At 35.6% G+C, this 72,089-nt stretch overlaps 4 protein-coding genes, 1 long non-coding RNA gene and 1 other non-coding gene across 9 annotated transcripts; 3 read left to right on the plus strand and 3 right to left on the minus strand.

The window, feature by feature from the left end:
- Window positions 1-8,715: 8,715 nt before the first annotated feature.
- Window positions 8,716-12,048, plus strand: LOC120075155 (Exostosin family protein). Its single transcript, XM_039028336.2, has 4 exons — window positions 8,716-9,301; window positions 10,164-10,460; window positions 10,581-10,676; window positions 11,209-12,048. The coding sequence occupies exons 1-4, from the start codon at window positions 8,828-8,830 to the stop codon at window positions 11,629-11,631; spliced, it is 1,290 nt and encodes a 429-aa protein (XP_038884264.1). The 5' UTR covers window positions 8,716-8,827; the 3' UTR covers window positions 11,632-12,048.
- Window positions 12,049-15,695: 3,647 nt separating this feature from the next.
- MAP65-8 (microtubule-associated protein 65-8) lies at window positions 15,696-20,793 on the plus strand. Of its 3 annotated transcripts, none has more exons than XM_090312568.1 (12): window positions 15,696-15,820; window positions 16,283-16,411; window positions 16,513-16,716; window positions 16,889-17,146; window positions 17,270-17,482; window positions 17,795-17,950; window positions 18,029-18,188; window positions 18,278-18,429; window positions 18,518-18,605; window positions 18,799-18,872; window positions 19,214-19,288; window positions 19,465-20,107. In XM_090312568.1, exons 2-12 carry the CDS (start codon window positions 16,328-16,330, stop codon window positions 19,786-19,788), a joined length of 1,788 nt encoding a protein of 595 aa, XP_090168694.1. In that variant the 5' UTR covers window positions 15,696-15,820; window positions 16,283-16,327; the 3' UTR covers window positions 19,789-20,107. The 3 variants fall into 3 exon arrangements, 2 of the variants coding, with proteins under 2 accessions (XP_090168694.1, XP_038884227.1); XR_016528905.1 differs by lacking the exon at window positions 15,696-15,820 and adding an exon at window positions 20,324-20,793 and having other exon boundaries at window positions 15,917-16,411; window positions 19,465-19,921; XM_039028299.2 differs by lacking the exon at window positions 15,696-15,820 and having other exon boundaries at window positions 15,917-16,411.
- On the minus strand, window positions 18,150-19,250 carry LOC150036674 (uncharacterized). Its single transcript, XR_016528906.1, has 2 exons — window positions 19,156-19,250; window positions 18,150-18,889 (listed from the first exon to the last, which is right to left on the minus strand). It is a non-coding gene; the product is annotated as an uncharacterized LOC150036674 (long non-coding RNA).
- NF-YC13 (nuclear factor Y, subunit C13) lies at window positions 20,139-20,723 on the minus strand. The gene has a single exon (XM_039028300.2). The coding sequence runs from the start codon at window positions 20,721-20,723 to the stop codon at window positions 20,301-20,303; it is 423 nt and encodes a 140-aa protein (XP_038884228.1). The 3' UTR covers window positions 20,139-20,300.
- Window positions 20,794-46,830: 26,037 nt separating the features above from the next.
- Window positions 46,831-46,937, minus strand: LOC120076917 (small nucleolar RNA R71). The gene has a single exon (XR_005481664.1). It is a non-coding gene; the product is annotated as a small nucleolar RNA R71 (small nucleolar RNA).
- A 15,548-nt stretch (window positions 46,938-62,485) lies between these two features.
- LOC120075108 (transcription/mRNA export factor) lies at window positions 62,486-65,182 on the plus strand. 2 transcript variants are annotated; one of them, XM_039028281.2, is made up of 6 exons: window positions 62,499-62,630; window positions 62,774-62,861; window positions 62,958-63,052; window positions 63,420-63,496; window positions 64,757-64,861; window positions 64,990-65,182. In XM_039028281.2, coding segments are annotated over exons 1-5 (336 nt in total). In that variant the 5' UTR covers window positions 62,499-62,628; the 3' UTR covers window positions 64,831-64,861; window positions 64,990-65,182. The 2 variants fall into 2 exon arrangements, with proteins under 2 accessions (XP_038884208.1, XP_038884209.1); XM_039028280.2 differs by having other exon boundaries at window positions 62,486-62,630; window positions 64,757-65,182.
- Window positions 65,183-72,089: the final 6,907 nt, after the last annotated feature.

The raw sequence follows: 72,089 nt of genomic DNA on the forward strand, positions 1-72,089 counted from the left end.
GGGGACCTTATAGACCTATGGCTCGAAGCTCCAACGATACGTGAATAACTGACTAAACTCTTTAACCATGAAATCCACCATCCGTTAACAGTCAGACATTCCACTAAAGACCGACAGCTAAACTCTTCTTACCACAAATATATTTCTATGTCCATCAGATATAACCAATCATGAGTACGATAACCCTTCATAGATGCTCGTAAGTACAGCTGGGCCAATTTACCATTTTGCCCCTGTAGTTACATCTTACTCCTTAAGTATCACTTATCCCTCTAATGAATAATACAACGTAGTCCAACTATGTGTGAACACCTCTCGGGCCTTGAGAATGTGTGTGGCACCACATCGTTCAAGTCCTGGAATCAGCCCTTAAGGGCTATCTATCTACTTGCCCCTACTTTAGGGAATGAGTGAATTCCATCTTGTTTAGCTGAGTTCCCAGCTCCCAAATCAGATGAATCCCCAAAGTGGTAGGTTTGAGTCAGCGGCCTGGCCAATCGCACCCATGCAAATCAGAAGACCGCCTCAATGGCAGGAGTTCCCAACTTACTCAAGATTGAGGTCATGTTACCTATGGTTATCTTGTGAAGTTAAGTCTCTGTCATGAACGGTGTTATATAACGAGACGTTAACACTTTGTGGTCAGGTCTTATACAAACTCTTTGTATAGGACGCCCCCGCTTTCATGTCCTCTACACGAATGATCAGGATTGGACTATTTGTGACAAGTCACAACACTTGTAACTATTCCACAAAGCGGGCTGCATCCATAGAGTGTTACCAAGATAAGGTTTCCCTCCTATATCCATATATTACAAACCATTTTGGTTATTACTTAAGACATGATCCACTTGTATGTCACCACATACATGCTTAAGTTACATAAAGACGACTAGGGATTTTAGTTTATTGGTTTGTGGTAAAGCAAATAAAACATCCAGATGAGCAAAATCAAGAAGTGAAGTAAATATCATATTACATCACAAGCGTTTGTACAAACTATTTACAAACAACAGGACACGAGACTTTAGGGCATCATCCCAACACTTGGAACGTGTCCGTTCGTGACAGATCCAAAGAAGGGGTTTTTTCATGAAGAAAGGTTCTTCAAGGGTAAGTCTTCTCTCACTCTAATTCTCTCTTTTCCATTTATGATTTCACCTGTAAATTTTTGTGAATTGCATAATTATATTATGTAATTTTTCCAATTCTATATAAAACTGAAAATTGGGACGATCCCCACTTCCACTCAAGGTCTTCATAAGTTCCTATAGATGGGCTAGTGTCAGATGTGATTAATGTTTATCTACATGTTTTCTTGTTATACCCTCTCTAACCACATTGTGTACATCTGTGGATTTGTCGTGGATTCGCTCCAATAGAAGGTATCTTAACGGTTTGATGTCGGCCCACACTTGGTACTTTTCTTGGTAATAGAAGTTCGAAGTCTTCAAAATCTGATCTTCGACTTCATTCTTTTCTGTGTCCAACAGGGAAGATCGGTTCTGCATAAGCAGCAAGCACATATTCAACTGTAAACTATTTTGCCCATAATGTTTGAACGTTAGTGTTTCTAAGGGTTGCTGCAGATATTGCATGGGAGCATGTGATCTCCATACAATTGAACTCCATGCAAGTACATGCTCGTGAGTGAAGATCAACCAACCCCCTAAATATCCATCGTCCACAATACTTATATGCATTTCCACCGAAGAAACACGATATGCTCTAAACATCAGTTCTGATACCTTAAGAATACTCATTGCATAATTACTTACAATGTATGTGCATGCCATTGCATGTGTACATTGGACATAAAAGTAACCTTGTAGCCACTCACGAATATGTTCTAATAGCTTCTTGATTGGTAGTTCTTGTGCATCTTTCAACACTCCATTGAGGCATTCTACAATATTTGTTGTCATCTTGTCATACCTACAATAGACTTGATAAACCCTTACCAACCATTGTAATCCAATCTCCTCAAGATAAGTCGTCACCCCAGGATATTGATGGAGCTTAGCCCAAGACATCTGAAACTCAGACATTCTATAAGTTTTCACTACTAGGTAGAAGTGTGGAATTATGTCCTTATTCTTAAATCTATCCACCATATTGTTTCGAATATGGTATATACATTGGGCATGGAATGCAACAAGGAATATACTTGAGATAGCTTTCGTAATTGAGATGTGATGATCTGATATAATCAAAATTCTAAATGTCTTCTATCGAAGCTTTTAAATGAGTCATAAACCAATTCCATGATGCATCGTTCTCCCCATCTACAATGCTAAATGCGATAGGATATATGTTGTTATTACCATCAATGCACATTGCTATTAACAACATACCTTTATATTTCTCATACAGATGTGTCCCATCAACAATGATTACTGGGCATATGCAGTTCAAGAAATCCTAATACATGGACCAAGTGCCATGAAAACATACTTAAAGTAATATGTGTACTCAACTTCAACCTCAAAGATCATACCTTGTCATATGCTCTAACAATAGCATATGATCCTTTCGGCGACCCTCGTGTAAACACTAATCCATACTCTCTAGTGTGATAAGCTCGTCCGTAAATTATATTCACTCCAAAATCTTTTCAGACGTCCTCAATGATATCTCTCGGGCGGTATGTTCGACCAACTTGTTCGTACTTGGACTTGATTAAGTGTCTAATAACTCAACTTTTTGCTTGTCGATGATTACCCATTCTCATTCACTTTGAAGGAATCACTTTCTTTCAATTTTTTTGCACGGACCCTCCACTTGCATTCCTCCACTGAATACCGTACAATTAGTAAGCCCTTCGTTGACTTTTTTACACGGTAGTTGAAGTTATTTTTTATTGCAAGTATTGACAATTTAACTGACAGGTCATATTTTGAAATAAAATCTGATCGACCTTTATATCCTCGTCATTCAGACAGTTATAAGGTATTGTGATGAGGTCATCATATCATGGGTCCTCTGATGGTATGGGTATATCTATAAATGGTTGGATTGGAACAGTGGAATATATTTGAATCGAAGGCATCACAACTGATGGGACAGGAGCAAGTGAGGTTGGAACATGAATGAAGGTGTTGGAAAAATTTGTGGTCCTGAAGATTGTCCATATCCATGGTCAGTATCTGTTGGGGTTGATGCCCTAAATCTCATAGGGTCGTATAATTTGTAATTGTACTGTACAAACTTATTATTTATTTAATAAAATATATGATGTTTTATTTCAAAATTAGTTGCATTAACCACAAACCAATAAACTAACATCCAGGGTTATCTTGTAGCTTAAACATGTATGTAAAGACATACGGGTGGATCATGTTTAAGTGATTACCTAAATGGTTTGTAGTAGATGGATAAGGCTGGATTCCTTATCCTGGTGACACTACGAGTATGGCCCATTTTATAGGTGTTACAATTGTTGTAAAGTGCTACAAATGATCTGATCCCGATCATTCATGTGGAGACATATAAGCGGAGATATTCTATACAAAGAAGTTTGTATAAGTCCGAACCACGAAATGTTTAGTCTCATCATATAACGTCGTTCATAATAGAGACTTACATTTCACCAAGATGACCATAGGTAACATGACCTGAATCCTAAGTGAGTTTTGAACCTCAGCCTATGAGGGTAGTCCTTTGATTTGTATGAGTGAGAATGACTAGATCGCTAACTCAATAAGCCTACCATATCGGAGATTCATCTAATTGGAGAGCCGGGAACACGACTACATAAGAAGAAATTCACTTCTTCCCCGAGGTCGGGGCAAGTAGATAAATTGCTCCCTTAAGGGCTGATTCTAGGGCTTGAACAATGTGGTGCCACACTCTTTCCTAGCCCAAGAGGGGTTTAGTCATAGTTGGACTATGATTTATTATTCATTAGAGGGATCACTGGTACTTAAGAAGTTAGATTGTAACTATAGAGGCAAAATGGTAATTTTGGCCCAACTGTACTTACGAGTAATTTGTGAAGAGTCATTCTGATGTTGATTGGTTATATCCAATGGACACAGAAATATATCTGTAGTGTGAAGAGTGTAGTTGTCGGTCTTTAGTGGAGTGTCCGACAGTTAACGAATGGTGAATAATTTAATTAAAGAGTTTAATTAATTATTCACGTACCGTTCAAGCTACAGGTCCATGAGGTCCCTTCGATAGCTCAACAAGATTTAATCAGGATCAGTTTTTGGATTAATTTGAATTGTTCAAATTAATTGAGGAAACTAATTATATGTGATATAATTAAGTTTATTTAATTATATATGATATAATTACTATAATGTATTTGATACATTATAAAATATGTTTAGATGAATTAAATATTTGAATATGATTCAAATGTTAATTATGTGAATTAGATTCATATAATTGAAATTTAATGTAAATATGATTTATATTAAATAACATAAGTGAGAGAAAAGAAACTCTAAGTTATATTGTATATGATACATTATTGAAACTATAGTTTTTTATGCTATATTTGATATAATATATAGTTTAATATATATCATAGTAGTTATCATATGAATATATATTAAATAAATAAATTGATTATTATTTATTTATTTATTAAAATTAATTAATTTTTTTTAATTAAAAAAAAAAAAAAAAACTTTTTCCTCCTCTCTTCATCCTCTCCATTCCCTCAATCCAAAATAGCTAGAGCCCACCACTCCTGGATCTTTCATCCTAGAGAATACCAAGGACGTGTTCATGGTTGTGTCAATTGGAGATCAAAAGATTCCCATTTGAAGACAGTCTTCAAAGATAAGGTTTTCTGAAAACTCTTTTCTTCTTTTTTGTTTAGTTAAAAGCATGTTGTATATTATTTTCAAATGCATGATCTCGTTCTTGTTTTTATGTAAAATCATTTTTTTTTAAAACAAATAGGATTTGGGACGATCTCGCTTCTGCTACAGGTCCCTTCACTATGGATCCTTCAATATCGAATGTGGAGTACATCTGGGTTCATTGTTGTGACCAAACCAAGCTTCACTTTGATCTTCCCCCAAGTTCATGGCTCAATATGATCATCCATTGAAGACATGGTGGGAATATTACGTGTTGGAATGGTTGCATATCCAAAGTTTTGATTAGTTAGAATGGGTTGATTCGTTGGATTGCATTGTTGGTACATATTGTCAGTTTGTACTCCATGACTTTTGCAAGCTGTAACTAATACAAATAACGGCATCCGAGATGCATCACTGCCTTCTAAAAAGAAGCTAAGATCTTCATCATCAACTATGTCAATTGGGGGAGCTGGGATTAATAGATTATAGCAACATTTGATGTGTATATCAAATGTATTTGGATCGAAATTCAGTTGTTGGTGCATAATATTCACTAATTCATTGACTGTTATATCATTTCTGACCTTCAATAATTTCATATGACCTCCAACATAATTTCTTCTTGATCGGTCTCATTCCCCACCAAATGGCACAAAGATACGAAGTAGTGTCATTGATCTGCAATTGGATTAGCAAATTTTAAGCAATACTGAATCAAATTTTAAGAAATCGCCCAGTAATTGATAAGTGATCACCCAACTATTTATAAGTGTTCACTTAAAATTATATACGTGATCGCATATATACTACGATCGTTTATATAATACTACACGATCGTGAAGTAGAATGTAAAAGATCATTCATATAATAGATGTAAAAGATCGTTCATATAATACTAAACAATCGATGAGTATTATATAAACAATCGTTTAAATAACACTAAATGATCGTTCATATAATACTAAACGAGCGTTTATATTATAATGAACGATCATCTATATATTGTTATATGATCGTTCATTCAATACTAAACGATCCGGGGGACAAGAACTACTATAGAATATCACTTACATTCTCTTCATTTCTGAATCTGGCGAACGAATCTTCTTCTATACCCAAAGACACAATGAAATGAACAAAGATGAAAGAGATCGACAATGAGGATGTTGTCTTGAAACTCTAATAGAACAATGGGAGAATGAGAAGTGTTCGATGGAAAATGAATAATTAAGAGTGACCTTCCATTCTTGATATCAATGTTATTCAATGTTATTGGTAGAATATTAGTTGGGAATAAATGTATCGGTGGAATGTTAGTGTTGCATTGAACACATATTGAATGAAGAGCTGAAGAAATCGTTGAAGGAAGAAGAAGTGTGGCGCAGTTTGAGGAGTTTTTTAAATTAGGGGTAAATTTGGTATTTCACATGGCTAAAAGGTCAATCATAGATAAGTTTTTAGGAAGAGGTCATCCATAGAAAATTTTTTTAGATTTGGGTTATTTCGTGAAATTTTCCATTTTTAGTTTAGTATCTGAATCGCAACTCACAGCCACACTCACATCTCAATTCTCTTCTCACAAGATTGTTGTAGGCCGACAACGTCGGGAACGGAAAGTACAAATCTCAGGTCTGTTGTAAACGATCGGCTCGGCTTGGTGAGCGACGCTCATATGATGAACCGCCATCAAATCGCCACTACTCATGTTTCAGCATAGAGAACCCATCATCGACCGGTGCCATCGACCCGACATCGAACCACCAACGATTTCAGTCGGTTAGGGCGGTCCAACAGCTACTGCTTGCACCCCTACATGAAATTACCAAAATGAACCTTGTGCATTCATGTTGTGATCTCAATATCATCAGTCTCGTTCTCACTCCTTTGGATTTAGGTTTTTTCGTTCTTCACTCTCCCTATTTCTCGGATTGAGATCTCATTCTTCTCGTTCCTCGGAGTTTATGTTTTTTCCGCTCCACACTCTCTCTATTACTTTCGTTCTTTTTTTTTTTCTCTAACTAGAGTAAAAAATAAGGATCGAAAAGCCAAGATGTCTAGCAAGGAGAGCAAGAGTCCAACAAGCGTGCACAATAACATTGTTTCGATAATTTCTATTGATGACGATAGAAACAAAAGATTAAATCTTTACTATATTAAAAGGAGCTATATGGGGAGAATCTTTCTTTCTCCATTTTACCCTTCATTTTTTATTAGAACCCCATTATACTTTTCCCATTGGGGTGGGGTAAAAAGACTATAATAACCAACATGAGTGGAGGAGAAAAGAAAACAATATGAAGAGTGGAGAAAGGAGTAAAAAAGTCACCATTTATAATTAAAAACAATTTTATTTCTATTTTTTTTTTTTTAGAGTTTTGTTGATATCTTTAACTTTTCTTTCCCAATTTCATACTTTAAGACAAATACGATAACTGGAAAAAAAAAATGTATCACTTTATGTTGTGAATTAAGTAATTTAATTTTAACTTTATATAATAACTAAATATTTTTAAATAAATAATAATCACACATTTTCATTTGTCATAGAATCCTTTTGATGTATGTCTTCACAAAAAAACTAAAATTCAAACAGACATATCCTTTACGAATAGTACACAACCTTTCACATAATAACTAAATATTTTTAAAAGAATAAATACAAGCTTTCTTGTTTTCTTTGGTCCGTGCTCCATTTTAAGAATATCATGATAGTAAGAATTGTAGAATGATAATTGAAGTTTTTGTTATTTGTAAATAAATTGGATCATGCCAAAGTGAAGTCTAGATAATCTATAAACTTTTTTTTCTTCAACGAAAAAGTATGATTGTCGTTTTTATATTTAAATATTGATTATTATTATTATCCATTAACTGTTATATTTTAGGGAAAAAATCAGATATGCATTGTATTTTGAAGTTTAAATTTTGATATGAAATTGATTATTAGATTTATTTCCAATACTAACAAATATTTAGGTTATTCTCAAATTTAAATTATAGTTACGTAGAAAATTTAGTTTCATTTTCTTTGTTTTAATTTTTTTTGAAGAAGACAAGTGAGATAAATTATAAGAAGCAAAAACAAAACAAGAATTGGGTTGGTAGATAAGAAATGAAAGTAGGTTTAAATTAGGAAAGGAGGAGAATAATTAATGTGAAAGTAAAGGATAAGGGTCAGTAAGGAGAGTTATTAACAATGACGATTATTTTGGATTAATAAATGTAGCAGTTGAATTCAATCAAAGAGAGGCAACACTTTTTAATTTTCAATTTATAGGAAATTATATAAAGTGTATTCATTTTTAACAATAACAAAGATTTACATATTTTTTCATGTAGTTTTCGTTAGTACTTGAAATTTTATATTATTAATATTATAGTAGTTTCAACAAGATCTTTGATTAGATTTCTATAGTTTCAATTTTATCAAAATCTTAGATATCTTATTTATTTGTTTGAACAAAAGATTTTACCCGCTTTCATGTATTTGAATTGAACATGTTTATTCATTGTGTTAGAAGAATTACCCATGAAAACTATCATAATGAGTAACAAGATCAAATTTGATAGATTCAAAAGATCTAAACAAAGATATTAGCATCATATATATCTCTAACCTTGATTATACAAACATGCCAACAAAACGAGTATTCATCCAAGATATTATTCTTGAGTTAGTTGATAATTTATATTGTTATTCCATCACTTTTAATTTCGTGTAAAAAATTTACTATTTATACTACTTTAAAAGTATTTTAGTTCATCAAAATTTATGTTCCAAGTATTTTAAAGATCTTCAAACAAGTAGTGAATTTAAAAAAGTGAGAAATTTTATTTGGAAGCAAATTATGGGTCAACCGTACAATTATCTACGAAAAGAAAACTAATAGAATTAATTGTTCAATTCGTCTTTTCAACGCAACGGAGCAACGAAACGAACTACCGCTCGTTAGAACTTGGAAGAACTCGGTTCAGACAGAAATTCCAGCCGACGATCTCTTCCTCTGGAAATGTATTCAAAAGCTATCTTGTTCCTCATTTTCTCTGTCATCTTCTTCATTTCATGTTCAATCCTCGTCGGAACCGTCGACATCAGATCCTACTTCTTCCCTTTGCTTCAGTCTCAGCCAGTTTCCCCTTTCCCCTGTGCCGCTGACCCTCCTCTCAGAGTCTACATGTACGACCTTCCCCGTCGTTTCAATGTCGGCATGCTCAATCGCCGAAACTTGGACCAGACTCCTGTCACCGCTTCCACTTGGCCTCCATGGCCCAGAAACTCGGGGTTGAAGCGGCAGCATAGTGTGGAGTACTGGATGATGGGTTCGCTTTTACACAAAGCTACTAATGATGGCAGAGACGCGGTTAGAGTTATGGATCCGGAGAATGCTGATGCCTTCTTTGTGCCGTTTTTCTCTTCGTTGAGTTTTAATTCACATGGACGCAATATGACCGATCCGGCTACGGAGATTGATCACCAATTGCAGGTACCTTGCAGTTGATTATACAGTTTTAAGTTCGTAGCTCTTCTGGACTTCTGTAATTTTCTATTGGATTCTTGTTTAGACCTTGGCTATGTTCTCTATTCGACTTCATATTCTTGGATTTTGGAGGGCCTTTCCGAGTGGAATTCGATTATTATCCTCGAATTTACTGAATTCCTTTTCTCTCTAACGTCTCTAGTAGGTTTTAAATTGATTTTCCTACGTTTAGCTGATTCTTTTGCAGTTCTTGGATTGTGATTTTCTTTTCCATTAACACAGTTTCTGGATTGTGATGATATTCAATTTATCCATTTACGCTTTGGTTGACTGCTTAATAGTGGGTAAAGTGGAGGTAAAGGGGGGAAAGTTGTATTGTATTCTTAGAATTGAATTTGATCCAGTTTAACAATCTCAGACTGAGCGAATTTCAGATCCAGGGAGAGACATTTAATCTATTGCACTAGCTAAACTGCGGTAGTTGACTTGTAATGAAATTATGGACCTACAAACCCACTATTTAGGAAAACTATTCATCTGATCACGATATCTTCCTATATTTTGGTTCACTCCAGCGGTTGGTAAATGAAGAGTAGGTTTCATCCATTTTCATTTTTCCAAAGAAACATGGGTTTGAGTTCTCATCTCAGGTTTATAGATATGGCTTGACTTTTATTTGTATTCTTTTGATTGTCAGCATCTAATTTGTCTCGCTATTAGGGTTGTTTTATTTAAAATTTTATATTGTCAGTTTTGAAAGCATTGAAGAGAAATCTATATGAATTTTTATTTGTTGTGTGATTTAGATAAAGTGAACCGTACTTCAGTCAGTTGATAGGCTTTGATCATTTGACTAATGTTTCCACAGATTGAACTCATGAAATTCTTGAGTGAATCCAAGTATTGGCAGAGGTCTAAGGGCAGAGACCATGTCATTCCCATGACACATCCCAATGCTTTTAGATTTCTCAGAAACCAGGTGAATGCCTCAATTCAAATTGTCGTGGATTTTGGCCGCTATCCAAAAGCCATGTCAAATTTGGGCAAAGATGTGGTTGCACCATATGTGCATGTTGTGAGTTCGTTCATTGATGAAAACTCCCCAGACCCATTTGAGTCTCGCCCGACACTACTCTTCTTTCAGGGAAAGACGTTCAGAAAAGATGTAAGTTGACTAAAGTTTCATGACTGACTCAATTCTAAAATCTAGATTATTTTTGGGGGGAACTTGAACTGTGTTTTGATGTGGAATTGTTAGTAACTGAGTGTTATTAACATGTTTCAGGATGGCATTATTCGTGTCAAACTGGCAAAGATATTAGATGGTTATGACGATGTTCATTATGAGCGTAGCGCTGCAACAGAGAAAAGCATAAAAACGGTATGATGTATGCATAGTTAGCTTATTGCTAAATAGTTTCTATTTGATTATTTGTATGGGAAAAAATTTGTGCATTCTACTCTGCTACTTTAAATTCAGTAAACTATATCATATACCTTAACCAGACCGAACATCAAAACCTATTTCTTAACCAAGCTTCGTATTTTATTTTTTGTATATTTTGAAACAAAATCCCATAATCCTCCTCTCATCTAAATGTATTGTACAAATACTCACGAAAACTTACGAGCTGGTTTCTCATTGTGGTAGTTTTGGATGGTAAGAAAAAAAATATTAGGGGTTTGAGAAACAAGACAATTTTGTAATGTGCATATATTAATTTAACTTTTACAATTTCGGTGTGGGTGTCTAAGAAGTGGCTAGGAGCCTAGTTTCTTTTTATGCCCCTTGCTCACTGAGACGAGTGAACTTTTTGAAAAAGAAAAGTTTGTAGTCTTATGGATGTATCTTTGTAAGTTTAATGGTAAAGAATTAAGTGTCTCATTCTTTCATCTTCTTCTGATAACTACAGTCTTCTCAAGGGATGCGGTCCTCAAAGTTCTGTCTGCATCCCGCTGGAGACACTCCATCATCTTGCCGGTTATTTGATGCTATTGTGAGTCACTGTGTTCCCGTTATCGTAAGTGATCAAATAGAGCTGCCATATGAGGATGAAATTGACTATAGCCGATTCACATTGTTTTTCTCCTTCGAAGAGGCACTGCAACCTGGTTACATGGTTGATAAACTCAGGGAATTTCCTAAAGAGAGATGGATTGAAATGTGGAAACAACTAAAGGAAATCTCCCATCACTATGAATTTCAGTACCCTCCTGAGAAGGAAGATGCTGTCAATATGTTATGGAGACAGGTGAAGCACAAGCTTCCCGGGGTTAAACTCACCATCCACCGAAGCAGACGCTTGAAAGTCCTGGACTGGTGGCAAAGAAGATGAACACTGGAGTTGTATTTTTTCTAGTCCAGCATCTCTAAACTCTCACTTTCCTAACAATTCATATTGCAACTTCTTGTCTTGTGCTGATTCCAATAATCTTCCGCATCTCTCAAGCTTGGTTTGATACCAATTAGGTACTACGTTCTACTCACTCTTCTAATAGTCGATATTCAGTTGTTGAAATTTCACATTCTTGAAAGGAAATTTAGAGTCACTTGAGTTCTCTAAATGTGAAGGCTTTGTACAGACATGTTGAGAATTTTTGGGGATTTTGTTTCTTGGGCTGTGTCTGTAATAGGAATTCTTTGTAATTTCATTGCTTGGATCATGTTATTGTTATAAGATCCAAAGGGTTTATAGATTTTGTATTCTTGCAGTTATACAAAGTGAATTGGAATCTCCTGCTTAGCTAGAAAATGTTGGCATCGTTATGTTGATTGTTGTACTGATCTTCATTTGCATTTTTACTGTTGTAAATATGTCTCGTACTTCTGAGTACCATAATAATCAGAAGGATATTTGCAATGAGTGACAATTTGAATATACAATTTTGTATGTGTGTCATCCATATTTGTTATTTTGTGAATGTGGCAAAATTTTGAAATCTGAATTTCTGTTCTTCATTTGTTTTTAAATTTTCAGATCTGCCTTATTTCTTTTATTCCTTCGCGTGTCCTCTTCCCTTCCGGATCCTAACTCTTAGTTTTGCTTTAATCAATATTCTTTTTTAGCAAATTTTGAGAAAAATATTTTTCTTTTTTGAAATAATAATATTTGATTAACATTGTTTCTTGTAAATTAATCGTAATTTATTAATTTACTATAAAAAAAATTTAAAAAAAAAAAAAAAGATGGCGGGACAAAAGGAACATTACGGGATAAAAAGAAAAAAATTCTTTTTTTAAAGAGAACAAAATTATTTAGATACAAGTTTAGTCTTAAATATTGTAGTTTATATCTATTTGATCTCTGGGATCTATGAATGTGATCATGACCAAAAAGATGCATCCAAATATTTTTTCTATTTTGAAAGATAATCACAAATTACTTAGTATCAAATAGCAATTAGATGACATTCACAAACTACTTAGTATCTAATAGTAATTAGATGACAATAATAAACTACTTATCATCAAATACTAATCGGATAACAATCACAAAGTATTTAACATCAAATAACTATCCGATAAAAATCACAACTGCTTATTATCAAATATTAGGTGAGTTATAATTAATTTTCTGTTGATTTTGTTATGCTTTTTGAATAGTATATTAGTGGTATGATGTATATATATTTCATATGTCAATAAATTAATATACTTACATATCAATGTGAGTTATAACTAATTTTTGTATAAGATAACAATTAGACAATAATCGGTATCATCAGCAGTCAGACAATACTTAATATGAAATAATAATTAGACGACAATATATAGTAAATCATTATCATTGGCAATCAGTATCAAATAACAATTAGATAGCAGTAAGTATTAAATAGAAATAAGATAATAATCAGTATCATTAATAATCATCATCAAATAATAATCAGTCAACAATCAAATGACAATCAACATTATATAGTAGTCAACCAATAATTAGATAGCAATCAATATCATTGACAACTAGTATGAAATAGTAATCAGATAGCAATCACTATCATTCATTATCAAATAACAATAAATATCAAATAGCAATCAAACAACAACCATATACACAAATCAGTATCATTAGCAATCAATATAATACAACAATCAGAATCAAAAAGCAATTAGACAATAATAAGACAACAATATGTATTATTGACAATTAGATGGTAATTAGATGACAATCATATGCAATTACACATTTTTAATTGTGAGTATTTTGGTCATCTGGATATTTCAATTGGGATGAGCTTATTACTGTTGTCATTCTTGCAAACTTCAAATTGTTGGGCTATAGGCTTAAGTTTTATTTTATGTTTTGCCATTTGTGCACATGACCCTGTTAAATATTTCAAGTGTATCAGAGGTATATCAAATATAAGACATGAGTGTATCAGTCATTAATCAGCAAATACTTGAAGTAAAATATAGGTGTGTCAACTATATATCTAATATCAATCAACATTTCAAGTGTATTAGTAATATATCTAACAATAATCAATATTCAATCAGTGACTTATTTTCTAAGTAAAGCACGAGTGTTCCATTTTATGTGAACATAATATTCCAAGTGTATTAGTAGTATATCGATAAGACATGAGTATACTAGAAATCGATCAGTAACTACTTATATCAAATATAAGCATGATATTCCAAATGAGGCATGAATGTATCGACAATATATCAAACATCAATCGATATTCCAATTATATCAACGGTATATCTAAGAATAATCACACATTTTAAAAGTGTAAGACATTTTGGACCTTTGATTGTTTCAATTGGAGTGCATTTATTAATTTTTTTAATTTAGGTAAACCGATAATTGTAGGACTACATGCTTAATTTTAGTATTTCATTAAGAAGATTGTCTAACTATTTAATATCATAAACATGAGTACATCAACTATTAAAACATTAAAATTCAAGTACATCAATAATCATCATTGTTAAAAAAAAACGTAAAAATGGGTGGGATTTGCTATGTTTGTAAAAAAGCATAAACCAGTGATACACACAAAATTTTCAATTTTTTTTTTCTTATTAAAGTCGCAATCATAACTAATTAGAATGTAGTTATGATAACATAGAGCATGTACTTTCTATTTTGATATCAAAGGTTAGATTTTTCTCTCTCAAATATTGTAAAAGGAAAAAAAAAATAGAACAGCATGACGTATTAGGGAAGAACAAAATAAAATGGAAAGCAAAAGTATTTGGAATTAATTGTCGTAATTATAGCGTCCAAATCAGATGGCTGACAAACAACAGATAAGGAAAAGTACAATTTTAAGGAGAATATATGCCTTAATCATTGTAAAGTTCCTTAATTGGTTGTAAAGATTGGACTGAAGATGCCCGTATAATTTTAGTTATTTATGTGACCTTTAACATAAAAATTTCTAATGTGTAATTTGTGAATATATAACAAGATATGATTTTGGACTTTGGGATTCTTCCATAATTCTCAATTTTACCCACAATCTATTAGAAGTTCTTAACTATGTCATTCTAATAATGCTACTTGCCACGTGGTACTCAATCCACCTATTAACGGAATTCATTTTTTTAAAAAGTAACATTCACATGTTCACACACGTTAATAAAATAATAATTTAAACTCTAATGGATAACCATTTCATTTTTTCTCATTTCTTATAATGATTTACATATTTCTTAAATACAATGGTTCAATTCTTAACTAGATTTTTAAAACAAAAATAAGTTTTTAAAAATTATTTTTTTTTTAGTTTTTAGAATTTAACTTATTTTTTAACCATTGATAAAAAAAAAAAAAAAAAGATAACAAAGAAAGAAATTTAGAAGTAGAAGTAATATCTATAAGCTTAATTTTCAAAAACAAAAAGTCAAATGGTTACCAAACGAGACCTTAATAACTAATTTCAATAAGACGACTTAATTGATGATTTTTGGGATAAAATTGAAAATTTAAATAGAATAGGGATGAAATTGGAAAGAATCTGAAAAATTAAGAAACATAAAGTATATTTAGCCTATTTAATATTTTGATCCGTTGCATAGAACAATACCCATTGAGCAAGCAACAACTTTTAAGGGCTAATTCGTTGGTTTCGTTTCTGTCTTCTAAGTTCTTCAAGCTGTGAAGTCACTAACGCCAATGTCTTTATCAATTTATTGAGTCCTTCACACTCTTGGTATCCCTAAAACCTTTTCCAGTTCTAATTTCAGCCTTCTTCCAGAAGATTGACTCTGATAAGGAAAAAAAAAGTAACAAACAGAATTAACAAAATAAAAGGAAAAAAAAAAAAAGGCAGGAAAAGGTGTAGATTGTAGACAAAACAAACCTACCATTAGAAAATTGAGTTAAGTAAAATCTTGTTTTAGCAGCAAACAAATTTCCATATAAAATAAGTCGGAATATAACCAACAACATTTGTCTCACTAAAGATATCCTGTACTTACATGTTGCAAGACAATGCTTTCACTTTTGAGCCAAACATTTGTTGGAAAAACATAGCATCGATTCAAAAGAAATCAGGCTATTATTTCTTTCATTTAAGGTTAGTATTGTCTACTAAACCAAAAGGAGGGTTTTGCTTGAGAATCAAGTTCTGAAAAATCTTAGATCTTTGTTTCTCTTTTGTTTGTTATTATTAGTATTAGTTTTTTAGGGGGGGTTATGGCTAGGCTGTTGAAGGAGGAGAGTGTAAAAGAGATGTAGAAATGAGAATAAGAGAGGCCATCTTATTAATGGTGGAAGATGGGGACTTGCTGTCTTAATGGTTAATAAAATGGAAGAAGAAATGATAGAGGAGGGAGAAGGGAAAAGGAAAGGGAAGGATAAAGGTGAAGAGAGATAAATAAGCGATCCTTTAAACTAAAGCATACATGAAACGCACTATACCCACCCTCTGTCACATACCTACGCTTGTCTTTTAAGCAAAAACTAAAACCCACCTTTCTTTCTCCAACCCACTTCCAGCTTTTCCTGCACTTTCAGTTGATTAACTCAAACTTTGCAGGGTTGAGGTTTGGGCAAACACTCAAATCCAAAGTTTCAAGAAAAGATGGGTTCATTTCAAACTCCAATTGGAATGCGAAGTTCCACTATGCTTGAAACTTCATGTGGATATCTACTTCAGGAGTTGCAGGCATGGATGTGGAATTATTGTTTGTTCTTCCTCTATTTATTTGTTTAGTTGGACATGTAATATTGGTGGTATTAACTTAAGTAACCTAATGATAATAACAGATGATTTGGGATGAAGTGGGAGAAGATCAGTTTGACAGAGAGAAGGTTCTTCTGGATTTGGAACAGGAGTGTTTAGAAGTTTACCGGAAAAAAGTTGATGGTGCAAATGTGTCTAGAGCTCGACTTCATCAGGAACTTGCAGAAGCCGAGGCTGAGTTTACCCATCTTCTGTTGTGCCTCGGTGAACGTTCACTTCCTGGACGGGTACGCAATGATGATTATTCTCCAAACCTGTTCCATCAATTCAAATCACTACTTAAATTGTTCAGCTATCATAATAATATCATAACATCAATACTTTTCATATGTAATTTGATGTGTACCAAGTTCTCAGTTCTCACCTAATTGTATATGTTGATTGGACGTGTCTGATCAGCCAGAAAAGATGGCGGGAACTTTGAAAGAGCAGCTTGATTCAATAACTCCAGCTCTGAGGGAAATGCGGCTGAGGAAAGAGGAGAGGATGAAACAGTTCAGGGCCGTACAAGGACAAATTCTGAAAATTTCTGCAGAAATAGGGGGTCAGTCAGAGTGTGATGATTCCTCTCCTGTTGTCATTGTGAATGAGAATGATCTTTCTCTGAAGAAACTTGAGGAATATCAGAATGAGCTACAAAGACTTCACAGTGAAAAGGTGATCATTTGAGCCACGTATAATCAAGATTATACTATAAATGAAAACACACACGCAACACAGAATGTTTTCAACTTAGAAGGTTCGTCTACATAACAATTCTTCTTGATTTTCTTTGGACAGGATGAAAGGCTTCAGAGAGTGGGAAAATATATAGACACAGTCCACAAATTGTCTGCAACATTGGGGATGGATGCTTCCACGATTATCACCAAGATTCACCCAAGCTTGGACGACCCATTTGGAAGATCCAAGAACATTAGCGACTCCATTTTAGAAAAGCTTAAACGCACTGTGGAGTCTCTTAAGGAAGAAAAGCAGCAACGGCTTGAAAAGGTGATGAAACTTGTTCTAACCAAACGACATATTTGTGCTACGTACCAACATAAAAATGTTCGACTGCTAGAGCTAGATCTGATAACTAGCATAATTGTTCGTGGTGTATAGGAAGCATAAAATCATCACAACCTAGTAAAACACAACTGTTGTATCAAAAGAATAAAAGTCATCAAAACAAGTGAAACCAGCCGTTATAGTATCGTAAACAAAAACCTACATTTAAACTAATGGTTTGAATCTTCAAATGCCAACTGATCCAATACTGTAAACAAAACATTACATAATAAATTGCTGCAATGTTTTCTGCAGCTTCACAATCTCGGGAAAGCATTGACAAACTTGTGGGATCTTATGGATTCACCTTATGGTGATCGCCGATTGTTTTCTCATGTAGTTCGTCTATTATCAGTCTCATCACCTGAGATATCTGATCCTGGAAGCCTTGCGTTATATATAATTGAGCAGGTACTACCAACGTGTGATAAAAGTAAATAGAAAATTTAATGAATTAGGTCCTAATTATGTGAAATAAAATATTTCAAGGCTGAGTCTGAAGTCAAACGACTTGATCAACTAAAAGCAAGCAAGATGAAAGAGCTATTTATCAAGAAACAGAAGGACCTGGAAGATATATGTAACAAATCACACATGGAGATACCTTCGAGATCGGAAATGGAAAAAATAATAAATCTTATTAATTCTGGTACAGTGTGTATGGCATCAATGTTAGAGAATAATGTACTTTATCAAATCTATAGTAATCCAGAAACTGACATCTATGTACTGCAAAAGGGGAAATTGACCATGCTAATCTCCTCGCAAGCATGGATGAACAGATATCAAGAGCAAAAGAAGAAGCATCTAGCCGGAAGACTATCATGGAGAAAGTTGAGAAATGGATGTTAGCATGTGATGAAGAGCGCTGGTTGGAAGAATACAGCATGGTTGGTAACTTTCCTGCAAGCTATAAAAGACCACTTGACTGCAATCTTAATCATAAATATTAATTATAGATATGATACGAGCTTTCAGGATCAAAGCCGATACTCAGTCAGCAGAGGTGCGCACAAGAATCTCAGGCGTGCAGAACGAGCAAGAATAACAGTCAACAAAATTCCAGGTAATATCAGCAATAATTTCCATGAACTGCAAGGAAGGCTTTAAAGATGGGTCGTCTTAAATTGGCCAGACCATCTTTCAGTACAATATCTTTCCAGGCCAAAGAGATGTGAGCTTCTTGAAAGTTGAACATATAAGTATGATTTTAAATGACTTCACTATCTCTCTCCTCTTGAAAATTGCACAAACTGCAGCTTTGGTGGAATTGCTTTTGGAAAAGACCAAGAGTTGGGAGGCAGAAAGAAGTAAAGTGTTCTTGTATGATGAGGTAAGCTATATAATTACCTGCAACAATGTTGTTATCGTGATGTACTAATCATCATCGGACAAAATGATTCTAAATATTATAAATGATCTCCCAAAAAACCTAAAAGGGTCAATATACAAGGTAGATAAAGAAAATTAAGAGCAGACATGAACCAATTGAAGAACCTCCCGGGCAATTTCAAATAAAATAGATGTGGTAGATATACAAAATTGTAAAAACTTAAACATGTAGAGCATCCATGCCTTCTCCATAAAACGTGGTGGTTCTTCTTTGTTTCTCTCACCTTGCTAAGCATACCAAGTTATCTGTTAATTACGGAAAAACATGTGCCCTATTTTCAGGTGCCTTTGTTAGCAATGTTGGAGGAATACAATGCCCTGAGACAGGAAAAGGAGGAGGAGAAGAGGAGACTAAGGGTAAGTCCAATGTTTCTATGCAGCAGACTTTTAAACTATGAATCTAAACATGGTGAAAGCGGATATCTTCTTTCCCCCATAATCATCACATTATTTTAACTACTCTGCTGCAAAAAAATTTACCAATCGTCTGTTGAAGGTGGTTTTATTTCAAATGATGTTTTTTTTTCTAGCAGGAGAAGAAAAAAGTGCAAACTCAGGTCGTAATCGAGACAGAAAACTTATATGGACCAAGGCCAAGTACCAGCAGTCGGCGTCCTTCAAATGCTAGCATTAATGGAGGTTATAGCAACGCCATAGCTTCGAACAGAAGGCTTTCTCTGGGAATCCAGCAATTGGAATCAAACGGCATAAATTCAGGAACTCAAGTCATTTCTATCATAAAGGAAGGGAAAAAATTACCTGGACAAAACATAACTCTTCGACACAACCTTGTGTCTCAGGTCAGAGATGAAACAGCTTCGGTGGTATCCACATTTTCTGGCCCAATATCTCCTTAGAGTTCACACTACACGACTCCAAGTTCAAATGTCATTCAAAAAGATAATCCCACAGAATAAAGTTGGAGGGAACTGAACCATTCTAGCCTGCGAATAAGCTTATGTCTTGACGGAAACTAGAGAAGATACTCGAGTAATTATTCTATCTTTGACTTTCTTTTGTATTCCAATTAATTTTTCCTGTACAGACCTCATCTAGGTTCTTAAAATAATGCTTATACATAGAGAGTGGAAAGTCGACCACACCTCATTTTGATTGTCTACATTGTATCAAACTCCATCTTAATTGCATCAATTCAGTGTTCATAGCTTTGAATTTTGTCCTTCTTATGCGAAATTTAGATGAAAAATTGTTGAAATGAACAATATAGTATATATCATGTAATGTTCAGTAACAAACGAGTTTTATTGTCTGATGATAAAATATGAAGATGCTAACCCTAAACAAACACGCGCCAAAAAGTAAAGCATAAAATGTGCTTGTGAGCTTTTGCCTGTTGAAGATTTTGGGCCTATGACTCGTTGTTCTCCGCAGACGTTGTCTTAGCTGGCCGGCGGAAAAAATCATCGATTCGACGGGTTCCTTCAGGAACCACTTTATCTACGACAGTGCGAGTGCGATTCTCGTCCTTCGCCGGCGCATCCGACGGCTGAGGCGGAAGAGGAAGCGAATCGAGGAGAAAATCACTGATGGATCGATGCCTTTTGACGGCGATTCGGATGTGTTCGAGCTTCACGGTCTTCCGTTTCTTCTCAGCGGCGACTTCTGCAGATTTTTCAGCGAGAAGCTTAAGGAAGAGTTCGGTGGCGCATGAGACTAAAAACAGGGCTTCTGAATTCACTTTTTCAATGTCCTTGTCGAGCTTCATTATCTTCTTCACTCGTCCCGTCGGGAATTCCGGCCGGATAGCGTCCCCGGATTCCTCTTCCGCCATCCCGGAATCTGTATGAACTGCAAGAATTCGATGCCTGAAAAATGGTTTTCGGTCTAGAAACAGATGATTTGATTGAATCGATGACAATCTGGGGATTTGTAATGGCGGGAAGACGGTGCTGAAAATTTTATATGACGAGAATAGCCCTCAAGTACTTTTTGGCTCACGCAATATGAGTGGGTCTTTTTGTAATTGTGGCGGGGCTTCTTTGGGCATTAGAGGGATTTTCCCGCCAGGGTATAATAAATTCTTGTGTTTTTCTTTAAAAAAGAAAAATACTAAATTACTAATTTCATCATGTTCATATCAAATATTATTTGGGTTAAAATATCATTCCAGTCTTTATATTTTAAAGTTTGTTCAATTTGAAAATCGAACTTTTAATCTTTAGATTGTCTAAGGTAAAAAGTCATGTCAATTGTAGTTGAACTAAGTTTACTAAGCAACAAATGACATGTTTCATTTGTAGTTATTTCTTTAGCATTTGTGTGCATAGTTGATTAACAAATATTTGGACTAAACTTGTAAGATTGGTTATATTTAGGAACTATGAAGAAAATAGTGCTAAATTTAGAGCTACTTTTTATAGTTTGATGTAGAAAATAGTGATAAAGCATGATAAACAAAAATTAACAATAGATTATAAACTATATGTGATATATTATGAATATTATAATAATAAATAGATATTCATTGTTTAGTGTCTCAAAAGCCATGTGTCACCTTTCATATTATACATGTGCCTTATAGTTATTCATGTTTAGTGTCTATGTAAGTCCACATCTTACTTGTCAGTTTGCCTATAAATAATGGCATTCAGTAGATCTTAAGATTACACACACATTGGGCAAATTTCATACAAAGTGGAGAAAGTGGAGAAATTTGAGAATTTTCCCATTTCTTATTTTCTTATTTTATTTATTTATTTTATTATTATATTATATTTATTATTGTATTATATTTTATTACCATCTGTGTTCCCGTTATGCTCATCAAATTCACAACACGTTATTAGTACGAGCTCTTGTCGTTTTCTTGGCTAAAGGTAGGCCCTAAAGATATGTCACTTCTTCCCCCTTCGTTATAATTAATAAATTTAATGTTATTTTGCATATTCAATATCTGTTAAATTTCTAACATAAGTACAATATTTTGTGGTAATGTTGCCATGACAAATTACAAAATTAGAATTTGCAGCCCTTGACATTAATGTCAATAATTATTTGTCATGGGTGCTCAATGCTGAAATTCATCTGGATGCTATGAACTTAGGAGAAATAATTAAAGAAGAAAATACTACATCCAGTCAGGACAAAGCAGAAACTATGATTTTCCCTCGTCATCATCTCCACGAAGGATTAAAAATGGAATATCTTACAATAAAAGATCCTCATATTTTGTGGAATATTTTGAAAGAAGGGTATGATCATTAAAAGATAATTGTTCTTCCTAAAGCCCATTATGAGTGAATGCATTTGAGGCTACAAGATTTTAAATCAATAAGTAATTACAATTTCACATTATTTAAAATCAGTTCAAAATTGTTGTTATGTAGAGAAAAAGTTACGGACGTTGATATGATATAGAAGACATTTTCTACATTTCATGTCTCGAGTATGCTCCTGCAACAACAATATCGAAATGAGAGTTTTAAACATTATTCTGAATTAATTTCATGTCTCGTGGCCGAACAAAATAACGAGTTATTGATGAAAAATCATGAATCTTGACCAATCAGAATGACACCATTCCCTGAAGTGAATATTGTGAATTTTAATAATAATCGTGGTCGAAGTCATAACCGTGGTAGAGGAATAAATAATTATTATTTTCGTGGTAGTCATTCTAATCATTTAAATTTCAAAAGAACCACACAAAATGATGATCACAAAGGAAAAGTTCCACTAGATAAGAGTTCAAAAAGTGTTGAAAATAAATGCTTCCGATCAGAATGACTGGACATTGGTCACGTACTGTCGTACGTCAAAACACTAAGTTAACCTCTATCAAGCCTCCCTGCAGGAAAAAGAGAAAAATGTGGAAATAAATTTTGCATACCAGGATAATGACATATTTGACCTGTTGGGATTGGTGTCCTAATTCTCCCGGAGTCTCGCAGTTTGTAAACATTGTACACATTGTTATGAATAAAATAAGAGTTATTTTATTTTGCATTTACTCATATCCAATAAACAAAGCTCCATGGTTATTGTATGTAAACTTAAGCATGTATATGAGATATACAAGTGAATCATGCCTTAAGTGATAACCTAAAAACGTCAGTAGTATAAAGATTAAGGAGGGATACCTGATCCTAGTGACAATACGAATACGACTCGTTTTGTAGAGGTTTACAAGTGTTGTGAACTACTATAGATGGTTGATCCTGACCATTCATGTGGAGACATGTGAGTAGGGGTGTCCTATACAAAGAGTTTGTATAAGACCCGACCACGAGATGAATAGTCTCTTTATATAACGTCGTTTATACTTGAGACTTACATCTCACCTAAACGACCATAGGTGACATGACCTTAATCCTGAGTGGTTAGGGAACTTCTGCCTTTCAGGGCGTTTATTTGATTAGTATGGGTGAGAGGGGTCAAATTGCCAACTCAACAAGCCTACCTTTTTGGGGATTTGTCTGATTAGGGAACTGGGAACTCAGTTACACAAGACGAAATTCACTCATTCCCCGAAGCAGGGGTAAGTAGATAGATTGCTCCTTTAAGGGCTGATTCCAAGTCTTAAAGCATGCTTTAAGATAATCAACAGAAACTATCTTATATTTCATGATGCATATTAATGCATCATATTTATATTATAATCGTTATAGTATAAGGGTGAATGGAAGCATGTTTGTTTGGTTTATTGTTGTATAAGTGTTATATAAAAGTAGCAATGAATAAACAATGCATGGAGCATGACACTTAGGCTAATTTGTAAGCGTTATGAATTCCTTGTATGTGTTTACTTCGCAATGTGAATGGTTTTGGTTGTTTCCGTTATAAACGTTATAATGAAAATTAGAACTAAAATCGATAAGAAAGAGTTGCATGCGAACTTAGGCGAACTCATGTTTAAAAAGAGTTTTAAAATTGGATTGAGATAGACCTAAGTTCAAGGTTCTAATGGGATTGGCAACCTAAATTTAATCTTTTTAAATCGGTTTAATAGGATTAAATTGATTAGCATAAAAGATTAAAATTTTATTAATCTATCTATAAGGGACCTTTTGTTTAAGGTGGGTTCTGTCTAGGCTGGGGTACTTAAGCTGACGGAAATGAAACAACCCTACTTGGGAACCTACTTGGAAAGGTGAATTAGATAGATTTTCTGCAAACATGCGACAGTTGATCAAAGACTTCGTTAAAGAGTTTAATGGATGATGATAAAAAAAAGTTGTTCAACTTTCCAAGGTAAATGTTACTATTGGGAAAACCTAAAAAGTAACTTAATTAAAATCATTAGCCGTGTTTTTCTAAGTAAACTAAACCCTAGATTAAAATACTCAGTGGGAGGAAAAGATGTATATGATATGTCAATGATTCCACTCACGTTTCTCCCTGAATGTTCACGCCATGAGATTCATGCTTGGCCTCGTGGTACCCTGGGAGCATCCCTCTTCGGATGGTATTTGCATGAGTCAATATCAAGGTAGACGGATAGAGTATTTATAGTAAGTGGGTGAAGGGTGTGTGTCATCACGTCCTAGGTTTCCTTCATTGGTTCGCACCGTGAGATCATTCTTGTACTCCCTCATGGCGCTCTTTGGATGGGTTTTGTGCAGTTGGTCAATATCAAGGTGAACTCCAGAAATGGATAGGGTCACTTTTGTTTTTTCCTCAATCGAATTTTTTTCCTTCGGATTGGCTGCTTGGGGTGGAACTCTAGGACCTAAAATGGGTCACACTTACGAAAAATTGTTAAGTAAGTTAATGATTTATTGACCAAATCAATGATGGCTAGTCGTTATAGGAGCAAGAGTTATTCTGGAATTAATGGCTGGTTGAGAATGTCTCAATTCAGAGGAGGGATAAATTGACCACCCTTCGACGGATTTTGTCCTAAATCTTTAAAGCGTCATTGAGAAACTAGATGTCACACAGGGTTCATTTCAGTTTTGCTAAACCGTATTGGATGCTATATTTTTTTCAACGAGTATTTGCTTAAAACCTAATGTAGGTCAATGTGTTTATTTTTTCAGCAACATGTTTGATTTTCCGTTCAATGCCTCTAATTTAACCGATTTCATACAATGGGAAGAGTTCGTTAAAACATATTTCGTCGTAAACGACCTCGAGTATGTCATGGTTGAAGAGTGTCTTCAAGTCCCGACCCTTGATGCACTGCACAGTGTTCATAATGCATATGAGGTGTGGATGAAGGCTAATTCATTGGCCCGACTTCACATATTGGCTAGCATACCTGATGCTTTAGCCAAAAGGGTTGAGAATATGGTCATTGCACGTGAGATCATAGACTCGTTGCAAGAATTGTTTGAACGTCAGTTCTTACCTTTCGAGCACAGAGGGAGGATGACAAAGACATCAGTAGTGTCAGTTCCTAAGTTAAACTCCAGAAAGAGAAAGCAAGTGTTGCTGACTTTGTTAAAGTTCATTGATGTGAAGTGTTCTCTAAAATGGAACTTGGAGCTTATTTAGGTTTTAATGCTGATCCCACTACTCTCCAAAAGAGAAGGAAGTCTAAAGATAGTAAATATGATTTATTGGTCTTGGAGACATGTTTGGTAGAGAATGATGATTCTGCCTGATCCTTGATTCGGGTGTTACTAACCACGTCAATTCCTCAAGGATTTACTTCCTGGTAAATGTTGCCACAGGGAGAGATGACTCTTCGAGTCAGTACTGATGAAGTTGTTTCAGTTGTTGCTGTAGGCAGGCTAAAGTCATTTTTGGAAAAGAAACATTATCTGTTACTGGATAATGTTATTGTAGTTCCTCATATTAAGAGGAACTTAATATTGGTTTCTTGTCTCATTGAACAAGATTATACCGTCTCTTTTTCTGAGAGTAAAGTGTTTATTTTCAAGATTGGTATGGAGATTGGTTTTGGTTCAATGGAATAACTTGTATGTACTAAGGTCGTTAGTCATAAAAGCCTTGTTTAATACTGAAATGTTCAGTACGACGACGACAGCTAAAAGACCAAAGGTTTCTCCTAAGGAAAACGCCCATCTTTGGCATCTAAGGTTAGGTTACATCAACCTCAATAGGATTGAGCAGTTGGAGAAATTTGGACTTCTAAAGAGTTTAGAAGAAAACTTTTTGACGGTGTGTGAATCATGCCTTGAAGGTAAGATGACCAAACAACCTTTTACTGGAAAAGGTTACAGAGCCAAGAAAACCTTGGAGCTTATACATTCAGACCTTTGTAGTCCGATGAGTGTTAGGGCTCGAGTTGGGTATGAATATTTTATCTCTTTCATAGATGATTATTCAAGGTACAGATATCTCTACCTAACGACAAGTAAGTCTGAAGCCCTTGACAAGTTCAAGGAATATAAGGTTGAAGTTGAAAACTTGTTAGGTAAAAAGATAAAAACACTATGATCTTATCGTGGTAGAGAGTATATGGACCTCCAATTCCAGAATTATATGATAGAACATGGAATTAAGTCCCAACTCTCGACCCTAGGTACACCTCAACAAAATGGTGTATCAGAAAAGAGAAATAGAACCTTGTTGAACATGGTTCGGTCTATGATGAGTTATGGTCATCTTCTAGACTCGTTTTGGGGTTTTGCAGTAGAGACTTCATGTTATTTTCTGAACAACGTTCCCTCGAAAAGTATTTTTCAAACATCTTTTGAGCTGTGGATAGGCCGTAAAGGTAGTTTACGCCACTTCAGGATTTGAGGATGTCCGACCCACATGCTTGTGGCTAACCCAAAGAAGTTGGAACCGCGTCCGAAAGTTTGCCTTTTTGTAGGCTACCCCAGGGAAACGATGGGTGGATACTTTTATGATCCGAGTGAGAATAAAGTGTTTGTTTCTACAAATGCTAACTTCTTGGAAGAAAACCACATGAGGGATCATAAACCGCAAAGAAAGCTTGTTTTATGTGAGACTTTTAGTGAGACTATTGAGGGTTCAACAAGAGTTGTTGAACAGACTGATAGATCAACAAGAGTTGTTGATGTCAGTGCATCTAGTCAACCATCTCAAAAGTTGAGATTGCCTCAACATAGTGAGAGGGTTATGACCCCACCAGAACACTACATGGGTTTAACTGAAGCCCGAAACATCATTTCTGATGATGGGGTCGAGGATCCATTGTCTTTTAAGTAAGCAGTGGAGGATGTTGACAAAGATAAGTGGATTAAAGCCATGAACTAAGAAATGGAGTCTATGTACTTCAATAAAGTCTGGGAACTTGTTGATCAGCCTGATGGGGTAAAATCTATAGGATGTAAGTGGATCTACAAGTGAAAACGAGGTATAGATGGAAAGGGTTATACACAGATTGAATAAGTGGACTATGAGGAAACTTTCTCACCTGTTGTCATGTTAAAGTCTATCAGGATACTCCTGTCCATAGCCACATTTTATGATTATGAGATATAGCAAATGGACGTCAAGACTGCCTTTTTTAATGGGAATCTTGAGAAGACCATCTACATGGTTTAACCAGAGGGGTTCATAGTTCCAGATCAAGAGAAAATAGTTTGCAAGCTTAATATGTCCATTTATGGGTTGAAACAAGCGCCTAGATCGTGCAACATTAGATTTGACAGTACGGTCAAATCATTTGGCTTTAATCAAAATGTTGATGAGCCTTGTGTTTACAAGAAAATCATCAACAGCTCGGTAGCTTTCTTAGAACTATATGTGGATGATACCCTACTAATTGGGAATGATGTAGGCTTGTTGACTGAGATTAAGAAGTGGCTAGCCACCCAGTTTCAAATGAAAGATTTGGAAGAGGCGCAGTATGTTCTAGGGATCCAAATCATTCGGGATCGTAAGAACAAGAGATTAGCCTTGTCTCAGGCATCGTACATAGATCAAATGTTGATCAGGTATAAGATGCTGGATTCCAAAGGAGTTTATTACCCTTCAGGCATGGAATCGTTTTGTTTAAGGATCAATGTCCTAAGACACTTCAAGAGATTGAGGAGATGAGACGGATTCTCTACGCTTCAGCTGTTGGAAGCTTGATGTATGCAATGTTATGTACCAGACCTGACATTTGTTATTTAATAGGGATTGTCAATCATTATCAGTCCAATCCAGGATTAGATCATTAGACGGCGGTCAAAACGATCCTTAAGTATCTTCAAAGAACGAGGACTACATGCTCGTGTATGGAGATAAGGATTTGATCCTTATAGGATACATAGACTCTGACTTTTAGACTAATAGAGATTCTTGTAAATCGACATCAGGGTCCATGTTCACTCTGAATGGAGGGGTTGTAGTGTGGCAAAGCATCAAGCAATGATGCATCGAGGACTCCATTATGGAAGTCGAATACGTAGCCGTTTGTGAAGCAAATAAGAAGGTTGTTTGGCTGAGGAAATTCCTTACCAATTTGGAAGTTGTTCCAAATATGTCTTTGCTAGTCACTCTTTATTGTGATAATAGTGGGGTTGTGAAAAATTCAAAGGAACCTTGGAGTCATTGTAGAGGCAAGCATATAGAACAAAAATATCACTTGATCAGGGAGATTGTGCATCGCGGTGATGTGATAGTCACGAAGATCGCGTCGGAGCATAACGTTACTAATCCGTTTATAAAAGCTTTCACGGCTAAAGTGTTCGAGGGTCATCTGGAGAGTCTGAATCTACGGGACATGTGACATCTTGTCTAGGGCAAATGGGAGATGATATTGGGGTATAGAGTATATCCTAGTTTATTGTATATTGTACTTGTATTTTTCATGTATTATACATTAGTCTCCCAGGCATTAGAACAAGTGGGAGATTGTTGGGATTGGTGTCCTAATTCTCCCAGAGTCTCGTAGTTTGTAAACACTGTACTCATTGTTATGAATAAAATAAGAGTTATTTTATTTTGCATTTACTCATATCCAATAAAAAAAGCTTCATGGTTATTGTATGTAAACTTAAGCATGTATATTAGATACACAAGTGGATCATGCCTTAAGTGATAACCTAAAAAGATCTGTAGTATAAGGATTAAGAGGGATACTTAATCCTAGTGACACTACGGATACGGCCCGCTTTGTAGAGGTTTACAAGTGTTATGAACTACTACAGATGGTTGATCCTGACCATTCATCTGGAGACATGCGAGCAGAGATGTCCTATACAAAGACTTTGTATAAGACCAGACCACAAGATGAATAGTCTCCTTATATCACATCGTTGATTCTTGAGACTTACATCTCACCTAAACGACCATAGGTGACGTGACCTTAATCTTGAGTATTTTGGGAACTCCTGCCTTTGAAGGTGGTCATTTGATTAGTATGGGCGAGAGTGGCCAGATTGCCAACTCAACAAGCCTACCTTTTTTGGGATTTGTCTGATTAGGGAGTTGAGAACTCAGTTACACAAGACGGAATTCACTCCTTCCCCAAAGTAGGGGTAAGTAGATAGATTGCTCCCTTAAGGTCTGATTCCAGGTCTTGAACATACTGGCCACAACTTCTCTTTGGAAGAGAGGACTCGATCATAGTAAGATTATAACTTATGTTCATTAGAGGGATCGGTGGTACTTAAGGAGTTAGATGTAACTACAAGGGAAAAACGATAAATTGGCCTAGTTGTACTTACGAGCGATATGTGAAGGGTTATCGCACTGTTGATTGATTGATATGGACACAAAATATATCTGTAGTGAGGAGAGTGCAGTTGTCGGTCTTTAGTGGAGTGTCCGACAATTAATGGATGGTGGATCCCGTGACTAAAGAGTTTAGTCAGTTATTCATGTACTGTTGGAGCTTCAAGCTACAGGTTCATAATGTCCCCTTGGTAGCTCAATGGATTCAAGTTGAGAATCAGCTCTTGGGATTGATTTGAATTATTCAAATTGACAAGAGGAAATTCGATTATATATGATATAATCGTTGTGATGTATGAGATATATCAAGTGGAGGATTAATATAAATATGATTTACATTAAGTACCATAAAATAGAAAAAGAACTATGGTTTATATGTTTCATAAGATGAAATATTAAAACTATGGGTTATAAATATAATATGGTAAGTTGGTTATCATATTTATTTATAATAATATTAATTATTTGATAATTATTTCTTTTTCTCTACTAACTAATTGAGTGAGAGGTTATTGGTGGTTATCATATTTATTTATAATAAATTAATTATTTGATAATTATCTCTTTTTTTCTCTAATAACTAATTGAGTGAGAGGTTATTAGTGGTTTTATGGTAACCGTGAGATAAAAAGAAAAAGGTTTTCCTAATTTTAGAAGTTACTTGATTCGGAAAGAAACTAACAAAGAAGGGTATCAAGTGAAAGTGTTTCACTAAACGATAGCTCATAGAGAGACTAAATGATCGTGGAGTTTAATTATACGATAGTTCTTTCAGTTGGTCGTAGCTAAACGATCGCTTGGCATTGTCTATACGATAGACTGCCATCTTCTACACGATTGAGCACATCGTCTATACAATAGATTGTGTCCTCTCCCACTTGTTCAATCGTCTACATGATTATTGTTCCTTCAGTCTCTTCCTTTAACCAAGTTCATACAGAGCCCACAACTCCTGGATTCTCACACCAAGAATACCAAAGTAACCATTGTGGTGGTGTCCTCACTCAACTCGATTTATATCGAGGTTCTGAAGGTTGTTTGTTGTGTTCGTGATCACTGTGTCGCATTGTTCGTGTGGTGGTTGCTGTTGATCATGCTGTTGTTCCAATCGTTGTGTTCGAGGGCTGAGGTGTCGTTCTTGGACGCGTTGGAGTGATCGAGGGAGTTTGAAGAACGAGTCTTCAAAGGTATGATACTCTATCCCTTGATTATCTTAAAGCATGTTATAATTTCTAGTTATTGCATGACTTGTTAGTTTCCATTTGGTGACTGTAATTGTTTATGTTCAATTTCGAATGGAATTTGGAACAATCTTTCTGCTGCTCGTGGAAATTCTCATGTTTAATTTCCTTCATGACCCATCCCACATGAAAAATTTGGATGTGGCGGACTTCTTTGAATCTCTTAAAGAGAAGATTGACACAGTTGGTGGAATATCAAGTGTTTCTTTTGACTTTGAGAAAATATTGTTGTTTTCTTTTATCTATCTTCATGTTTTTTTTAATAAATTTTGTATATTTTAAATGTTGTTTTTCTTATTATAATTATTTGCTTTTAATGAAGAAACATAGATAATTTTCATATGTTGTGTGTTTCAAAAATGAGCAAAGAAGATCTTTGTCTAGCAGACAGCACAACTACACACGTAATACTTACAAATAAAAAATATTTTTCCAAATTTACAATGCTAAAAGAAAAAGTAACTACAATGTCAGGTTCTGCAAACTTGATCGAAGGTTTTGAAAAAGAAAATATTATTTAGAGGAACAAAATTTACAATTGACAATGCATTGTTCTTTAGTCAATCAAAGAGAAATCTTCTAAGTTTTAAAGATATACATTGCAATGGTTATCATACTGAGATTGATGATAAGAATGATGTGGAATATCTATATATCATATCCACTGTCTCAAATGAAAAACGTATATCGGAAGAGTTTCCTGCTTTATCTTCTGGATTATATTATACTTATATACGAGTAATTGAAACATATGCAACGATGAATCTGAAGTTCATGAATCCATATATCTTTACAATATGGCATGACTGATTGGGTCATCTAGGATCTATAATGATGAAGAGAATTATTGAGAATTCAAATAGACATCCATTGAAGAGCCAAAAGATTTTTCAATCTAGCGAATTATCATGTGATGTTTGCTTTCTAGAAAAATTGATAATTAGACTATCACCAGCTAAAGTGGGGACTGAATTGCCTACATTTTTAGAACGAATTCATGATGATATTGAAGGATCTCATACCGAGAGTTCCATGAGCGCATTTGGATCGCTCTGATCTCACCGTGACCAAAATATAACAATATACATTCATCACATACAGTTATGCAAATAAATCTAATTAACGGCATGCTAAGAACAAAGATAAATAACAAGGACACAGAGTTTCATACCAGTTGAAGACTATCTTCAATCTCCGAAATTCCAACACAGCGGAACCTTCCAACAGATCTACCAACGCCCGGCGGGAACGTCGACTGCAACAGCTTGATCAACGTCAACACAAACGCCGCAATGGGGACGAAAACTCCACTAATGGGCCCGGGTATTCTCGGAGTGAAACCCAAAGGGTGGGCTTTGGTGAATCTGGTAGAGGACGGAGGACAAACGAGTCGTGTAGGCGATAAGCAAGTGGGAGAGAAAACAGTGCTATCGTATAGCAGAAGTGTTTATCGCATAGAGAAGCTACACGATCGTGTATGAAATGCTGAACGATCGTTTAGGAAAAACATATACGATCGTTTAGTTAAATCGCAAGGTGAACAATCGTTTAGGCGAAGAAGCAACTATCGTATAGGCTCTTGGGCGATCGTTTCACGAAATATTTTGGGCAGAATAATGAATATCGATTGCACAATTCAAAATGAAAATTTTTTCATTTTTAACCCATCGATTACCATAACCAACGCTGCCCATTAACCCACGTCCGAACGTGGAAAAAGGGATTAATTATCATATAATTAATTAATTAATTAATTAATTAATTAATATAATTTTATTATATTTATATCCTATAGTTTGATATCACATATCTACTATAATATTTTCTCCTTTACTTGATATAAATCATATTTATATCTAATTTCCTCCATAATAATGTAACTCATACATTTGCCAATTATATCATATATAATTAACCAGTCCAATTATATCATATATAATCGAACTTCCTCTTGTGAATTTGAACATTTCAAATTAACCCAAATACTGGTTCTCGACTTTATCCAAGCTACCCAGGGGACCTAATGGACCTGTGGCTCTAAGCTCCAATGGTATGTGAATAGTTAACTAAACTCTTTAGCCACAAGATCCACCATCCGTTAACTGTCAGTGATTCCACTAAAGACCAACAGCTGAACTCTTCTTACCATAGATATATTTCTATGTCCATCGGATATAACCAATCATGAGTATGATGACCATTCACAGATGCTTGTAAGTACAGCTGGGCCAATTTACCGTTTTGCCCCTGTATTTGCATCTCACTTCTTAAGTACCACTGATTTCTCTAATGAACAATATAACATAGTCCAACTATGTGTGAACACTTATCGGGCCAAGAGAAGGTGTGTGGAGCCACATCGTTCAACTCCCAAAATCAGCCCTTAAGGGAACCATCTATCTACTTACCTCTGCCTCGGGGAAGGAGTGAATTCCATCTTGTGTAGCTGAGTTCCAAGCTCCCAAATCAGACGAATCCCCAAAATGGTAGGTTTGAATCAGTGACATGGCCACTCGCACCCATACAAATCAAAGAACCGCCCTTAATGGCAGGAGTTCTCAACTCACTAAGGATTGAGTTCATGTTACCTATGGTCATCCTAGTGAAGTGAAGTCTCTGTCATGAATGGTGTTATATAACGAGACGCTCGTGGTCAAGTTTTATACAAATTTTTTGTATAGGATGCCCTGCTCGCATGTCCCCAACACGAATGATCAGGATCAGACCATCTGTGACAAGTCATAACATTTGTGACCATTCCACAAAGCAGGCCGCGTCCGTAGCATTACCAGGATAAGGTTTCCCTCCTATATCCATATACTACAGACCATTTTGGTTATCACTCAAGACATGATCCATTTATATGTCACCACATATATGCTTGAGTCACATATAGATAACAAGGGATTATATGTTTATTGGTTTGTGGTAAAGCAAATAAAACAAGTAAATGAGCAAAATACAAGATATGAAGTAAATATCATATATTAACAATACAAGTGTTCATACAAACTGTTTATAAACTACAAAACACGAGACTTTAGGGCATCAAAATCTCCCGCTTGTCCTTAAGCGAAGTGGGGTGTACAAAAAATTTAGTACAAAATAATAAACTAGGGCATAAAAGCCCAGTACAAGAAAATCTCCCACTTGCCCTAGTCCAGCCGCGCGCGATCCTGTAGACCCATGCTTCGTAGGTGACCCTCAAACACTGTAGCCGTGAGAGCCTTCATAAACGAGTCAGCAACATTGTGCTCCAAAGCAATTTGTATGACAATCACGTCCCCTCGATGCACTATCTCGCGGATCAGATGATACTTTCGCACTATGTGTTTGTCGCGCATGTGACTCATTGGCTCCTTGGAGTTCGCCACTGCCCCACTATTATCACAATAGAGGGAAATGGGCCTAGACATATCTAGACAACTTCCAGGTCTGTTAAGAACTTCCTAAGCCAGACGACCTCTTTAGCAGCTTCGCAAGCCGCTACGTACTCCGCCTCCATAATGGAGTCGGCGATGCACCCCTGCTTAGTGCTTCGCCACACTACTGCTCCTCCGTTAAGAGTAAAGACTGACCCTGATGTGGACTTGTGAGAGTCCTTATCAATCTGAAAGTCAGAATCCATGTATCCTATAAGGATCAAATCCCTCGAACCAGCATGTAATCCTTCGTTCTTCGAAGATACTTGAGGATGTACTTCACTGCAATCCAGTGACCCTAGCCTAGGTTAGACTAATACCTACTGACTATGCCCACAGTGTAGTAGATGTCTGGACGAGTACGAGCATCGCGTACATCAAAGTGCCAACGACAGATGCATATGGGACCCATCTCATCTCCTCAACCTCTTGAAGCGTCTTAGGACATATTTCCTTAGACAAAGTGACTCCATGCCTGAACGACAATAGGCCCCTCTTGGAGTCCTGCATCGAGTACTTGAGCAACATCTTGTCAATGTACGATGCCTGAGAGAGTGCTAACACTTTGTTCTTACGATCCCGAAAGATCTGTATACCTAGAACAAACTGAGCCTCTCCCAAATCTTTCATTTGGAATTGGGTCGCTAGCCAGTTCTTAAATGCAGTCAGTAGACCTACATCATTCCCAATGAGTAGGATATCATCTACATACAACACTAAGAAGACTACTGAAGTGTTGATGTTCTTCTTGTAGACAGAAGGTTCATCAACGTTTTGGTCAAAGCCATACAACTTTATCGCAGTATCAAATCCTATGTTCCAAGATCGAGACGCCTGTTTCAGTCCATAAATGGACCGATTCAATTTGCAAAACTTTTGCTCTTGACCTTGGGTGATGAATCCCTCGGGTTGCACCATATAAATGGTCTCCTCAAGATTGCCATTCAGAAAGGCCGTCTTGATGTCCATTTGTCAGATCCCATAATTATAATAAGTTACAATGGACAGAAGGATGCGGATCGACTTTAACATGGCAACAGGCGAAAAAGTCTCCTCATAGTCGACTCCCTCTATCTGGGTATAATCCTTTTGCCACAAGTCGAGTTTCGAAGGTCTGTACCTTCCCATCAGCACCCCGTTTGCGCTTGTAGATCCATTTACAACCTATGGAGCGAACCCCATCAGGCTGATCTACAAGATCCCATATTGAGTTGAGGTACATCGAATCCATCTCGAGATCCATGGCCTTGACCCATTCATCCCAGTCAACATCCTCCATTGCCTTCTTATAAGACAACGGATCCTCAACGTCGCCATCTGCTACTATAGCAAGGATTTTCGTGAAAACCAGATAACGAACGGGTGGGTTCGTAACCCTCCCACTACGTTGAGGTTCCCTTAACTCTTGAGGTGGAACTGACTTACTAGATGAACTCCTATCAATAACTCTTGTTAATGTAGCAGACTCTTCAACAACTCTTGTTGAAGTTTCAGTGGTTTCATCGAAAAGCTCACATAACACGATTTTGCTTTGTGGACTGTGCTCCCTTATATGATCCTCCTCTAGGAAAGTAACGTTTGTTGAAACAAACACCCTATTTTCCGTCGGATCATAAAAATAACCCCCTCGTGTACCTTTGGGGTAGCCTACAAAAAGGCATAACCTCGACCGTGGTTCCAACTTCTTGGAATTAGCCTCCTGCACATGTGCAGGGCAACCTTAAATACAGACGTGACGTAAACTAGCTTTACGCCCATTTAAAAAATCCAGATATATTCTTGCAACACTCTTGGAGGGAACACAGTTAAGTATGTATACCGCAGTCTCCACTGCGAAACCCCAAAACGAGTCCGGTAAGAAAGTGTAACTCATCATCGAGCGAACCATGTCTAACAAGGTCCTATTTCTCCTCTCCACTACACCATTCTGCTGAGGTGTACCTGGTGCTGAGAGTTGGGAAATGATTCCATGTTCTATCAAATAGTTCCGGAATGTCGAGTCCAAAAACTCTCCACCTCGATCCGATCGAAGTGTTTTAATCCGTCTATCTAATGCGTTTTCAACTTCAGCCTTGAACTCTTTGAACTTTTCAAAGGATTCAGACTTCCGTTGCATAAGATAAATATACCCGTACCTTGAGTAATCATCAGTGAAACTGATAAAATACTCATAGCCACCTCGGGCTCGCACATTCATAGATCACAAAGATCAGAATGTACTAACTCAAGAGGCTCCTGAGCTCTATAACCTTTTCTAGTAAAAGGTCGTTTAGTCATCTTACCCTCAAGGCAAGACTCGCACACTGGTTAATTATATATTATATAATTGGCTAAATGTATGAGATACATTATTTTGTAGGAAATTAGATATAAATATGATTTATATCAAGTAGAGGAGAAAATACTACAGTATATATGTGATATCAAACTATAGGTTAAAAATATAATATGATTATATTTTTTTAATATTTTAGTTGGTTAAGAATATGATAATTAACCCAAAAATCACGTTTGGACGTGGGTTAGTGAGGTATCGTCGGTTATTGTAACTGATGAATTAAAATGAAAATTTTTTCATTTTGAATAGTCATCCGAAAAGAAATCAAGAGAGCGTGCTGGTGAATCGTAATTGATCGCTTAAGTATTTCGAGAGCCTATACGATAGTCACTCTCCTTCTAAACGATTGTCCAACTCGCACCTAATCGATCGTACACTAGTTCCTACACGATCGGATAGCTTCCCTAAACGACCGTAGTGTGTGCCGAGTTTGCTAAAAGATTGTATACCATTTTCTAAATGATCGTTCAGTAAAACCTACACGATCGTGTAGCTTCTCCTAAATGATAAGCATTTTGCTATGCGATGGCGCCCTTTTCCCTCTCACTTGCTTATCGCCTACATGATTTGGTCTTCTTCCTTTCTCTATCAAATTCACCAAAGACCACGCTTTGGGTTCTCACTCCAAGAATACCTGGGGCTTTTTTTTGGTGGTGTCGTCCCCACGGTATTCGTGTTCATGCTGCTGTAGTTGACGATTCTACTGGGCGTTGGTAAATCGCATGGAGGTTTCCGCTATGTTCAGTTCCGAAGATTGAAGATTGTCTTCAATTGGTATAACAACTCATTCCCTTGTTATTTTGTTGTTCAAAGCATGCCTTTAATTGACTGTATGTTTGCATAACTGTGCGTTCGAATATATAATATGTATTTCGGTCACAGTGAGATCAGAGCGATTGGAATGCGCTCATGGAACGTTTCAGTAAGAGATCCTTCAATTGGTATCAGAGCTAGGTTCTGATACTCCGATTTCATATGTTGCAACGAAATGAAATTTACATTCATGGTGGGTGCATTTCTTCACTGTTTAATGGTTAAATTTGTTGTGGATGTGCGGATTAATGGATTTTTTCAGGATGATTAGCCTCGGTTTGATTTAGATCCTTTTATATTTGCAATTGTTTGTAAAGGCCCCTGCGTTTTTAGGCATTAATAATCGTTATCGAGTTTGTATTCAAAGTTTGTTTAAAGTTTTGAGTCATTCAGAGAAGCAAATCTAGGCAAGCATTACGGTTCTTCGAGGAAGGAGGCGATCTAGGGTTGATCGCATTGTGCAGAAGATGTGGTACGTGATCGCTGTTGAACGCATCGTAAAGACGATGGAGTACGCGATCGTTGTTGAATGCATCGGTTAAACGATGGGGTATGCGATCAAAAGTTGTGTATCGTTTTGACGATCGGGTAAGCGATCGCAGAGTATCGGGTCGTGTAGACGATGAGATGCTCGCGTATCATTTAAGGCGCACGTGCATTGGACGATCGTTTAGGTCAGCAAGCTTCATCGTTTAGTAACTGATTAAACAATCTCTTAGTAACGCAAGGTAAATTGTTTACCTGTCGTCGCGCTACACAATCGCATAGACGATCAGGCTTCGCAGCCTCGTCGTTATCTACGCGATCGTTTAATTATGCTTATATCGTCTAGTGCGCGCCGAACGATCGTCTACCTACAACGTTTACTACACGATGAAGTCCTCTGGTGGTTCAAGACCAGTTCGACTGTGAACCGGTTTGCTCGATGAAAAATGTAATAGATAGGGTTTTTTCATTCGGGTTTTTGTAAAGGCTCATCTCGGTCCATTAATCCTTTATTTATTAAATGCGATGTATATTTTTTTATATGTCATATGGTATGCACATATAGTAAATCCCACCTTAGGTTATGCAATGGTCATGCACCTCTTTATTGTAATTGTTATAATTTAAAGAAGCATGATTTAATTATGTAAGAGCACACTCATGCATCATATAGTATAAGAGTTATATTTATGCATGCATAAAAAGCATTGACATGCATCATCTTTATATTATAATTGTTATAGTATAAGGGTGAATGATAGCATGTATGCTTGGTTGTTACGTGTTATATAAAAGTTATATATAGTAATTATCGGAAATTGCATGAAGCATGACACATAGGTTACTTTATAAATGTTATAAACACCTCGTTGTGCGCAATGTTTTTAGTTGTTTCTTTTTAAAAGTTAAAGAGAAATTAGAACTAAAAGAAATAAGAAAGACATGCATGCTCACTTAGGTTTAATTCATGGTTTTAAAGTGTTTAAAACTTAGATCACATAGATCTAAGATCAAGGTTCTAATATGATTAGCAACCCTAATGTTTTAATCTTTTAATCAGTTTAATAGGATTAAATTGACTAATAAAAAGTTAAAGTGTAGCAAATCTATCTATAAGGGACCTTTTGTATAAGGTGGGTTCTGTCTAGGTTGGGGTATTTAAGTTGACGGAAACGTAACACCCCGACCTGGGAACTTACGTGGAAAGGTGAATTAGATAGATTTGATGCATGTATACAAGTTAAGGAAAATCCATTAAAGTGTTTAAATGTGATTAATTGAACTTGTTCATATTTCATAAACAAACGTTGTTTATGAGTAGAGTTTAAACAGACGACTTAGACTAAAATCAGTAGTCGGATTGTCTAGGTTAATGAAGCCTAGGTAGAACATTCAGTAGGAGGTACCTGGGGCATGAGATGTTTCACTTAAACCTTTCACCATTCTCCTAAATAGTCCACACCGTGAGATCTACCCTCAGCCTCGCGACACCTTTGACGTGTCCCTCTAACAAATGGTGTTTGGGTAGGTCAAGATCAAGGTGGATGGATAGAGTGTTCATAGTAAGTGGGAGTGGGAAGTGCGACAGCATATTCCTCGGTCTCCCTCGTTAGGTTGAATAATGTTACTACTGATAACGGGCAGAAATGCACGTTATTACACGTAAAATTATAAAACAATGCAGGATTGTGATGGTAAAAATATACACTATTGCGTCCAAAAGCATTAAGTTCACAACATTGTAATCATATACGTCCATTGCATTAAAATAGCTAACTTATGTATTTTATGCAGGAAAATGCGTTGACGCAAGACGAAAATGCGATCCAAAGAAATTAACGTTCGAACGCATTAAGAGATTGCAACCGCAAGGCTATGCAATCTTTTACGCTTGCGAAAATCTACTCAAGAAGGTGGCCGCATAGAGCTAGCGCATCAAGGTGGGCGCATCTGGGTGAAAGCTTAATAAATCACGATGGGACAAAAAGCTGATGACGGTCGAATTCAAATTAAGTTGACAAGCCGTTAACGATCTACTGTAGCAAGTACACTCAATTTTTCAGTGACAATTATTCGGCATATCAGATAGAGAATCAATGCCATCCTATCAGTGCAATCATAAGAGAGAGGAATCTTTTCACCCTGAAGCTCTATAAATACCGAAGGTTACCTTCAGTGAAGGAGTTCGCCCAGTTTTAGAGTTCACCATATAGACGATAGTCAGCCTTGTTCTTAGTTTTATTATACTTAGAAGGCAGAAGCGAGAGAAGGGAAAAGACGTTGAAAGTTCGTCCTGGTCAGCTCAAAAGAGTGACAGGGGGCGTGGAAAAACAGAGAGAGGGCCAACTCTTGCGAGAGCAAAAATATCTTTTGAGCAGAGTAGAGAAGAATAGTGTAAAAGCCTTGGGAAGCAAGAAATTTCTACCAGGCTCTTTATTCTTATTCCGTATTGTCATTCTGTACTTCGATTATATATATATATAGAATGGAACTTGCTTATCTACATCTGTTCACTCTCTTTAAAATACGCATGAGTAGCCAAATCATCGAATGGGTTGAGAAGTACTTAGCTAACATGACCTAGGATCTTCATTACATGCGATCATCTTGTCTTATGCTGCACCCAACACCCTTTAGAGCTACTCGAGAGAGAGTCTAAAGAAATAACCTAAAACTTGAGAGAGCTAGGTTAGAATCTAGACTCGAGAGAGTAGGATTAGATCAGCATAAGTAAGAGATAGAGACTTAGAGATAAGCTCTGTTTGCCAATATGCATCGCATGCACCCTAGAGATAGGTTATGGTAATATGCGGTTGCCTTGTATATGTGTGTGTCATTCGTCATTGCATAGACAAGAATAGAGGCTTAGATGTAAGTCCTATAAACATCATCGCATATATCGCATGCGTTCTAAAACTAGAAGCTCTAGCATTTGCATTGAGAGATGATTTGCTGTTGTATGTGTGTAGCATGATCGCATAACATGAACGCAATCCTAGGAAGTATTAGCTAAACCCATTCTCAACCCGTTCCCCCGCATACTCATCCCATCTTTCATAATATTAACTCTTTTCTCAACTCTTCCGTATATATTTTATACTGTAAACAACAAATTAACCAGCCCCTTGATTTATTTGTTACTGCAAAGTGATCTAAAAATTACCATCGCATATTGTTTTCCTTAGTCCCTGAGTTTGACTCTAATCTTACTAGGAAACTCAGTAGGATTTATACTTGGATCTTACTGAGAAAACTTGCATGCACAACGTATTTTAAACCAATGCATTCTTTACCATTATTTCATCGCATAACAACACACATCAAGTTTTTGGCACTGTTGTCGGGGACTTTGACATGCTAACGGTAATTTTTTTTTATTTTCTTCGTAGCTTTCAATCTCTGGCAAATTACGACCCAAAGATTGAAAGAACGTTCCGACGAAGATTGAGAGACAGTTGCCAACAACAACAACAAGAGAAAGATAACATGGCGGAACAATTAGGAAATGGAGCACCAAATGAAAATATATCGTGGCGAACCCCATACTCCTGGCGGATGACCGCAATAGACCCATTCGAGACTATGCGTCACCCAACCTATATGATTTCTCCCGAGGAATCATGAGGCTAGCTCTGGATGGATCGAGGTTTGAAATGAAACCGGTTATGTTGCAGATGATTCAAGTGGCCGGACAGTTTGGTTGAAGGCATGGTAAGGATCTGCATGCCCATCTCCGAAGTTTTATTGAAATCTGCAACGCTTTTGTGTTCTCAAATATCTCTACTAAGGAGGTTCGACTAACATTGTTCCAATTTTCCTTATGCGATCAAGCACGAAAATGGGCTTATTCTCCCGAACCAGGGGAGATAACATCGTGGGAACAAGTAGTGGAAAAGTTCATAAAGAAATACTTCCCTTCAATAGAGAACGCAAGAAGAAGGAAGTTAATTACGAATTTTGAACTGGAAATTGACGAATCTCTCAACGACGCTTGAGCGAGGTTTAAGAGGCTGGTAAGAGATTGCCCGCATAACAGCTTACCAGATTGCTTATAGATGGAGATCTTCTACCAAGGACTAAACCCTCCATCATAGACGGCTGCCAACGCGGCAGCAGCTAGTGGCTACTTGATAAAACATACGATGAAGCCAAGAATATCCTTGATCACATTTCTAAATATCATGAAGACTGAAGAGAAAGTGATCAAAGATTAAGAATCAAAGATAGTGACACAAACAACGGGGCCATCGCATCCTTACAGAACCAAATGACTGCGATGATAAGTTTGATACAAGGCATCGCAATTAATAGCACGGGAACGTAAAAAGGGCAGGTCAACGCAATTGCTCAAACGACCACAAATTGTGTCATCTGTGGATAAGCACATTCGATGGAGGAATGCCAGTGAAATCCGCAGTCAGTAGCTTCATAAAGAATAACCCTTATTTCGTTACGTACAACCCCAGGTGGAGAAACCACCCTAATTTCGTGTGGAAAAATCAACAACACAACTTTCAACCAATGGCATAAAAGGAAGGCCACAGGATTTTTCCTGCGAACAAACGGTCAAATGCATAACCAAGCCAGCAGTTCACAGACACCGCAATTTTCATCCTTAGAGAGCTTAATGAAGCAGTATATTGAGAAGAATGAATCAGTGCTTCAGAATTAAGCGACGTCCATCAAAAATCTTGAAATTCAGCTAAGACAAATCGCAAGCGAACTAAAAAATAGACCGCAAGGAGCGTTACCGAGCTCAACTGAGTTCCCTCACAACTCTGGGAGTACAGGAAAGGAACAATGCTTAGCAGTCTCTTTGCTAAGCAAAATAATGACAGCGGAAGTAGGGGAGGAACCCATCACAACCAACTTGAATGCGATGACAACCGAGGACCCGTCGACATATGATTCAGAAGATTCCGAGAAGATGAACTCAGAAGTTGCGTCCACCTTCAAGCCTCTAGAACATGAGATAGAAGAAGTCCAACTACCACCATTCCCGCAAAGATTGAAAAAGAAACAGAATGATGAAGAAAAGATCGCTACAGTGGCAGTAACACAAAATTCCATGATCCCGCCAAAAATGTGCGACCTAGGAATCTTCACGATACCATGCTCAATTGGAGGGGTCTACATTGGTCAAGCACTATACGATCTTGGGGCGAGTATAAACGTAATGCTGCTATCAATCTTCAAACGATTGAATATGGGAAAACTCACGCCCACGACAGAGACTCTTCTACTTGCGAACAGATCCTGAATACATCCTAAGGGAGAGTTGAAAGATGCCGCAGTCTCAATTGACAGATTCATCTTGCCCGCAGACTTCATCATTTTGGACTATAAAGCGAACGAAGATGCGCCCATCATATTGGGACGACCATTCCTCTCGACCGGTCGCGCTCAATTTGATGTGCACAAGGGGGAGATCGTGATGAACGTCAATAGGAAAAAGCTCCTGATTAAGGCAGTCAAGATTCCAAAAGACCAAGAAAAGAAGAGGAAGTTGCCCTGGACGTAAAAAGTCAAAATTGAAATAAGTAGTCCTTGCGATACTATGCAACTCACACTCATCGGGGACGCAATCCTTTTGGAATATCCTTCTTCCTATCAATGCTTCATGAACTTTCATTACCTTACTTTTATCTGATATCGTATATCTGTCTCTTTTTTAAAATATATATATATATATATATATGTGCGATCGTGGTAAATGATTTTGTTAACTTTGTTTTTCATTATTTGACCCTCTCAATTTTTTCTTTGCAACGATCGAGGTGAATGATTGCGGAGGCGCTACACGAAAGACGCAACTACTTTATTCTGTCACTGCAATCAAAGAGAGCAGTTTGCCGCAAAGAAGGATGCGTTCACAAATAATGTGGGCATCAAAGCAAATTTGGTGGTTTTTATCTTTCCTTGACTTTGTTTATTCCAAATTATGCTCTATCGCATCGCATTTTAACTCTAAAAATTTTATCATCGCATCCTCTTTAGTTGGTGCATTTATTTAACATCAATTAATTTTGTAAGTCACTGCATTATTTCTCCTTGCCAATTATGATTTCAATGATGAAACACATGCCTCTATTTTTTCGTATACACTAGAGTCAACTTAATTTTAGGATGGTCAACTCATAAAATATTTCTAGAAGCTAGTGGTCTGCCAACTTTCTTTCAAATTGACTTTTTACGAAACATTCTAAGAGCATCGCATGACTTCTTTCAATCTTTCATCAATGAGGACATTGCCGCATTTTAAATTTGGGGGTGCGGTATTATTTTTGACCTTGCTATTTTTAGGTTATAAAAAAAAAATATATCATTATAACGTTGCGATCGGATCCTACTCGTAGTTGGATGTCCGCATGACACCCGTGGGAGCAAGCTAAAACGAAGGTAGGAATCGTGATCAACGCATAAATAAATGATCGCAACTCCGCTGCCAAATAGGCATGAGTTTAGACTGAGAAAGAGCGCTTTGCTCGTAGTTGGATGTCCGCATAACACACATGGGGGCAAGCCAAAACGAAGGCTAGGCACTTGGATCAGCGCAAGGTCATAGAAAAAATATTTTAAGAAGAGGCTTGGATAAGAATTAAGGAGATTTTGGTGTATAGGATTTGAATAAGGCAACCTTGAGAAACCTAGGAAAGAAGAAGGCAGTCGACTTTCTAGAGAAAATATTTAGCTTATGCTTGAGGACAAGCATTGTTTTAAATTTGGGGGTGTGATAACGGGCAGAAATGCACGTTATTACAGCGCAAAGTTATAAAACAATGCAGGATTCCGATGGTAAAAATATACAATATTGCATCCAAAAGCATTAAGTTCACAACATTGCGATCGCATGCGTCCATCACATTAAAACAACTAACTTATGTATTTTATGTAGGAAAATGCGTTGACGCAAGGCGAAAATGCAATTCGAAGAAATTAACGTCCGAGCGCATTAAGAGATTGCGACCGCAAGGCTATGCGATCATTTACGCTCGCGAAAATCTTCTCAAGAAGGTGGCTGCATAGAGCCAGTGCATCAAGGTGGCAACATCTGGGTGAAAGCTTAATAAATCACGATGGGACAGAAAGCTGATAACGGTCGATTCTGAATTAAGTTGACAAGCCGTTAACGACCTACTGCAGCAAGTACACTCAACTTTTCAATGACAATTATTCGGTGCATCAGATAGAGAATTAATGTCATCCCATCGGTGCAATCATAAGAGAAAGGAAGCTTTTCACCCTGAAGCTCTATAAATATCGAAGGCCACCTTCAGTGAAGGAGTTCGCCCAGTTTTAGAGTTCACCATATAGACGATAGTTAGCCTTGTTCTTAGTTTTCTTATACTTAGAAGGCAGAAGCGAGAGAAGGAAAAAGAGCTGGGGAGATCATCCTGGTCAGCTCGAGAGAGTGCCAGGGAGCGTGGAAAAACAGAGAGAGGGCCGACTCTTGCGAGAGCAAGAATATCTTTTGAGTAGAGTAGAGAAGAACAGTGTAAAAGCCTTAGGAATCAAGAAATTGCTACCAGACTCTTTATTCTTATTCCACATTGTCATTCTGTATTTCGATTATATATATATATAGAATGGAACTTGCTTATCTACATTTGTTCACTCTCTTTAAAATATGCATGAGTAGCTAAATCTATCGAATGGGTTGAGAAGTACTTAGCTAACATGACCTAGGATCTTCATTGCATGCGATCATCTTGTCTTATGTTGCACCCAATACCCTTTAGAGCTACTCGAGAGAGAGAGTCTAAAGAAAGAACCTAAGACTTGAGAGAGCTAGGTTAGAATCTAGATTCGAGAGAGCAAGATTAGATCTGCATAAGCAAGAGATAGGGACTTAGAGATAAGCTATGTTTGCCAACATGCATCGCATGTACCCGATAGGTTATGGTAGCATGCGGTTGCCTTGTATATGTGTGTGTCATTCGTCATCGCATAGACAAGAATAGAGGCTTAGATGTAAGTCCTATAGACATCATCGCATATATCGCATGCGTTCTAAAACTAGAAGCTGTAGCATTTGCATTGAGAGATGATTTGCTGTTGTATGTGTGTAGCATGATCGCATAACATGAACGCAATCCTAGGAAGTGTTAGCTAAACCCATTCTCAACCCGTTCCCCCGCATACTCATCCCATCTTTCATAATATTAACTCTTTTCTCAACTCTGCCGTATATATTTTATACTGTAAACAACAAATTAACCAGCCCCTTGATTTATTTGTTACTGCAAAGTGATCTAAAAATTATCATCGCATATTGTTTTCCTTAGTCCCTGAGTTCGACCCTAAGCTTACTAGGAAACTCAGTAGGATTTATACTTGGATCTTACTGAGAAAACTTGCATGCACAACGCATTTTCCACCAACGCATTCTTTACCATTATTTCATCGCATAACAATACACATCAGGTTTTTGGCGCAGTTGCCGGGGGCTTCGACAATACCTTGTGCTAACGGTAATTTTTTTATTTTCTTTGCAGCTTTCAATCTCTGGAAAATTATGACCCAGAGATTGAAAGAACGTTCTGACGAAGATTGAGAGACAGCTGCCAACAACAACAACAAGAGAAAGATAACATGGTGGAAAAACCATGAAATGGAGCACCAAATGAAAATAATATCATGGCGAAACCCATCCTTCTGGCGAATGACCGCAATAGACCCATTCAGGATTATGCATTGCCCAACCTATATGATTTCTCCTCAGAAATCATGAGGCCAGCTCTAAACGGATCGAGGTTTGAAATGAAACTGGTTATGTTGCAGATGATTCAAGCGGCCGGATAGTTTGGTGGAAGGCATGGTGAGGATCCGCACACCCATCTCCGGAGTTTTATTGAAATCTGCAACACTTTTGTGTTCCCAAATATCTCTATTGAGGAGGTTCGATTAACGTTGTTCCCATTTTCCTTATGCGATCAAGCACGAAAATGGGCTTATTCTCTCGAACCAAAAGAGATAACATCATGGGAACAAGTAGTGGAAAAATTAATGAAGAAATACTTCCCTCCAACAGAGAACGCAAGAAGGAGGAAGTTAATTACGAATTTTGAATAGGAAATTGAGGAATTGCTCAGTGACGCTTGGGCGAGGTTTAAGAGGCTAGTAAGAGATTGCCCGCATAACGGCTTACCAGATTGCTTACAGATGGTGATCTTCTACTCCAGCTCCGAATGCCGCTCGAAATGTTTGGGAGGCATACGAGCGATGGACAAAGGCGAATGAGAAGGCCTGAGCCTACATCTTGGCAAGTATTTCTGAAGTCTTGGCCAAGAAAGATGAGCCTATGGTCTCAGTGCGTGAGATCATGGAGTCCCTGCGGTGGATGATTGGACAACCGTCTGAACAACTTATGCATGAGGCTCTTAAATACATATTCAACTCCAAAATGGAAGAAGGCACCTTTGTTTATGAACATGTGCTTAACATGATGGTTCACTTTAATGTGGCGGAGTTGAATAGGTCTATCATCGATAACGGCAGCTAGGTTAGCATCATCCTGCATTCTTTTTCAGAGAGCTTCCTGCACTTTGTTAGTAATGTGATTCTTAACAAAGTGAAATATAACCTTACAACTCTCCTTAACGAGTTGTACACCTACCAATCTTTACTGAAAAAGTAAGGAGAGGCAGAAGGGTCAGGCAAATGTTGCTTCATCCTCCAGGACATTTCATAGAGGTTTGACCTCAGGAACGAAGTCTGCACCTTCTACTTCTAACTCTGCATAGGGGAAGAAGAAGAATGGTGGCAAGGGTAAAGGGAAGGCACCTGCTAACCCACCATCTGTTGCCCCAAAGAGGTGTCCACGGGTTTCTAAGGGAAAGTGTTTCCACTACAACCAAGATGGACATTAGAAGAGGAACTATCCTCGGTATCTGAAAGAGAAGAAAGCAGCCAAGGCTAAGGCCAAGGTCGATAAAAGTAAATGTGATTTACTTGTACTTGAAACTTGTTTAGTGGGGAATGATGATTCTGCCTGAATAATTGATTTGGTCGTCACTAACCATGTTTGTTCTTTTTTTTAGGGGAATAGATCTTGGCGACAGCTAGAGGTTGGTGAGATGACGATGCGAGTAGGCACTGGGCACATCGTTTCAGTTGTGGCAGTGGGAGGACTCCAATTAGCTTTGCGGAATAGGTTTCTTATTTTAAATGGTGTATATATTGTTCCTGAACTAAAGAAGAACCTCATTTCTGTAAAATGTTTATTGCAATGTAAATATACTATCTATTTTAATGTGGATAAAGCGTTTATTCATAATGATAGTATTTTTATTTGCATAGCAAATTTAGAATCGAATTTATATGTGCTAAGGCCGTTAGCCATTAATTCCCTCCATAATACTTAATTGTTCAGAACTGCCATAACTCAATCAAAGCGTCGACGAATTTCTCCAAAAGAAAATGCCTTTCTTTGGCATCTTCGTTTAGGGCACATCAATCTCAATAGGATTAAGAGATTGGTGAACAATGGACTTCTAAGTGAGTTAGAAGAAAATTCTTTACCAGTGTGCGAATCTTTCCTTGAGGGTAAGATGACTAAACGACCTTTTATTGGAAAAGGTTATAGAGCCAAGGAGCCTCTTGAGTTAGTACATTCTGACCTTTGTGGTCCTATGAATGTGCGAGCCTGAGGTGGCTATGAGTATTTTATCAGTTTCACTGATGATTACTCAAGGGGTATGTTTATCTTATGCAACGAAAGTCTGAATCCTTTGAAAAGTTCAAAGAGTTCAAGGCTGAAGTTGAAAACGCATTAGATAGACGGATTAAAACACTTCGATCGGATCGAGGTGGAGAGTTTTTGGACTCGCCATTCCAGGACTATTTTATAAAACTTAGAATCGTTTCCCAACTCTCAGCGCTGGGTACACCTCAGCAGAATGATGTAGCGGAGAGGAGAAATAGGACCTTGTTAGACATGGTTTACTTGATGATGAGTTACGCTTCCTTACCGGACTCGTTTTGGGATTTCGCAGTGGAGACTGTGGTATACATACTCAACTGTTTTCCCTCCAAGAATGTTGCAAGAACACATCTTAAGTTGTGGAATGGGCGTAAAGCTAGTTTATGTCACTTCTGCATTTAGGGCTGCCCAGACATGTGCTTGAGGCTAATCTCAAGAAGTTGGAACCACGGTGAAGGTTATGTCTCTTTGTAGGCTACCCCAAAGGTACACAAGGGGGTTATTTTTATAATCCGATGAAAAATAGGGTGTTTGTTTCAACAAACGCTACTTTTCTGGAGGAGGGTCATATAAGGGAGCACAGTCCACGAAGCAAAGTCGTGTTGCGTGAGCTTTCTAATGAAACTACTGAAACTTTAACAAGAGTTATTGAAGAACCTGCTACATCAGCAAGAGTTGTTGATAGGAGTTCATCTAGTCAGTCAGTTCCACTTCAAGAGTTGAGGGAACCTCGACGTAGTGGGAGGGTTGCAAACCCACCCGTTTGTAGCTACAGGTCCATAAGGTTTATAGGGTTCAAACTCAAGCTATAGGTCCATAAGGTCCCTTTTGTAGCTCAATGGATTCATGTTGAGAATTAATTTTTGGGTTAGTTTGAAGTGTATAAATTAACAAAAGGGAATTTGGTTATATATAATATAATATAATTAAATTGGTTCAATTATATGTGATATAATTGATATGATGTATGAGATACATTATTGGAGGAATTAATATAAATATGATTTATATTAAATAAAAAAGAAAAGAACTATGGTTTAAATATTACATATGATGTGATATTAAAACTATAGGTTATAAATATAATATAATATAATAAGTTAGTTATTATATTTATTTATAATTAAAACAATTATGTGATAATTGTGGTTAGTTATTTTCTCCATTAATCGTGAAAGAGGGAGGTTATTTTTCAGTTTTGAATAATTGAAGAATAAGATGAAAAGTGTTTCCATTTTGTTATGAATTGCTCATAAGTTGCGTTACTAATCATTTAGCTCGCGAGAGACTACACGATAGCCTTTAAGCGAGAGACTAAATGATCGTGTAAAACGACACTTACTAAATGATCATGTAAACGATCCAACAATAGAGTGACACTTACTTACTAAACGATTGTGTAAACAATCCAGCATGTTTTACTAAACGATTGTGTACTAGCGATATTTACTAAGCTATCAAGCATACTCAGTCTATGCGAAAGATAGTACCTTCTCCCACTTGCTTGATCGTGTAGTTCGATCGTTTCCTTCCTCCATCCCTCTACCAAATTCACACAGAGCCTACACCTCCTAGATTCTCACTTTGAGAATACCAAGGTTGCCGAGTGGTAGTGTCGAATGGTACTTGTCCGTGGAGAAGACTGTTTGTGATTACTAGACGATTGGGTAGGCGATCTGAACGAGAGCAAGAGGTTGGTATCCAATTCTTCATGAAAGCGAGAGATTGATAGAAGAAGTATTCTTCAAAGGCATGTCTCTCATTCCCTTTTGTATTTTATTTCTAAAGCATGTTGTAATTTGTTCTAAGATGCATAACTGTTTTGTATGTTTGTGAATGCCTTTAATTCTTTCACAATGAGCTTGGAAAGATCTTGCTTCCGCTCATTGGTTCTCTTCAATAAGAGTTCCTTTACTATTAACCTACCAAGTGAGCCATTTAGATATTTTATAGTATTAATAGATGCATCCAGTAGATGGTCACACGTGTGCTTATTATCAAGTCGAAATCTTGCATTTGGCAAGATTAGTTGCTCAAATAATTAAGTTAAGAGCACAATTTCCTGATTATACAATTAAGATCATTTGTCTTGATATTCTATTGAATTACATCTCAAACATTTGATCATTATTTTATGTCAATTGGGATAAGTGTTGAACATCTTGTAACTCATGTTCATACACAAAGTGGTTTAGCAGAATCTTTTATAAAATGTTCGCAACTAATTACAAATCCATTACCTATGAGTGCTAAATTTCCTTCATCTGTATGGGGACATGTTCTTTTGCATGCAGTGTCATTTGTAGAATTAGGCCAGTAGCTTATCACAAATACTCACTATTAAAATTAGCTTATGGTCATGAGCCAAATATTTCCCATCTAAGAATTTTTTGGTATGCAGTGTATGTTCCAATCGCTCCACCATAACACACTAATATGGGTCCTCAAGGTAGGTTAGGAATATATGTTGGATATGATTCTCCATCAATTATTAAATATCTTAAACCCCCTGACAAGTAATGTATTTACTGCATAATTTGTTGATTGTCATTTTAATGAGACAAATTTTCCAACATTAAAGGGAGGCATTAAGAACTTGAACAAATAAATTACATGGAATGCATTGTTATTGTCTCATTTAGATCCTCATACAGATCATGGTGAACTTGAAGTTCAAAAAATAATTCATTTGCAAAATATAGCAAATCAATTACCAGATGCATTTATAGATGCAAATAAAGTAACTAAGTCACATATACCAACTGCAAATGTTCCATCAAAAATTGATATCCCAACACAACAAGTTGTCACTAATGAGTCTGGAACATGCCATAAGCGTGGTAGACCAATGGGTTCCAAAGAAAAAATCCTCGAAAACGAAAAATAATTAATAGTGAAAAAAAACTTGGTTGAGGATGTAAATACACATAAAGAAATTCTCAACATGACTAGTGAGGAAGGTGAGATACCTAAAGATAATAATGAGATTTCAATAAACTATGTCATATCAGGAAAAAGATTGAATCGTTCTAATGTAATTATTGACAACACTTTTGCGTATAATATTGCTCTTGATATTATATCTGAAAATGAGGATCTTGAACCAAAATTTGTTGAAGAATGTCGACATAGAAAAGATTGGTTTCAGTGGAAAGAAGCAATCAAGGCAGAATTAAAACTCACTTTCAAAACGTCAAGTTTTTGGACCAGTAGTCCGAACACCAGAAGGTGTTAAACAAAAAATAATGAGGTCACAAGGTATAAAGAAAAACTAGTTGCACAAGTTTTTTCATAAAGACCTGGTATTCATTATGAGGAGACATATTCTCTAGAGGTGAATGTAATTACACTAAGATATTTAATTGGCTTGACTGTGTATAAAAGTCTGGATATGCATCTTATGGATGTAGTCACAATATATTTATATGGATCTCTTGGAAATGATATTTATATGAGAATCCCAGAAGAATTTAAGGTACCTGAAATATATACATCAAATTCTCGGGAATGGTATTCAATAAAGTTACAGTGATCACTACATGGATTGAAACAATCAGGACAAATGTGGTACAATCGCCTGAGTTGATATTTAATGAAAGAAGAATATCAAAATAATCAAATATGTTCGTGTGTTTTTATAAAAAAAATCACAATTAGGATTTACTATTATAACTGTATATGTTGATTACTCGAATATAATTGGAACTCCTGAAGAGCTTTCAAAGGCAATAGAATAGCTTAAGAAAGAATTTGAAATAAAAGATCTTGGAAAAATAAATTTTTTTCCTTGATTTGCAAATTGAGCATTTAGTAGATGGAATATTCATTCATTAGTCAACTTATACAAGAAAATTTTTTAAAAGATTTTATATGAACAAAGCACATCCTTTAAATATTCCAATTGAAGTCTGTTCATTGGATATAAAGAAAGATATATTTCAACCTCAAGAAGATAATGAAGAACTTCTTGGTCCTGAAGTACCATATCTTAGTGCAATTGATGCACTTATGTATCTTGCTAATAATACAAGACCAGATATTGCATTTTCAGTAAATTTATAAGCTAGATATAGTTATTCTCCTACAAAAAGACATTGGAACAGAATTAAGCGTATTCTCCGTTATCTCTGAGAAACAATCCATATAGGTTTGTTATATTCAAATAAATCAAATTTTGATCTAGTTGGTTATGCATATTCTGGATATTTATCTAATTCACACAAAGCTAGATCTCAAACAGGTTATATGTTCACATGTGGAGGAACTGCTATATCATGACGATCGGTGAAACATACTATAACAACCACTTCCTCAAATCATGCTGAAATTCTTGCAATTCATGAGGCTAGTCGAGAATGTGTATGACTAAGGTCAATGACTCAGCACATTCATAAAACGTGTGGCTTATCTTCTAATAAAAATCTTCCAACAATAAGATACAAAAATAACATAGCTTGCATGGTCCAAATCAAATGATGATATATTAAAAGAGATAGAACAAAGCATATTTCATTGAAGCTTTTCTATACTCATGATCTTGAAGAAAATGACGACGTCACTGTACAACAATGTTCGAAGGATAGCCTGACAGACTTATTTACAAAGACATTACCAACAGCAATGTTTGAAAAATTGGTGCACAATATTGGAATGCGGTGACTTAGAGATTTTAAGTGACATTTTCATGGGGTAGAGTAACTATAATTGTATTCTTTTAGGAGTATATATTATATGAAATATGTACTCTTTTTTCTTCACTAGAGTTTGTTCCCATTGGGTTTTTCTAGTAAGATTTTAACGAGGCATATTTCATATATATATGGGCATCTAATGGGGAGTATTATAAATATTATAATAATAAATAAATATCTATTGCTCAGTGTCCTAAAAATCACGTGTCACCCTTCATATTGTCCATGTGCTTGGTAGTTATTCATGCTAGGTGTCCATGTAAGTTCACATCCTACTTGCCACTTTGCCTACAAATAGTGTCATGTGGTGAATCTTAAGATTACACACATTGGGCAAATTCCATACAAATTGGAGAAAGTGGAGAAATTTGAGAATTTTCTTATTTCTTATTGTTTTATTTATTTTATTTTATTTACTTATATTTTTGTTTTATTTATTTTATTACCATCCATGTTCCCGTTATGATCCTCAAATTCGCAACACGATATACTTATTTCAACAATTGAAGTTATATTACTTATAGGTTTCATGAAACTAGTGACAAAGAAGTGACATACACCTTGACATTTCTTCTACCATTTTTTTTTCGAGGATGATGATTCAACTCATTTAAACATTATTCTTTTTGTTCCTTTAATTTATTAATTATTTCCATGTTATCTATTTCTTTTAATTATCCATTCCAAATTATCATTGATATCTTTAGCTACTAAATGAATGAGGCTTGAATTTGGGTCTAGAGAGAGTTAAAAGGCAAATTTACCATTGGACTACCCAGTAGTTTTTATACCATGTCAGTCTTTTATATATGTATTATATAAAAAACATAAAGTTGAGAGAGGTTTGAGCCTCTAGACCCATACTAAATCAACCATTATCTTTATGTCAATAATATTAGAGGAATTGAAAATAGTTTCAAATCTGTGAAGATGTGTACTTTTTTCAAAAAAAATTGTGAAGCATGGTCCAATTGTTATAATGCGAAAGCACTTTAGTAAATTTAAAAGTTTTGACAAATTTGTACTAAAGTAATTTTAAAACATTTATAAAAGGTCAAAGACATTGTTGTAAACCCTGAAAGAAGAAATTTGTGAAACAAATAGAAATTTATTTTTGGTTAGAATATTATTTTGGTCCTGTAATAAAATACCACCACCTATTAGTGATAAACAATGACAGACAATGAAATTTTTGTTAATATTAAAAAATAATTTGGTTCATTTTTCTATATTTTGAAAACAACCCTAACTTTATTCCTTTTTGTTTAAGTAATTTTATTTGTTTAAAGGTAGCCTAAAAAGATATAAGAGAAATTTTCATATATAGGAAAAATGCCAAACTATTTATAGAAATAGCAAAAAAAAAAAAAAAAAAAAAGGGATAAACACTGATAAATTTTTATCAACCTCCATTAATGATAGACTTTATTGGTTTCTATCAATAATGCTAGCCTTCTATCAGTTTCTTATCATTGATAGATACTGACAGACTTCTATCAACCTAAATTTCTATCGACCTCTTTTAATGATAGATTTCTATAAATTTCTATAATTGATAGACACTATAGACTTCTATTAGCGTCTATCAGTGATAGACTTATATAAGTTTTTATCACTGGTTATCTGTTGGGTTTTATGTCTTAAAACTCGTAGTATGTAAACAATGAAACTTATTCTGAAAGTTCAATAAGGTGTTATTGAATAAATGTTTGACTTGATAGAAAGTCCCTTGACTATTGGATGAGTACTTGAACTTTATGTGGAGACATAAAAGTGGATCGGGTTCGAATAAATAGTCAAAATGATCTATAGTATATGAATAAGATTTGGTACCTTATTCTGGTAACACTATTGGATACGGCCTACTCTGTAGTTGTTACAAGGAGTTGTAAAGTGCTAAAAATGAAGTGATCCTAATTCGTTCATGTTGAGACATGAAGAGTGGCAGTGTCCTTGTACAAAAGGGTTTGTACAAGATCGGACCACGAAATCAATCACTCTTACTTTATAACGGTGTTTACTATTTAAAATTGACTATTTCAAAGCGATGACCTAGGTAACTTGACATTAATCCTGAGCTAACTATGAATTCCTATTTATTTGAAATTATCTTTAGATTTGCATAGGTGAGGGTTGGCTCAACAGTGTCGGCCCAGTAAACCTTCCATTTCAAGGGTAAGACCGGATAGATAGCTGGGGACAGAGGATGAAAAATGAAATTCACTCCTACCTGCTTTTAGGGATAGTAAAGAGGTTGTTCCCTTAAGTGCTGATTCAGGATCTTAAACAAGGGGCCCGACCTCTTATTGGCCCGAGAGGGACTCGATTTTGTTGATTGGATCACAAAACAATTGTTCATTAGGGGATCAGTGGGGACTTAAGAAACAAGAGGTAATTTCGGGGGTAAGACAAAGATTTGACCCAACTGTTATTACGAACAACCTGTGAAGGGTTGACTTACTAATCATGGTTATATCAAGTGGATATAATATATCTACAGTGAGGGGAGTTCAATTATGAGTTTCAGTGGAGTAATCCATTAGTTAACGAATGGGGTTTAGATCGGTTTAATGAGCTTAGTCGATTAATCTCGGATCGTTGGAACCCATGATATGTAGGTACACAAGGTCCCCTTACTAGCTCGAAAATAGATTAGCTTTAGACTAGTGTGATAAGTTAATTTGAAACGTTTAAATTAGAATCAAACGAAATTGGAGAATATATATTTAAATATGATTTAAATATATGAAGATGGATTTGTGTAAAATTAATTTAATATTGGATATTAAATTAATTAGAATTATTTAAATTGTTTAAATAATTATTTATTAATTTTATTAGAAAATTAATTTATGAAATTAATTTGTAAAATTAATAAATTTTTATTTTAGAAATAAAAAGTGATTTTTAAATCAAAATATAGATTTTGGAAATAGAAAAAAAACACAAAAATGAAAAATTGGATTTTTCAACTTCATCTTCAACTAGCTTACAAAGAACCCATTATTTTCAACCTTCAATTACTCCAAGCATGAGCTACATCCCATGCAGCATATCTCCTTGCATGGTTGCAATATATTGAAGAGATTGGAGTAATTTTGGGTTGTTGCAACTGATAGAATTTATCTAAAAAATTCGTAGAAGAAGGGTGTTCTTCACGTTGTTGTTGTGAGCATTCTCTCAGTTCCCTTTGATTCTAGCTTATTTTGAGTCCCACAACTTAATTTAGAGCACCTAGAGAATAGTAGGGAAGATCTTATGGTGGTCTGCACAAAGATTTGGAGGAATTAGCAGCTGGAAATCGAGATTTCAACAGTTTTTCAAAGGTATGTCTTGAAACCCATTAAATTCTGTTCGAGCATGTTTTCATTTCTGCCAAAATTAATGATTTAAAGAGTACTTATGGATCCTCGTTGCTTCTGCTGCGTGATGGTATATTCCAACAATTGGTATCAGAGCATCATATAAGCATTCAATTCGGTTTAATTTTGGTTTAGTGGGTGTTTAAATGTAAAATATGAAACTGCTGTATTAATATGGTTTTTTTGAGTTTTGGCCTTTAATTTCTCATTTAAATTTATAATTGGCTCTTGTTTGATGAGCTTATATGTCTTCTGAAGAGTCTGTAATTAATTTGGAGTCATTAGAGTTGAAATTAAGCTGTAATTCAAAGAAACGAGCAAAGAGGTCGAGTTGTAGACTCCAGATGTTCAACCTCTATTCATGTCATCGTTGAGCTTTAGTAGCTAAATGATTGTTTAGCTTCATGAGTTAGACGATGTAAACAAAAGCTAAACGATCGTGTAGCTTCGGGCATTGATTGTATAGGTGTTGTGCGTTAGACGATCATGTACCTACTGGAGCTAAGCGATGCGTTATATTGCTATGCGATGGCACTACACGATCGTGTAGCTTCTGGTGGGAGCTAAGCGATAGCACTACACGATCGTTTACTTTTGATTGGCAGCTAAGCGATGCGTTGAAGTGCTAAGCGATAACACTAAGTGATGCGTTGAAGTACTAAGCGATAGCACTAAATGATCGTTTACATCTATGCGATAACTAAGCGATGCATCGATTGCTATATGATAGTATTAAACAATCGCTTACCTTGTGCGCATGCTAAATGATCAAGATGAGGTGTTGGACGAAGGCGTTAAGCGATCGAATAGTAAATGTCTGTGCTAAACGATGGAGCTGCGCGATAGTGTTGGACACTAAGCGATCATGTAGCGTCCTTCGGCACTAGATGATGACACTATATGATAGAAGGCAAACACTCCATGATCGTGTAGCTTGGTTAGGTGATATGCGTTGGTTGCTAAATGATCATGCAAACACTAAACGATCTGACAAAACGCATGACGATGGCCGTCATTGCTAAACGATGAGACTTAGCGAGATATTGAACATCAACGAGAGTTGTTGCTTCGACTAGTTCTCTTGAGGTGTAGTCTGGTTCAGCTTCAAATAGTTTGTGGTTGGTCTGATTCAGACTCTGCTGGTTCGGTTCAAGTGGTTTAGAGCAGTTCAAGTGGTTTTGAAGCTATTTTTGTAATAATTAGGCTTTTGTTTGCTTGTTTTTGCCAAAACTAAAAACCATATCATTCCATGTTTAATTATTTATTCATTGGATGTATGTTATAATTAAATAAATCTTATATGTGCATATAGTATGCCATTTAGATTTAAAATCCCATCGTAGGAAGCATGCAACATGCATTGAAAATATGTTATAAGTTGTTATAATATATAATATGCATGTTAAGGTTTCTTGTATTTAATATAAGTGTTATATTAGATAATGAATACCTTTATGATGTTGTGGATGTTTAGCATGTCTAAAGTTTTATAAGTTGTTATAAAATTGGGTTAAACATTTAAAATCCATAACAAAGAACAACTGCATGCTCACATAGGTTAACCACTTGTTTTAATAGTTAAAATAGGCGTTAAACTTGTAAAACTAAGGTTACAAACTCAACCGGTATATAATCCTGTCAAAGGTTGGGGTATTTAAGTTGACTGTCTACGGAACACTTCTTATCTGGGGATTATGGCCGAATAATTGAGCGTTGGTAACCAGTTTTATGAGTATTTGTGAGCGATGTGAGGTAATAAAGGGTTTATCACCTAGACATTGTAGGTTTGTCCATTTATAAGAGTTATACTTGGATAAACCACATAGACTTAGGGTTGTTTTTATTAGTCGGAAAAGAACCTAAGTATAATTTTACCCAAAAATTAGAACACTTCAATGGTAGTCAATAACTTCTATATGATAGAGTTATTAGAAAATTTCAGTGGGAGATTAATAACATATATGTTATGTTATTCTTAGCTCTTACGTCCCTAAGAGTTTACAGTCTGAATTTAAGTGGTACTTCGTGTCACCCTGAAAGTAACCTCCATTCGAAAAGTATTTTTTAGCTTAAATTTAGACTCTGGTGAATAAGGGGAAGTTTTTCTAACAGAAATCAAGTGTACATTTCAACTGCCACATCTCCATATAGTTCACACCATGAGACTCATATGATGCTTCGTGTCACCCTGGAAGTGACCTCCAGTCGGAAAGTGGATGTATGAGTCAATAGCAAGGTGAATAAAGGAAGTAGTTCATAGTAAGTGGGTGAAGGAAATGTGTCAACATATCCTACGGTCTTCTCCATTAGTCTGAACCATGAGATTCCTATGTTGCGTCTGCTGTCGTTTTTCATGCAGCACTAGCTAGTCGTTAACCGCGGCGATCCCTACGGAGGGTTGTAACATAGGATTCGGAACAACCCAGGCTTCAGTAAAATGAATAGGGTCTTATAGTTCCATCTAGGTATTGTATTCTATTTCGGGGGCATACTCATACCTTTATGTAAGATCTGAAAATGGCAGGTCTACACTTACAGAATTATTAAGTGTTAATAATTTATTACCAAAAGCGGTACCTAAATGACTATCAGAATATGAGTTATTCTGGAGATAGTATTTAGACAAGAATGTCTTGTTGTAGTATCTTTGCAAAAGAATAATCTTGGGTACATTATTAAAATTGCTAAAACTTGATTGGATTTAAAAGCAATTCACTTATAGAATTTGTTTATAGTTTTAGAATGACGAGTTCAATAATACAAGTGTTGCCATCGGATAAACTCATCGGGGATAATTATGTGACCTGGAAATTCAATTTGAATACGATACTTGTGATAAACAATTTGCAGTTTGTCTTAACCGAGGATTGTCCTCCCATTCATAGCTCCAACACAAATCGAAATGTTCGGGATGCATATGACAGATGGGTAAAGGCTAATGATAAAGCTCGTGCTTATATCCTCACTAGCTTATCTGATGTGTTGGCGAAGAAACATGAGGATATGGGTCCTGCCAAAGAGATTATGGAATCTCTGCGAGGGATGTTTGGACAACTGTCCTTCACCCTGAGGCATGATGCCATCAGTATGTTTACAACAGCCGCATGAAAGAGGGGACCAATGTTCATGAAGATGTCCTAGACATGATGGTTCACTTTAATGTGGCAGAAGTAAACGGTGTTGTCATGGACAAGAGAAGTCTAGTTGGTTTTATTCTAGAATCTATTTCGAAGAGTTTTTTGCAATTCTGTACGAATGCATTGATGAATAAAATTGAATATAGTTTGACTACTCTGCTGAATGAGCTACAGGCTTACTAGACAGTATTGAGAACAAAGGGTCTGGAATCAGAAGTAAATGTTACTACTACTGAAAAGAGAGGAATGTCCTCCAAACCTGATGTTGCCTCCTCTTCAAAGAGTAAGAGTATTCCTGTGAAGAAGGGAAAAAGGAAAGGGAAGAAGAAATCTGCTGGAAAGAAAGGCAAGGATATTGTTGCAGAGAAAGGGAAATGTTTCCACTGCAACGAAAAAGGGCACTGGAAGAGAAACTGCGATCAGTATCTTGCCGAGAAGAAAGTAGAGAAAGGTAAACAAGCTAATTAGTTCCTGGGATCGTTTGCTCAGCTCATCTAGTGGGAGAAGTTGCTGCTTGATGTTACTTGCTTTTGTAAATCTTGTAAAGAACAAATTGTATATATATTTTTGGTGATAAATGAAATGTTCATTTTAAAAAAATATGTTTGTTCTAGCAACTTCTGTTAATAATCAAATTGTCAAAAGCCATTTGCAAATATTCAAATATTTAAACGACTAGATCAAAGTATAGAAAGTTTAAAAGATTTCTATATCTGACTGTTAACAAAGAGTTGTTGAGACAGGTCAGATGCATCTTACTCAAAGAGTTGAAAGTACCTCAATGTAGTAGGAAGAAAGTGTGTTTCATGGCCATTATTAAGATACAATCCCCATATAGTTTTATCAAAAGCCTATTATATACTAACATGTTTACAATGATTGACTAGAGTGTTTGAGAATCACCTAGTAGGACTAGGAATACCAGATAAATAACCTAGGGCAAGTGGGAGAAATATCGGGTATGAGATACTGAATGGTAAAAGATGGGTATGGAATGCCCTAGTTTATTGTATTTCTATATAAAAACTCAGAAACTCAATCTTATATATCGAATATATAAGTTACCACTGGAATTTTAGTCCAAGTGGGAGTTTGTTGGGTTTTATGCCTTAAAACTCGTGGTCTGTAAGTAATGAAACTTATTCTGAAAGTTCAATAAGGTGTTATTGAATAGATATTTTGCTTGATAGAAATTCAATAAACCTGAAAGTCCCTTGTATTTAATGAGTACTTGAACTTTATGTGGAAACATAAAGGTGGATCAAGTTCGAGTAAATAGTCAAAATGATCTATAGTATATGAATAAGACTGGGTACCTTATTCCGGTAACACTATTGGATGCGGCCTACTCTGTAGTTGTAACAAAGAGTTGTAAAGTGCTACAAATGAAGTGATCCTAATTCGTTAATGTTGGGACATGAGAAGTGGGGGTGTCCTTGTGCAAAAGGGTTTGTACAAGATCGGACCACGAAATCAGTTACTCTTACTTTATAACGCTGTTTACTGTTTAAGACTTACTATTTCAAAGCGATGACCTAGGTAACTTGACCTAAATCCCGAGCTAACTATGAACTCCTGTTTATTTGGAATTATTCTTAGATTTGCATAGGTGAGGTTGGCTCAACAGCGCCGGCTCAATAAACCTCCCATTTCAGGGGTAAGATCGGATAGATAGCTAGAGACATAAGGTGCAAGACAGAATTCACTCCTACCCGCTTTTAAGGATAGTAGAAAGGTTGTTCCTTTAAGTGCTGATCCTGGGTCTTGAACAAGGGGCTCCGACCTCTCATTAGCCCGAGAGGGACTCGGTTTTGTTGATTGGTTCACAAAACAATTGTTCATTAGGGGATCAGTGGGGACTTAAGGAACAAGAGGGTCATTATTACGAACAATCTGTGAAGGGTTGACTTACTAATCATGGTTATATTAAGTGGACATAATATATCTAAGGGGAGTTCAACAATGGGTTTTAGTGGAGTGACCCATTAGTTAACGAATGGGGGTTAGATCGGTTTAATGAGTTTAGTAGATTAATCCGAATCGTTGGAGCCCATGATCTGTAGGTCCACGAGGTCCCCCTACTAGCTCGAAAATGGATTAGCTCTAGACTAGTGTGATAAGTTAATTTGAAACGTTCAAATTAGAATCAAACGGAATTGGAGAATATATATTTAAATATGATTTAAATATATGAAGATGGATTTGTGTAAAATTAATTTAATATTGGATATTAAATTAATTAGAATTATTTAAATTGTTTAAATAATTATTTGTTAATTTTATTAGAAAAGAAATTAATCTGTAAAATTAATAAATTTTTATTTTAGAAATCAAAAGTAATTTTTAAATCAAAATATAGATTTTGGAAATAGAAAAAAAATACAAAAATGAAAACTTGGATTTTTTAACTTCATCTTCAATTAGCTCACAAAGAACCCACTATTTTCAACATTCAATTACTCCAAGCATGAGCTGCATCCCATGCAGCAGATCTCTTTGCATGATAGTTTGCAATATATTGAAGAAATTGGAGTTTCACATGGGTTGCTGTTGTGAGCATTCTCCAAATTCTCTTTGATTCTAGCTTATTTTGAGTCCCACAACTCAATTTAGAGTACATAGTAGGGAATATCTTGTGGTGGTCTTCACAAAGATTTGGAGCTTATGATTCTCGTCGCTTCCGCTGCGTGATGGTATGTTTCAACAATATCAACGTTTATTTATGTCTATCACAAGTATAATTAAATTTTGTTATTTGTATAAATATTTTCCTTTAATTTTTTATTTTTGAAAATCCCCAAGATATAAATAGATGAGATTAATAATAACCTGCGGCTTCTTGTCGTCTCCAGTCAGCTGTTCTCTCTCGTGTAGTTGGACGCGCTGTGTTGCCGGTGAAAGTGAAATTTGTTGAAGAATCCCTTATCATAATCTTTGATTATTGAATGTAAGTCTCTCCTAAGTCAGATTTCTGGTCGTCTTTCATCAGATCCTCACTTTAGGTAATTGAAATTTTCGCATCGATGGGGCTAATTCTTCAAGCTTCAATCAATGGCTATAATTGCCATGCCCTAATTTCTGCTGCGACAGGAGGGCTTCCATTAATCGACCTCCGACGCCTGAACCGGAGGATGATCGAGAGCACCACCCCACTTTTCAAGAAACAATCAACATCAAGGTCTGCAGTTTATTCGGTTCGGTGTTTTTTTTTTTTTTTTTTTTTTTTTTTTTTGGGTATGATTTTAATTGAATTTCCTTGTTTCCTCGTGTACAGCTGATTGAAAGTGGCGAAAAAGAGCGGTTGAAAGAGCTCTTGAGAGAAAGGCTCATTGAATGCGGTTGGAAAGATGAGATGAAAGCACTTTGCAGGTTTTCTCTACCCACTCTCCTTTGTATTAATTCAATTCATTTATCGATTTCTCGTTTTGTTTTTTCTACAAATGTTTGATCAATTCCTGTATCGTTTTTACCTTGGCAAGGGGGTTAATCTGTTGTCAGTTTAGATATTAGTCGTTAATCAACGAGAAATTGTTAAAAGAAAAATGATGATGTGTATGGCTTGATGTGTAAAGATAGTTCTGATATTAATTCAAACGGAAATTTAGAATCGATTCAGCTCTAGTTTTGTCTAAGGGTCTTTCATTAGCAGCTTTGCAATTGGAGCTGTGCTATATGCTCATATTAAGTCTTTAATTGCGGAGGCTTAAACTTTTTTATCTCCCTATTGTTTCTCCAGGGCATATGTAAGGAAGAAAGGAAGGAACAATGTTAGCGTTGATGACCTTGTGCAGGTCATTACTCCAAAAGGCAGAGGTTTGTTCTCACTTCCCATTTTAGAAATGGTTGCCGCTGGTGACATTTATCATTAACTTCTGTTGACTATCTATCATTCAATAGCTTTCGCTGCTGAAAGGATCCTTGATATGATACACCCTCTAAACAATTACTACATATGATGCAAGAAAACTTCATATTTATGATCCTGGAAAGTCTCCAAGTTTAAATACTTTTATGACACAATATGAGGTGCAACTACCTTTATCTGCATACATACCCAATTACGTTCTGACCTGCCCCTGTAAGATTCATGTGGTCACCAAGTTCTTTGACAGCTCTTACCCCATATGCTCAAAGTACTTCTATTAGAGATCTTTATTGTAATCACCTATAGGTGTTGGGTTTTTCCCATATTTCATTTATTCAATAAAATGTTTCTTTATCCATATGCTCGAAGTACAGTGAATTGGTGTTGTCAAGTTAGAGGACTCCTTCTGAGCCAATGTACGAGATCATAGTTATCAACCTCATAAACATCAATAACAATAGGAAAGCCTTTACATCGGGAGAATTCCTTCACATCAAATCAAATTACAAGGAGTAAATCGGGTTTTAGGACTTGGAGAATGTTTGATAAAATAAGCATCAATAGACCAATAATGTAACTGATGAGTTATGCTTGGTTGATAGAAAGTAGACGTGAACTATTCAAACTCATGGAGAATTTCATTTCTTATAAATAAAGGTAGTATGTTTCCTGAAAAAAAAAATTATAAAGGTAAAAATTCCTGTTATATATGTAATGTGATCGAGGGGTGTTCTGAAAATGAGTCAGTAAGAATTCAGAAGAAACTCACTTAACACCTACATAAGTTTGATTTTTGCACCCTTCCAAAGAACCAGCTTAACACAAAGGAGAAAGAATTGAAGTCATCAAGGGGTTTTCATTGGTTCTCATGAGGGACAGCGCACCCCCCCCCCCCCCCCCCCCCACCACATGAGGAGACCCCCCACAGCCATTTGCCCATTAAACCTCCATAATCTTCCGGTTGATTTTGTGTTATTTACGTTTAAAAATATTTCCCATGAAAGTGAATTGCATTACATCTCATGTCAAAATGTATTTGCCATAACATTACTTGTCTTGCACTCTTTTCTGTACTCTGACTTGAGAGTTGTGTCTTGATTACACGTACATTTAGTCATAATCTTATCTCATTCAACTAGTCAAGTGTGGTTCTGGTTCTTGCCAAAATCGTTTCTGACTCTAGTTCAAACGTTATCATTGTCCTGTAGCCTCAGTTCCAGATTCAGTGAAAGCCGAGCTGCTGCAGCGCATCCGATCTTTCCTTGCATCAACAGCCATCTGACATACACGAGATGACTGCAAGCTGCCGAAAAGTATCTCCTTCATACCCTTACTAAACCGGCTAAAACCAATTAATTTACTTTATATGTGGAATTTGTTTGGACTATTTATCAAACTAGATCGATTCTGATGGAGAATCCTAGTCAAGTTCCATTTTCAGGTTACAAAGAATGTCGCATTGTATAAGCTCGCTGTCAACAAAATCCGGGTTAGTGAGTGTTTTGTTGTAGAATGCATGTAAAAAGCTAGCTGTATGAGATTTATTTAATGCTTTCATGATGACAACTCTGTTTTTACCGAAAATTTGGTTGGGTCTATTTTGATGGTATAATTATATATTTTGATTTGTTCAACTGTTTAGTACTGCAACTGTCAGTATCTTATCATCTTCTTTGCTAGTGTTTATGGGGCTTTCATGTGTGAAACTAGAAGAGTTGGAACAATTTTGAAAGTTCAAAAGGCCTTCAGAATGCATTTTAAAGTTTGGGGGTTTATTAGATATAAAATTAATAATTTAAGGATCTATTAGATACTTTGTAAAGTTTATAGACATATTAGACACAAACATGAAAATTTAAGAACTAAATTCATTGTTTAATCGTTTTTCTTAAGTTAAAATATATCAAATATGCTTATTATGACCCCTGTTTGAGAAATTATCATAAATAACTTTCAAATATTTTCATCTTTTTCACGACGAACACTTTTTTAGAGAATTCATTGAAATAGTTTTTTTCCATCCTCCCTGATTAAGCTTGACCACCGAGATTCATATAAAAACATAATTTTTTCATCTTATATCAAAATTATTGATTTTTTTGAGCTTTTTAGTGAAAGCTTACCTTAGATGAACACTATGATTCTACGTAATATTTTTAATATATTATGCCATCTTTTTAAATTTTATACTAAATCTTTTTTTTTTTATTTCAAATTTTATCACAAATTTTATAATCTTTTCAAAATCTTATATCAAATCTTACATCTTTTCAAATATTTTCCAAATTTTTTGATCTTAGGTAATCTTTTCAAATGTTATAAAAAAATGCGATTTTCTTGTAATTTTAAATCGGATCGAATCGAAACTTTAGTAAAAACTGAATTCTTGATTTGGTTTGGTTGGTTTTAGTTTTGTTTTTGTTTTGGTTTGGTTGGTTTTGATGATCTCCCTTAACGAGTATAGCTCCCCTGTCATATGGATGTAGACCAAGAGGTTTATGGTTCGACTATGTTTTAAGTATACAAAAAAAAGCCTAAATTCTAAATACGGGTAGAACCCTCCCCAAATCATGAAACCTAAAACCTTAAGTCGTAAGCTTTAAATTTAAAACATAAGCCCTAGAAAACAGTAAGTTCAATTATAAATTTAGTCATTAAACTTTTATATCCGTGTTTAATGGAGGCTTGTCGTGGCCTACGTCGTCGGTGTTGCTCTCTCGGGTGTAGTGCATTTGGAGGCATGATATGTCAAAGAAGTCTCTTGAACGTGTTGTCTCTGCATATTAATAGGTCAATGAACTTAAAAAAATATATGATTATTGGGCTCATAGTCGAGACTTCTCCCTGGATTTGCTAAAGATAGTCAAGAGACCTTATTGGTCCCTGTTTGTATCTAATATATCTTTAAAATTTTAAAAATGACAAATAGTTTTCTAAATATCGTCAATAAGTCTTTGATATATTGCCTTTTAAAGTTAAAAATCTGTTGGACATAAAATCAGATTATGTGTCTAATAAAACATTAAAATAACAATTTTATCATTAATAAAATCATGAAAGGGGAATTGCAATGGGTAGTATGACAACATTTTTAAAGAATTGCAAAATATAGCAAAATCTATCAATAATATACTCTTGTTAGTGACATACTCTCTCACTACTGGACTCTAAGAGCTGAACTTAAATTTTGTTACATTTGATTTTTTCTGCATTGTGCTATATTCACTAATATTTTAGGCTTGATTGCTATATTTGCAATTGCCTCAACTTTAAGAGATATCAAATAGGTCAAGGGTCTATTAGACACAAATTGAAAGTCCATAGATTTGTTAGACATAAAATCAATAGTTTATGAACACATATTAGAAACTTTTTAAAATAATGAGAGAGAGATACAAAATTGAGATTTCAATTATGTTCTATATTAAATAAACTAGTATAAAAAACATATATTGATAATAATATATACATCAAGTCCCCTCTAGCCAAGCGATAGATTCAGTTAAACAATAATTGTATGAGCTATATTCGATTTGGGCATACTCATTATCTTAGGCTCATAGTCGAGAAGTCTCCCTGGATTTGCTAAAGGCTTTCTTTTAGTCAACTACAAGAACAACCTTATTGTTCATGATTTAACTTACCATGCTCGAAGATTTCATTTTTCAGTGAATGGACTCAAAAATCACTTTTCATGAATGGATCATGTCTTGTTTTTTTGTTGATTGGATAGTTTCTTAAGTTCTTTTGTTGTTTGTCTGTACTATTATATATATATATATATATATATATATATATATATAATCCAAAAGTCTCCACTTTTTAAGGGCTTAAAACATAATTTCAAGCACTTAAAATGGTTGTTCCAATTAGAACATTACACTCTAAAAAAGAAGAAAAATATCATTGCACATTTTTCAACATAAATAGTTTTAGGCATTCCCAAACTCAAGGTATCAATATACATGCCTTTAGTATACCTTAAAAATGTAACCCATCCTTGCAAATATAGAAGGTTCCTAAGCACCTATTGATGTTATCATAAGAGCACTCAACTCAAATTAAGCACATCATTTGAGTTGCAATTCTGTTAATTAAAGCTTCAAAGTTGATTAGGTAAATTCTACATTGGTGCAAGCTAGACACTAAAACACCAAACCTACACCATCTAGAATTTCTTCTTTGTTCTTCTTGGAATATTTTAATGCTTCCATTACATGTCTAATATTTTAAGTTTTATATTTGTGTCTAATAGGTCCATGAATTATAAAAATATAATTTAAGTTCCTAAACTTTTGATTTTGTGTCTAACAAACTTGTGAACTCATAAAAAATGTCGTATAAGCTTTTGAATTTTTAATTTTGCATTTGATAGGTCTGTGATATATTTAACATTAAAAAAAAACAACAAATCTATTTGAGGAAAAAAAAACTTGAGTTTTATGCCTGATAAGGCATATATTCATGAATTAAAAAAAAGGGTCAAATTGGACTATAAACTATTAAACATAAAATCAAAAGTTCAAGCCTTGTTTGATAGTCATTTCCACTCTATTTGGTAACCATTTTGTTTCATGTTTTTGTTTTCTAAAATTAAGCCTATATGTACTATTTCCACCACTGAATTTCTTCATTTATTATCTACTTTTACCAATTGTTTAAAAAATCAAGTCAAATTTTGAAAAACTAAAACAAGTAGGTTTTAGAAAGTTGTTTTTGCTTTTGGAACTCGTTAATAATTCAACCATTGAAAGATGCAAATCATTATAAGAAATTGAGAGGAAATAGAATTTCCAAAAACCAAAAACAAAAAACGAAAACCCCGTTTGGTAACTATTTCATTCTTTGTTTTTAGATTTTTTAAATCAAGCTTATTTCCTTCTCAATTCTTACAATGAGGTGCATCTTTCTTAATTACAATGACTGATTTTTTTGCCAAATTTCAAAGACAAAAACAAGTTTTTAAAAGTTATTTTTTTTAGTTTTCAAATTTTTTTAAACAATTGGTAAGAAGTAGATAACATAGAAAGAAATTTGGAGGTGGAAGTAATGCCTATAGGCTTAATTTTAAAAACAAAAACAAAAAAAATCAAGGTCTCGTTTAGTAACCATTTCGTTTTTCGTTTTTTGATTTTTTAAAATCAAGTCTATTTTGTCCACATTTCTTATCGTGATTTGTATATTTATCAAATACAATAGTTGAGTTCTTAACTAAATTCCAAATTCCAAAAACAAACTCTTACAAAGTGCCTTTTTTTTTTTTTTTTTTTTTTTTAAAGTTCAAAATTTAGTTTGGTTTTTTAAACAATTGGTAAAAAGTAGATAATTAAGAAAAAACGATGTAACATTTATAGGCTTAATTTTAAAAAACAATAACAAAAAATCAAATGGTTATCAAATGAAGTTCAAATCATTACCAAACGAGGTCTTACAAACTTATTAAACATTTTTTAAAGTTCAAAAACCCATTAGAAATAAAATTGAAACTTCTATTATAATCTAACATATTTTACCACCAAATATAGTATTGAAACTAAAACTTAAAAAAAGAAAAAAAAGAAGAAGAATAAGAAGAAGAAAATACAAAAAGTCCCAAAATATTAGAAGATGGCTAAAACTTGTTAACTTGATTAATTAACCAAAGAAGAAAGAAAGAGCAGCAAAGTCTTAAAAAAGAGAAGTGAAAAAGGAAAGAGCAAAGAGACAGCAGCCATTGACAAGATTCTTCTACACATTCACCAAAACAATCACAATTCAAATTCCATGAGTCATTGATTTTCAAGCAGAACCCATCAATCTCCTTCTTCTTGCCTCTATTTTGCTTCTGGATTTGGCAGAGCTTCAGCATCAATGGCAGAACTTTGCCTTGACATCGATATCGACATCGAACTATGAGCTCTCGGATGATAAGCCGATATCTTCTTCCCTTTTCCTTCATATATAATTCCGTCTTCTTCATCTGAAACTTTGCATTTTTCGCCTAAAATTATTGTCTTTGTCCAAATTGAATCTTCTCCTTTGATCTTATCTTTCCTCCTCTGTCTCCCTTCATCCAAATGATTCCTCACAACCGAAAGACTTCTCGGAACTTTGATGCTCATGCTTCTCATATGGTTCAATTTTCTCTCCGATGCTGATTTCGAAATTTGGCTCGGTGGGCTCGAACTCGCCACTTGTTGCATTTTTGGAGGCAGAGGAAGTTCTTTCATCCTCTGTTCGTCGCCGTCGTTCTCTGTTTCTCCACCAGATGGATTTGCCGGAGATGGTGTCGTTGTTGTCGGGGAACCATTTTCGTCTGCTTTGTTGTCTGTGGCGGTGTGAGACGAAGCTTCTGACGGCGTCGATCTTCTTCGTGACCGAACACCGCATAACGTCGTGATCATGGCAATAGCCGCTGCCATTCCGGCCACCAGAAGGTATAGAGAAATCGCCGGATGAATTAACGGGTTCTCATCCGTCGGAAAGCTTCTCACCATGACTAAAACATTTAAAAAAAAGAGGAAAAAAAAACCCAGCAGAGGAACTCTGTTGTCATCTGTTCATTTTGTGGAATACTCTGTTTTTTGCTCTTCTTTTTTCTCTCCTTCTGTTTCAACCCCAAGAATCCCAACGAAGAAAAATGGAAGAAGAAGAAGAAGAAAAAATGGCAGGATTTGGTTGGTTTCTGCAAGGAAATGAAGATTAGAAACAAGGAAGAAGAAGAAGAAGAAGAAAGAAAGGGGATGTGGTTTTTTTTGGGCTCTGTTTTTCCAATGAAACGGGGCGAAACAGAATGCTTAAATATAGGAGAAAATGGGATAGAAACAGAGGTGGAAAAGCTTGAGTTTTATTGCATTTCAATTGAGTTTCATTTCAAGTTCTTTCTGGTTTGCTAAAAATAACCTAATGTTTTTAGATCAATTTTGATGACAGCCCAAAAGGGAAGGTGGTCAATTGTTTGTGGTGAAAATCATGGGGAAATTAAAGCTGGATTTTTCAATTTGTTGTTGTAAGCTTTTACCCCTTTTTCAATCTGATCCAACAAAATTAACTAACTCACAATTAATAATAATCACATTTCTTCAATTTTTGTGTTAAATTTTGTAGATAAATGAATAGAAGAAAACTTAGCATAATTCAATATGTTATAATTAACATGTATTCTTTCTTGTGTGGTTGGAGGATTGATTCTGTTGGGATAAACACTATATTTTTCGGATAAATTATCTCACTTTTGTGTGAATCTAATATAATACTAATCAACTAGCAACAACCATAATAAAGTAAGATACAAGGAATTTTAACGTGGAAAAACCTCCTCAATGTGAGGAGTAAAAAACCACATACCGAAATCAAAATCTCCACTATAATCAATAATGGCTTGCAACGAGTTTTCTCTAGTCACAACTAAAGGCATACACCGTAAATATCTCAAGATTAACAATCTTGGCAACAAATTGAGAATAATAAAATTAGAAACGTCTCACTTGAAGTGACAATCAATTACCCACAGTATCTAACTGTAGGTAGCTCTAAACGAAATATACACCGTCCAGATTGAAGACCTTTGTGTCAAGAACATACTATCAAAATTTTTGCTCGATCAAACCACGGATCGATCCCCAAATAGCTGAAAAACGACGTTGGTTGGAATGCAAAAAACTCTAATGTTCTTTTGTCGTTTTAAACACTCTCAATTTGCATGCATCACCAAAACTCGTGGCTGTTGTATATGTTTCTTTTTTTTTAAAAAAAAAAAAAAAAAAAAAAAAAAAATGATTTGGCCCTAATGGGCTTGGGTCTTAATTTGGGCTTTCACAAAAAAAAGGTGAAATAAACCCAACAAATCTTCCTCTATTTCACTTCATGGAGGAACTTGTCATTCCAACAATGGAATGACAAAACTCAAGCTTCTCTCTTGGTAGATCTTTCGTCAACATATTGGATCCATTATGATTAGTATGTATCTTCTCAAGCTCAAACAATTCATCATTCAAAGCATCTCTCATCCAATGATACTTCACATCTATATGCTTTGTTCTGGAATGAAATATAGCATTCTTATCAAGATGAATAATACTCTGATTGTTGCAGTATATCATATATCTTTGTTGCTTGAAGCCAAGCTCCTGTATAAAGTGCTTAATCCACAACATCTCTTTGCAAGCCTCTGCTGCTATAATATACTCTGCTTCAGTTGTAGAAAGTGCAACACACTTCTACAACCTTGACTGTCAAGACACTACACCACCTACAAATGTCATCAAGTAAGCGAAAGTAGACTTTATGTTGTCTAGATCTCCTGCCATATCTGAGTCAGTATACCCAGCATGTATGGGTTCCCACCTCCAAAATGTAAACTTCAAACTGGAAGTGCCTCTAAAATATCTCATGATGCACTTGACTGCCTCCCAGTGTTGTTTTTTTGGATTGGACATAAACGACTAACAACACCAACGATGTGAGCAATATCAAGTCTAATACATACCATGAAATACATCAAGCTCCCAACTGCTGAAACATAAGGGATCTCGCTCATATCTTCCTTCTATTTATCTGTAG

Source organism: Benincasa hispida, chromosome 4 (assembly GCF_027475165.1).
Source record: "Benincasa hispida cultivar pf3 chromosome 4, pf3_genome.v1.1, whole genome shotgun sequence".
NCBI lineage: Eukaryota > Viridiplantae > Streptophyta > Magnoliopsida > Cucurbitales > Cucurbitaceae > Benincasa > Benincasa hispida.

Coding starts and splice junctions, on each gene's coding strand:
- LOC120075155 (XM_039028336.2), top strand. CDS start 8,828: ATGTATTCAAAAGCTATCTTGTTCCTCATTTTCTCTGTCATCTTCTTC. Junction 9,302..10,163: donor AGATTGATCACCAATTGCAG/GTACCTTGCAGT, acceptor ATGTTTCCACAG/ATTGAACTCATGAAATTCTT. Junction 10,677..11,208: donor CAGAGAAAAGCATAAAAACG/GTATGATGTATG, acceptor TGATAACTACAG/TCTTCTCAAGGGATGCGGTC.
- MAP65-8 (XM_090312568.1), top strand. CDS start 16,328: ATGGGTTCATTTCAAACTCCAATTGGAATGCGAAGTTCCACTATGCTT. Junction 18,189..18,277: donor AATAAATCTTATTAATTCTG/GTACAGTGTGTA, acceptor GTACTGCAAAAG/GGGAAATTGACCATGCTAAT. Junction 18,606..18,798: donor AACAGTCAACAAAATTCCAG/GTAATATCAGCA, acceptor CACAAACTGCAG/CTTTGGTGGAATTGCTTTTG.
- LOC120075108 (XM_039028280.2), top strand. Junction 62,862..62,957: donor AAGAAACAATCAACATCAAG/GTCTGCAGTTTA, acceptor CCTCGTGTACAG/CTGATTGAAAGTGGCGAAAA. Junction 63,053..63,419: donor GAGATGAAAGCACTTTGCAG/GTTTTCTCTACC, acceptor TTGTTTCTCCAG/GGCATATGTAAGGAAGAAAG.
- NF-YC13 (XM_039028300.2), bottom strand. CDS start 20,723: ATGGCGGAAGAGGAATCCGGGGACGCTATCCGGCCGGAATTCCCGACG.